This window comes from Bos taurus, chromosome 9 (assembly GCF_002263795.3).
Source record: "Bos taurus isolate L1 Dominette 01449 registration number 42190680 breed Hereford chromosome 9, ARS-UCD2.0, whole genome shotgun sequence".
NCBI classification, from domain to species: domain Eukaryota; kingdom Metazoa; phylum Chordata; class Mammalia; order Artiodactyla; family Bovidae; genus Bos; species Bos taurus.
Genome location: NC_037336.1, coordinates 33,170,721 through 33,231,668, shown reverse-complemented (window position 1 = coordinate 33,231,668; position 60,948 = coordinate 33,170,721). Strand labels below are relative to the sequence as shown.

At 37.7% G+C, this 60,948-nt stretch overlaps 2 protein-coding genes across 3 annotated transcripts in view; one reads left to right on the top strand and one right to left on the bottom strand.

The window, feature by feature from the left end:
- Nucleotides 1–2,254: 2,254 nt before the first annotated feature.
- Nucleotides 2,255–42,300, bottom strand: GOPC (golgi associated PDZ and coiled-coil motif containing). 2 transcript variants are annotated; one of them, NM_001206157.1, is made up of 9 exons: nt 41,768–42,300; nt 21,451–21,615; nt 19,871–19,894; nt 16,237–16,412; nt 15,053–15,218; nt 12,502–12,597; nt 10,837–11,001; nt 8,163–8,343; nt 5,125–5,361 (listed from the first exon to the last, which is right to left on the bottom strand). In NM_001206157.1, exons 1-9 carry the CDS (start codon nt 42,053–42,055, stop codon nt 5,231–5,233), a joined length of 1,392 nt encoding a protein of 463 aa, NP_001193086.1. In that variant the 5' UTR covers nt 42,056–42,300; the 3' UTR covers nt 5,125–5,230. The 2 variants fall into 2 exon arrangements, with proteins under 2 accessions (XP_005210804.1, NP_001193086.1); XM_005210747.5 differs by lacking the exon at nt 19,871–19,894 and having other exon boundaries at nt 2,255–5,361; nt 41,768–42,297.
- A 9,284-nt stretch (nt 42,301–51,584) lies between these two features.
- NEPN (nephrocan) overlaps nt 51,585–60,948 on the top strand; it is a 23,697-nt gene continuing 14,333 nt past the window's right edge. Inside the window, 1 exon segment of the mRNA NM_001103327.1 lies at nt 51,585–51,838. Coding sequence (NP_001096797.1) covers nt 51,650–51,838 — 189 coding nt within the window. The 5' untranslated portion in view covers nt 51,585–51,649.

Here is a 60,948-nt window from a genome sequence, read left to right as displayed (position 1 = left end):
CAACTTGCTAGAAGTACCCACAGGACTAAGCACAGACCTGTGCTCACAACTATGATTTATTACAGAAAAAGAACACCGAGCAAAATCAGCAAAGGGAAAAGGTACATGAACAAGGTCTAGAGGAAGCCATGGAGTCACACATGAACTTAATTCCTCCAGGAAAGATGTATAATATGTATAAAATAGCGTCCACCAAGGAAATTGGCCTGAGCCTGGGCATAGGAGTCCAGGGTTTTTATTGTGCCCAGTTAAGCAGGCATTCTTTGCCTAACATGTACCAAAATGCATGATTCTCAGAAGGAAAGCAGGCATTCAACATAAATCCCATTGTCTGTACAAACACTTCACGCAGAGTAAACCACCCTTATCAATTAAGAGAATGGGGGAACACCCATGAAATCCAAACTGCTGGACGTATGTGAACCTTGCAAGCAGGCCTTTCTAAGGCTAACAGATTCAGGCCTGCTTTGACAACTCTTCTGCACACCATCTGTGACATACTTAGTAACTGACCATAACCTGGTGCCTGGGCCTATATGGACGCCACTTACCAGCCAGGTTGTCATCCTCTTCATTCTTTGGAACAGAGATGAATCAGCTCCTATTCTATTAACCGGTTTTCTTGGATCTCACTCCTGGGCTACTTGTGTTAGTCTGGATCTTCCAGGAAGCAGACACGTAGACTAAGAAGGGATCAGCTATGGAACAGATTTACCAGGGGCAACACTGGTGAGGAAAAACAGTGGGGGTGCTGGCGTTGGTGGGAGGCAACCCGGCCCTGATGCAGGTAAATAAAAGAAGGAAGGTTGAGTGAAAGTGACTTAGAGACTGTAACACAATCTTAAGGGAGTATGGCAAGACCGTCAGGTAGTCTTAAAACCAAAGTGAAGGAGTCATCTCCCTGCCAGGCTCAGTCCCTGGCTGGCAAGAGGCAGAGACTGTGCGTTAAGGTGGGGATGACCAAGTGCAGCGGCTGCAGGGCCTTTGGTCCCTTATGTTCCCTCCCACCAAAGAGATGAGAGGTGCATTCACCTGGCTGCTACAACCATGTCTGTAGCTCTCAAAATACACCTGAAAAAGATTTATCAGACAAATATTTAGCACCAACAGCACATAATAATTTGCATTAATACTTCTCAGCTAAAAAAAAAAAAAAGTTAATTATAAAATCCCCTAATCTAGAATACTAATTAATAATGAAAACACAAATAATCTTTTTTATTTCATGAACTGAACAATATCCTATGTAGATGAGTTTTGGGGAAAAGACTTTTCCAAACTGGTGAACTGGGAGCTGACACATAGCATACAGTATTAGGACTGAATCAAAGTTACTCAATGACAAAAAAATAAATAAGTATGCTTATATGTTCATAAAGTAAAAGTGTTAGTTGTTCAGTCATGTCCGACTCTTTGAGACACCATGGACTATAGCCCTCCAGGCTCCTCTGTCCATGGAATTCTCCAGGCAAGAATACTGGAGTGGGTAGCCATTCCCTTCTCTAGGGGATATTTCCAACACAGGAATCGAAGCCATGTCTCCTACACTGCAGGCAGATTCTTTACTGTCTGAGCCACCAGGGAAGCCCCAAATGTTCATCATGCAAGTAAATTTCTGAAATATGCTTTACATTAATTAATACTTAAGAATAAAATACCATTTTGAGTTTTTCCTCCTGACTGACCTCAAATACCCTTGACAAAGAAATAGCATTCCTACATATTTTACACCTAGTTCTTAGGTTGACTATAAATGACCACATATAAACCTTGTGAGGAGCAAACTGAACAAAGTTTATAGATATGTCTAAAAATTATTAGACACAATTTAAGAACTTCTAAATTATATATGCTTAGATGATAAAATAGATGAACAGCCTCTTACACAGTATCTAATAAGAAACAATTTTATTATTATTATTATTTTATTCTTTGGGTCACACTGAATGGCATGTGGGATCTTAGGTCCCCGAGCAGGGATTGAACCCTTATACCCTGCATGGTAAGTGTGTGGAGTCTTAACAACTGGACCGTGAGGGAAATCCCTCATTGTCTAATTTTTATCAATGTTATCCTCAAGGACAACATTGGCTATCAATTTTCTTTTTCTTTTTGCTGCACTGTATGGCATGAGGGACCCTATATCCCAGGCCACGGATCTAACTGAGTCCCCTGCACTGGGAGCATGGAAGTCTCAACCATGGACACTGATACAAATGACAGAAGCTACTGGAAATAAAGAAAAGCCTTAACATGAAAGACTTGTAAAATGTTTATTTTTAAATGAGATTAATACCATTTTAATATAGGAGAGATGCCATCTTTATTTACAGGCTAATAAAAAAATACTAAAACTCAATGCAACTACATATGGTACATTTGTCAAAAATCCTATAGATTTGAGGCCAACCCTACATGGAAAACTGGGTAGCTGGGATAGCACATTACATAATAAGCACATCAGAAATATGCAACTTACACATGAATCAATATATTTTGTTTCTAAACATGAAAACAAAGTCTACAGTGGGGAGGAGGGGAGGGTAGAACCAGCACCAAAGAAACGCTGAGCTAACTTCTGACAACTGTTAAGTCAGCCAAAACCATTTGTTTATATTACCAAGGATCTCAAATTTTTCATGTCTTTTCAATCTGTGTTAAAGTCTCATAACCCAAATGCTGTTTGCCATCAAAGTCACAGACACTTAGAACTGTAGAAGTTAAATGTAAATATATACACACATACATACAACCCTCATACTCTTAAATTTTTTTTTCTCAGCTTTCTGTTTGTGTGTGCATCTGTATACTTTTTTTTTTTTTTTTTTAACTGTAATGGCTTTGCAACAGTTCTCTCCTTATCTGGTTTTGTCCTAGAAATAAGTTTCTTTCCTACAAATGTGAAAACATAAAAACTGTTTCTCATTTAGACCTTTGGAAAGAGTCTGTAATTCTCAGTTCATCTCCCAAAGACCATATATTCTAAAAGGAACTTTTAACCAAGTACTTTCTAAACACCAGATGGGAATCTCACAGTAATCCCTGAGCAACAGTGCTCTCACATAGGCTGCAAACCAAGGTGAAGCAGAAATGAAATGGGAACTGACCTCTGTAATTTTAAGCTAACTGGAACATTTTTCATTTTGCTTATCAGCCCAAGAAGGGAGTTTCTATCATAACCATCTCATACAACCCTTTACATTACACAGCGTCCTCATAGAAATGCCAACTCAAGGCTCTTAAAAAAACTCTTTATAGACATATTAGCTCTTGAAAATCAAAAGGCTTTGGTTAATATTTCCTAAGGATTCAGTCTTAGTAGATAAAAGATACTCTCTGAAAAACTGCCAAGGCCATCCCATCCTAGACAGTCTTTTAAAAAGATAAGAATAACATAGTTTCAAGTCACAACAAAAAAGCTTTCAGATATGTGACAATGGAAATTTTTTTTGACTGAATGAATACACTGGTTAAAATCCAGTTTATAGATCTCATATCATGCATGGGGGCATGTGCTAGAGTAGGGGGAATGCATGAGGAGGAAACATTTTTCTTTTAAGAGTCCTAGCCTGTCAGGAGCAAACAATAACATGTGGCTTCCTCATTCAGTTGTACAGTTAAATACTAGTTTTTGCTCAGAGGCAATATTATGCTAAAAGGTATTTTAATATCAGTAACCACATATACTACGAAGTGCATTTCCTATTACAAATTAACGTGGTGATATACAGATGAACAAAACTACCAAAACAAACCATAAATGAGTAACAGGTGAAACATAAAATTTATAAATAGCAAAACCACCAAATAAAGTATATACATTTTGTAGATTTACCTATGAACAAATATATAGTGCATCTAGGAAAGACAAGAGAATGTGTTTTGTATCACATAACATCTGAGTATTAGAAATGAGATACTGATAATACTCTAAAAGCCTTCTCCCAATTTATATTCCTTCAAATGTATATTCTTTAAAACAATGATATTGGCAAAACTATCATCTCTTCAAATGCAACGTTTCTCACTTTTCCCTGCAGGGTCCAGTGGCCTGCGGAACAGCACAGAAGAGAGCAGGCACTCCAAGCTTATTCCTGGGATAAGAGAAGTAGCAAATCTAGTTTGCATATGAAAAGCACTTTAGTCAAACTTAACACTGAAAAGCCAACCAAAAAGTTATCATATCAAAACGTGTTCACTTTATCCTGCCCACCACCAGTGCTTCAGATTTATAGATTATTGGCAAACCAGTTAGTTATCAATACTTTGAGAGAAAACTGCTGTTTGAATTAAATGTATCTCATTGACATAGTAATAAATTTGAGCTTTAACCGCCAGAAAAAAAACATACCTTTAAGTGCTAGGACTATCGCAATACAAACATTATGAACAACTCAAAATGTATAAAACTGCCTTTCGTGGATTCCAGAAAAAAAGCATTTGTGACTAAACATTAATAACATAATGCTCCAATACCGCGCACACAAATCAACATAATTGAGAACAGATATTTCACACTCATCTGCATTTCTTTTAAAAAACCTGAAAAGTACAATAACTGAAACTATTTCTAGTGCAGCATTGATTGATACAGGATTGCTTAAAGAAAACTATTCTGTACTGCGTGAATAACATTGAAAAGCAAATCATTATAATAAATGATCATTAAGAACTGATTTAGACATCAGGAAACACATTAAATTACAAAAAAACACTAAAACCATTCAGTTAAAAAACAAATTTAAGTCAAGCCTACATTTCTGCAATTCACTGAGTCAAGTTCTGTCCTTTGAAACATCACACTTAACATTCTGGAACATACGATATGAATTCATTTATTCTATTTAAAGGCTATTCCTTGAAAAAAAAAAAAAAAAATTCCAGTTAGCACTGTCCTTCTACTAAATGGAAAAGGAATCAAATAAAACAGCAGTGCTTCATTTGGTACTTCAGAGCCTAATACTATCCTTTTGGAAAACACATGCTTTGGTACTTTATAAATTTGAAGAAAATCAAAACTGCTTTTCATGCAATAGCTAATTATGGTATACTACAGAAAACAGGGAGTTTTATGCATTTAGAATTGTTCACATGAAGCCCTGAGGTACCCGCCTTTCATTTAGGCAATAAACAGCCTCCTTAAATCTTGTATAGTCTTTGTCACCATCTTCCCTAGTGCCCCAAATTCAGAATAGTCTGATTAACAATCTTGTCTGAAGATACAGTCAATTTAATAAGACTTTTTATGATACAGACTGTGTAGATCATCTAGTTTAGAAGCATTGTCTTCTAGAGGAGTTTCACTTGAAGCTCCTAGGTCTCCATTTTCGTGTCCATCAGTAACTGCCTTCTTATTAAATCCTGAAAGAGAAAATAAGCAGAAACTTCCTAATTAGAAAAAATCATACTTTTGTTGAGCAATAACAAAGGAAAGTCCACTGTTACTAATAATAGTAATATGAAGCAAATAATGGGGCCCTAGATTAATCAAGACAGCAATTTCTGACAAAGGAATGCTTCCTTATAGCAGATATCAAACACTGTACAAATGTTTTTAATATTATCTATTGGACTTATCTAAAAATTATATAAAATTTCCCACCAAATTATTCATGAAATTCAGAATTGATACACACAACTGCAGGATTCAATCAGTTCTACTTAACACAAATACCTATGGAACTGTACATTTTTCTTTCACATTTTGTTTTCAAATTATTTAACTTCAGCTCACCGAGGCACATACTAGTTTATTTACTAAATCTAACCTGTTGGTAAGACAATGTCCAGATAAAATTTAAAACTAATTTGGTTAATCTACAAAACAGATAACAGACTAGCAAATAAATGAAAGTTGACTATGAAATCTGCTTAGTGAGCTATGAAACATGGATACATGCTAAAAAGATAACCAATGGATACATTTCTTGTGATTTGTGATCAGTTAATAGTAACGTATCCTAAGAGTATACATGTTTGGTTATTTGGGTCACATTTTAAATGGTTTGCAATTTATATACGTGACAGGGAAACCCTTTAAAAAAGGCTCCGCTGCAAAAAGGAAGGGATAAGCCTTCTAATCCTGACCAAAAAAAAAAAAAACCAGAAGGTAAAAGAAAACAAAATCAAAAGAAAAGCAGCTCAATAGTGCAAGGTTTTGGCATACTGACACAATGGTTTTGTTCAAGAAGCACAGGGAGACCAAATGCGACTGCTGTCTTTGTACAGATACTTTACAACACATAGGCTCACCGAAAGGACAACAGTTCATCAGTCTGCTGTAACACTCTGTGCCACAAGTTCTCAAACTTTTTGATTTCAGGATGCCTTTATGCTCTTAAGAACTGAGAACTGCAAAGAGTTTTTTTTCATGTAGGTTTTTAATAGTAAGTGATGTAATGCCGTTTATCACATTAGTGATTAAAATTGAGAAATCTAAAAAAAAATTACTTTGTTAAAAATGGTAATAAACTCCATAAATGTTAACATAAGTATCTGTTTAGTGAAAATAATTCTAATTTCTAAAAACTTAGTCAGAGGAATGACACAATTTTGCAAGTATCTTCAATGTCTGGCTTTACATAAGACTGCTAGATTCTCATATCTGCTTTCACTCAATCAGTTAGAAGCACGTGAAAAAGTTCACTTCTCGTAGATGTATAACTCTGAAGAGGGGAGAGTAACTTAGCCTTTTCAAATAACTGTCAATATTCTTCTTTGATATTATACCAAAATTTACAATATAGAATCTAAAACTATATCAAAGAACTTTCACACTCGGATGCATTAAAATCATTTGTCTGCCTTGCACTTTTGAATGGCTCTTTCACCCAAGCAGGATTCAGTAATATCACACGCTGGTCATTTCAAAAGTATTAGATCCCTGAGTTATGCAACAATTGCAAAAGCTGACACATTTCATTTTACTGTATCAAAAAAATCATACTCATTAATATCACCACCAATCTTATTAGAAAAGCTCTTTAACTGTCAAGCTCATGGTGGTTGATATGTGTTTTACAAAATTCTGATTTCCACTTGAAAGTTCACATTTTACCACTGGCAATAAATACTGTCAGTTGTTCTTGAAGTGATGGATTCACCTTGTTCATTTTAAAGAAAACAGCTACCAAATAGTCTGAACAACCATAATTTGTCATTCTTTCAAGTAAAAATTGTCATCCATGAAAAGAATGGCTCATTCAGCTAGCAAATTAATCACTTACGTACTTTTCCTCAAGACTAGCATCTTAGTCCAGCATATAAACTCAATGCTATGCATACTTCCCATTTCGTCACACAGAATAATTAAAAAGTCATATACTCAACATTTAATAAAATGAATACCTTTTACTATTTTACAGAGGATATTCTTAAGAAACTGGCATTTGCTTCTTTTTTATTCTGAGCAGATGACAAGGAAGAACACAGTGATCACTAGTAAAGCAGTGCTACTTGCCTTGACTCATACTAAGGCACCAACGGTTTTACCACCACTGGTTCTGTACCATCAGTGTAAGTATCAACACAGGACAAACAATGCCTTAGTATTTATTAGTATGAAAAGTTTGGATCTCAGAACTCCCTGAAAGGTCTCAGGGTCCCCTACAGATCTATGGATCACAATTTAAGCACCAGGCCTCCATATAAAAGTGCTAGAATTGTTCTTTAAAATATGTATAGATGATAGTAAAGGAACTAAACCCAACATCCTCAAGATTACATATCCTGATTCCAATAACAATCATGAGATAACAGTCTAATTACTTATTCAAATTCAGCCTGTAAAATCATTGCATTATGAGAGAAGAATGTGCATTAAAACAGCAAGATGTTAAGATGTATCTACTCTAAAAGGCATGTGGCCTTTGTTTCTGTCTAGAAAACTTGAATTTTATTTATATTTCAAGGATTAGCTATAGTTTAGTAACTGCTCATATATTTGTCCAAGGTGAATCTAGAAGAACTGACATGTAAATAAAATATTGGCATAATTACTGGTGTATAATAAAGCTATAATTTAGCAAGGGAAAGCTATCTACTCTGTTAATGCTGGTTTCCCCATCATTAAAACAGTGTTACAAAGAACATCTAAGTCTTTTATATTTTTTAAGTTTATTGAGAGTAAATACATTAATTATAACGTTCACGGTGATTTTTACCTTGTAACATTTTGATTTCCCCACTTGTATCTTTACAACTAGCACCAGGATTACTACTTCCCTCTAATTCATCAAGGTACAAACGGTAACGATGTCCACTCTCATCTTCATACTCTACATTTTCATCGTCAGAATCCACTTCAGGAGCCACGTAAACTACTTCAAATTCAATCTCTCCTCTCTAAAATGGGGGAAAGAAAATGAGAAAACCAAGTTACTGTAACTTTAAAAGATTTCCAAATTCTCCGGGGTGAGAAGCAACAGTTGGGCCTCAGATGTAGCTCCTTTCAAGACAACAAATAGTGAAATTTTAGACTCTCAAGAGGTACACATAATTTCCTTTCAGTACTACAGATCTTTCTCCTGATCAAAATATTTTCCCCAAAAGACCTAAAACAAAAAAGGATGATTATTCAATTTACAGAATTTCAGAACAAAATGTTCAGCTTAAAAGTCATTTTGTCATTTTATACTTTACATAGTAGCAATTCAGAAAATCTATCTAATAGTCAGATATTAAAGTCGCACCTAAGGGCACCACACAAACTTTTCTTTGACTAATTCAAGAAACCTCTACACAATGATTTCTTGTTTCTTACTCAATAGGTCTTGAGCATTTCCTTAACTGTCACTGAGAGCCAGACATAGTTGTTGGTCAAGGTATTCTGTTGAGTAATAATACCAATTACTGTGTGTATTGTTCAAAATTATATCCTTCAATTCTCAGAACAACTCTATTGTAGTCCCCTGTACATGAATGAGAAACCCGAGTGAGTCCTGGAGAGGGCTGATAACTCTCAATAAGATGAACAAGTAAAATAGAAAAACAGAAATTGACTCCGAAGTCCTTCCTCTTTCTCTCCTATACTAGACTAAATGTGTAATATTTATATTTTATTCTTTAATAACAACTTAATGTTCAAGTAAAAAGTTATAGATTTTATGTTAAAAAAATTCCGAGCTATAATTGTCACTTAATAAGAGACTACAATCACTACACACAAGACCAGTGTTTGCAATTCTCTGAAAATTATGGCCTGCCTTTGCTCAAAAGAAAGTATGCCTTTTTTTTTTTAATTGCTACCCACTAAGTCTCTTTGGTGCTCCTCTTTCCCAGCAGTTTAAGGTTATCCTTCAGAACTTTAACATGTGTTCAGCATTTCCATAAAATTTTGTATCTCATGAACTGCCTGTTTATGTCCCCTTTGCCTCAGCAGCCATTCATCCCACTCTTACACTACAGGATGACAGCCAAGTTGGACTGAGAAAACACCAACTTAAAGAAACTAGTGCTGCATTCTTAAATCTCCCTCATCAGATAATGCTTTAAAAAAAACACTTGGAGAGTTGGTAAAAGCAGTGTGTTAGTCACTCAGTCATGTCCAACTCTATACGACCCCATGGACTGTACTATCCATGGAATTCTCCAGGCAAGAATCCTGGGGTGGGTAGCCATTTCCTTCTCCAGGGGATCTTTCCAACCCAAGGATTGAATCTGGGTCTCCCACATTGTAGTGGTCTTCAGTAAAGTTCTTTAGATGACAGAATCAGGTCTGTGGTAGCTTTCATGAAGAAACAGATTTTAGGTTTAATATGAGGAAGAGCTTTCTAAAAATCAGCAGTCTAAAACAATGAAATAGACTGCATTATCACCAACAAGTCCTCCCTTTAATACTGAATACAATTATTTCCCAGGTGGCACAGTAGTAACGAATCCCCCTGCCAATGAAGGAGATGCAAGAGACGTGGGCTCGATCCCTGGGTCGGGAAGATCCCCTGGCATAGGAACTGGCAACCCACTCCAGTATTCTTGCCTGGAAAATTCCATGGTCAGAGGAGTCTGGTGGGTCCATTGGGTCGCAAAGAGTCAGACACGACTGAACATGCAACACACACACATTCATTTAGTGATACTGTAGTTATTTATGCATTAAGTAGAATTAAACTAAATGAGCTAGAAATTCACTTTCAATTCTGAAATTAAAGTCTGCTCTGGCATACTATACTGATGATCCAATGAACATCTCAATGTACTAACCAACACCTCTCTAATTCCCTCATACCTATTCTTGAAAGAAAAAACAAAACATTTTTTATATCTTAATTTTTCTGGATAACAAATATGACTCCTGTATATGAATCTCAATTCTTTAATCTATTTGTTCTGCAATCTTGAGCAAATTAATTTCTAAGAACTTTATTTCACTCATTTTAAATAAGAGGGCTGGTTAAAAGATTTCTAACAATGCTTGACTTCTAACATTTACAACTGTAAAATCAATCTACTTCCAGCATTGTTTTTTCTATAATACTTCATATCTATATAGTGTTTTAGTCATTAATGATGTTTTGCTTTCCAAGAACCAAGTCCTGTTCTGAACACTTTATATGTATTAACATACTTAATCCTTCCAGCTCTCAGATGAGGACACTGCAACACTAAGGACTTAAGTAACTTGCTCAAAGCTATACAGCTGTGAAGAAGAGCAAACAAAATCTTTTTCAGTAAATCTGGCTGAATGTCTTCTATAAAAGGGTCAAGTCAAAGGAAACTAGTATCTATAGATAAACACTTTACTACCTGAGAAAACTCCTCGGGAAGTTATCATCTATTCAATAGACTCAAAAAGGAACAATGGAGAGATCCAATTTTAATTATATAAAGGGAACTTACCTGCTGGGAAAGAATGGTTACAGCTTCTTTATGCTTTGTGTCCCGGAGGTTAACTCCATTAACAGCCAGAATAGCATCTCCAACGTGCAGCCCTCCACATCTATCAGCAGGTTGCCCTGGGTGGATCTCAGAAATGAGGATTGGAACACCATGCTCCTTTCCACCCTAGTCAAAAAAAAAAAAAAAGCAGCAAACTAGTTTACCTTTGTATAGTCACACACTATTCTGATAAAATATTTTTCTAAAAACATTTCAATAAGCACCTATACTGTCTCTATAAATGCTGAGTGATATCCTATTTGCTACTTAGGTAATGGTAAATCAAACTATCATGAATATCAAAGAGTTACCTCTAAGTAAAATGATTAATAATATATATGTGCTTTTTAAAATGCATTACAGAAAAAAAAATAAATAAAATAAAATAAAATGCATTACAGAATTTAAAAAAAAAAACCCTGAAAAACCAAAAGAACAATTGGCTTAACTCTCTTTTAAACATAAATATTTTATGTATTAGTAGTCCATAGTATTATCAGATTTTATCAAACCTAAGTCCCAATGAACCATAAGAAAAAAACCATTATTTTATGTTCCACAAAAATAACTATAAGATGAATCTGAATTTCATAGACGTTAAAATGTGAAAAAATATGCAATGCAAAATTAATGAAATACAGCATTTGGTACCTTTCACTTTCTAGCTGTAATCATAATTATGTGTGTGTCTTATTTCTCTTACTAAACTTATGCTGTTTGAGGGAAGTATACTCAAAAAGGTAGGTATATTCAATAAAGATCTATTAGATAAACTTTTTATTATAAGAAACATTTCTACAGTAAACAATACCAGAAAGTACATAAACTTCTGCAGTGACTAAGTATAAAAAGCCAGCTTATTTATTGATTTGGAACAAAGCACTGTTCCAAATAGTTCAGGTCCAACTCTGTGCGACCCCTGAGAGACAGCAGCCCACCAGGCACCCCCGTCCCTGGGATTCTCCAGGCAAGAACACTGGAGTGGGTTGCCATTTCCTTCTCCAACGCATGAAAGTGAAAAGTGAAGTGAAGTCGCTCAGTCCTGTCTGACTCTTAGCGACTCCATGGACTGCAGCCTACCAGGCTCTTCCGTCCATGGGATTTTCCAAAATGCTCTAGTTATATGTATTTCAAAATAGATTGCTCTCAAGAAGGCTGTCTAAGACAACTGTAACGGAATCAACATTTAAAAAGAGGAATACTTGGACCCAAGAGCCAGTGAAATCTGACAGCCAAGAAATGAGACAAGAGAAAGACAGCAAATACTCTAGAGAAAAGAACAATACAATCTGGGGTCATTTAACACAGAACAAAAGAGTCCTATCCAATCCCAAAGGCTCTTACAGGCATCACAGGATGTGGTGCAGAACTACGATATGAGTCATAATGAAAATGATAAACAATGATTACTGAAAAAATACTTTAAAGTAATACTTAACAGTTATTAGGAAGATTTCCATACCAAAAAAAAAAGTGTTTACACAAAAGTGCTATTACCCATGGGGATAAATTTAGTTATTTAGAAAATATATTCGGAATACTTTATCTCCCAATGATGTTCAACAAAGGAGTGTGATTATACTAGAGAAGTGTAGAGAAAAGGAGACTGGAAGCACTACTTCTTACTGTAATTGAAATGCCAAGGCCTTCATGATCTTCCTTAAGGAGGAGAACTTTTCTAATTGGACCAACACCTTGGCTTTTCTTTAAAGAGTCTTGATCCTTGTTGGAGAAAAAAAAAAGAAGAAAAATTAGTAGTACTTAAACTATATACCATATAGAGTAACTTGCTTTTAGAAATGTTTGTTTTCCTGTAATGGATACACAGTATAATGTTAAGAAAGTAATCAACAGATAACATGGAAAAAACAAAAACAGATAACATGGGAAAGCAAAAATAGTGGTTCTATTAATATAGTGAATGTACATGATTTTCTCACCCTCTTGTTAATTTCTTTAATATTTATACGTGACATTACAAAAGAAACTACTGCCATGAACTGATAAATAATATCTTTAAGAAATAAAAGGAGGCAACTTTAGCTTCACTGGAAAATTGCTTTAAGATCTATAACCATTTCAACTGATTTACAGAACTGAAAAAACAAAATGTCAATTGGTCATTAACTCTTTTTCATTTCTTTGAACTCTGGAATCTACCTCTTAACTAAAGGACCTTGCTCCACCAATAATTCTTTCTCTGGGACCTTTACTTTTTACCTCTCTCTACAAGCTCATTCCCTAAAATGAAAAAATGCCAAGCCTAACCAAGCTATAAAACACAAACCACGTACAAACACAAAACATATAAAAACCCTTAAACTATCCACAATCGTGGCTACCTTCTATCCACCCTCCATCTTTCCTGAACCTTTACACAAGTTAATCCTCACTGTCGTTACTTCCTTGCCTCCCATATTCAGTAAGTACTCCAACCCGTAATTAGGGTTCTGCTCCACCTGCTCCACCGAAGCTGTCTTCTCTGCAGTCACTGGTAACCAATGTGGCTGCTTCCACTGAATACTCTTTAGTCACTGCCCTTTTGAACCCTGCAGAAGTTGATACTGTTCACAGTCCCCTCCCTGAAACCTCTTTTCTTTGGTGTCCATTACACGTTGGTGTACATTACATTACATGGGTTTGGGTGGACTTGGGGAGTTGGTGACGGACAGGGAGGCCTGGCGTGCTGCGGTTCATAGGGTTGCAGAGTCGGACACGACTGAGCGACTGAACTGAACTGAACCATTACACTACTTTCCTAGAAGGCCCATATCTGACAGCTCTATCTCAGGCTTCTGTCTTTGGTGATTCATTTCCTTCCCTGAATCCTTAGTGGTTTCCTTCCATCTTTTTACTTTCTCTATACTTTTCCTGGGTGACTTAATCAATCCCATGGCTTCAACAGATGATTTACCTAGTAATCTTCAACTCAAGAGTTCTCTCTAGAATTCTAGAGTCATATATATAATTGGATATAAACTGGCTGTCCACTGGCACCTCAAACACTACATGTCTAAAACTGATATCATCTTTCTACCAAAACCTTCCTTTCCCTATATTTGGTTTATCAATGCATGCCATCATCTCACTCGATTGCCCAAACCAAAACTGAGACTTTCCTTCTTACTCACCTACTTAACCAAAAGCAACTAGTCACTAACTCCTTTTGATTCTAATTCTCTCAAACCTGTTCTTCTTCTGATCCCTTTCTCCTCATTATCTTTCTACATGTATTTCTCTGATTTCAACTAGGCCCTCTTCCAATATATCCTCCTCACTACCCAAAGCAACTGTCAAACAAATGCTAACTCTTATTAAGTCCACTATTTTATTTTAAAATCCTGACCATCAGGTTAAGATTCAAATGCCTTTATTTAGCATAAGATAACATTTACCATCTGGCCACTGCCTAGAAGTTAATGGGAACCAAGAGAACCCCAAGAAGACAATGGCGCGAGCGCTTACTGCAGTCACCACTCCTCTCCCATGGACGCCACATACATATCAATTCTTCTTACAATTATCTTTTCAAAGGCAACAAATAATTTTACTATTCGAGGCCAGGCTTTACCTGATACTAAAATATGTGATCCACTGGACAGGAATTAGATACGATTTTATTATATTAAGGCTTATACCATTAGGCTGCTGTTGCAGTGAAATTTAATACATTTTTATGTAGGTAGAAAGAAAAGCTCCTGTACAGTGGTGGCTACAGAAACAGACAACTGGACACAGATCTCAAATTCCAGCTTAATCCAAAACCAAACAGGTATAAATGTTAGCTTGGAAACAATATATAAAGCTAGTTACCAAGAGTCCCCTTATAAAGAACTACCCCCCAATTTTTGCCAATTTATCAATACACTCTGCTAAGCTTAGAACTTCTGTAAACATGCCTAATCGAGATCCAGGAAAATTCTGAAATATGAGCTGAAGCAACATGCATCTGCTATCAATAGTTCAGTGTCTTCAGAAATACCATTTTTGGGGTATTAGTGTAGGAGCTATATGGGCAGCTGAAACCTTAAATATGTATCTATTTTAAAATAAGTTTAATCCCACTTTCACTTTTAAATAAAGGTTTCAAATTCTACTAGAATTCTTAAAAATGCAACGGACTTGTGATTAAAGAAAGGACAAGACTGAGTGAGAAACAGTAGCAAAGCAAACATACATGGCCTGGTGGAGCATGCATCGGTCGCTTCAGGTCATTGCGTCCTCTACAGGCTCTGATCACAGTTTTGTGACGATGCAAGTGTATTTCAGCTTCCAACTGGTTCCAAAGCTTATCATGAGCAGGTCCCTTCATATCTCGTCCAAGTAGCTGTATTTGTTGGACTCTTCATTTGGGAAAAGAATTTAGTTAGTTTTTCATTATATATATATATGTATATATATACACACATACATACATACACACATATACATAAATATATATAAAGTGTTCAGAAGAATTACTGAACACAAGTAGCTTTCACATAAATTTAATTTAGTAATGAAACTAATAGGAATTTCCTGATGTCTCTCAGATTTATAAAGACACAAAAAATTCTGAAAAAGACAGGTGTCTTCAAGGGAAAACTAGTTTTAAAAAAAGAATGACTATGACCTTCTTTAATCACATACTTTAGTTCATATACATCTTAGAAACAATTTAGGAGGCTAATGTCAACATGTTTCATGTCTTCCCTGCAATCATACTGGTCTTCAGATGAGGCTAACTGTACAAAACATTTTTCCAATGACAGTTTCTTTTTACAAAATGATTACTTTTTTAAATGTGGTAAAATTATTAGAAATGTGTACTCTGAGATAATGTAAATTATTTTTATTTGCTCCCCATCAATTCTTAATACATTAAACCAACAAGCACAAAATTATTTAGTAATAGTGAATCACCAGAGTTTGTGAATAATTTACCATAAAAGTTAATGAAAGCAGAACTCTATATTATGATAAAATCACTGTCATTCCAATATGTTTTTGAGGGACAAGAGAGACTGGGTTTCAATGATCACACAAAGAATTCCTACGAAAGTCCTGCTGTACGTGGGAATATCATCTGTTATGGTGTGAAGACAGGAAATGGTGAAAAGTATAGCTCTATGAGTCGTTAGCATTTCACAGTAATTTACTAGCAGTGTGTATGTCAACCAGAAACACCTATTTAGTATGGCTAACTAAATCTGCAACATGTAATGCTATGAAGTTAACAACAGTAAGCTACAATCAACCATAAAATCACTTTTATATAAAGATTAATATATTGTTTACTAAAAGGGGTAAAGTCCACCTCTGTAACTATGCACTTGGTTACCTAAGAGCTCAAGGGTACAATGGTACCCATTTTCCACACACCTTCCTGCCAGTTCCTTATCCAAGTACTTGGCAGCCAGTCTTGCCCCATAAACTTCAGCCTGGAGAACAGCTATATGTCTGCGAAGGGCTTCATTCTCTTTTCTCAATAACTTCACTTCAGCTTCAAGCTGAGCTTCTTTCATTTTCTCTTTTTTGTTTGCTTCGAGTTCTCTCTCCTGTTGCAATTTTTAAAAAATGCAATGAAAATACTTTCAAGACTCTCTAGCAATAGACCATGCTCCTTAAAAGACACAAAAGCACACAATCTATGATACCAACGATGAAAGCATATGATAAAAATTACCACTTTATTTCTATAAAATGGAGCACAATGATTTGGATCCAGTTTTTTCAAAACTAATACCAGAGGTGTTAGAACCACTTCTAGGTAAGATAACATAGCTTGAGGCATCCTGATCCTGAGGATACTAAGATTAGTAGCCTTCTCTAAGCACATGTTATCATATACTAATAGTAATGGCTTCAATGGATAATTGAATCTACTCTCTACATTCTAAAATGACTCTAAAACTAGACTAAAATAATCACTCTGGTGACTGTGCCCAAACATTTCATTAACTTTAATGCAGCAATTCTATAAACTATAAATTCGGTTACAAAGAGAAACATTTTTAAGCCAATTTATCTTAGAGGATTGTAAGAAACTTACAATGCTTAAATTAGAACAGATATTCCAATTTTTTAAAAACATTTTATGGTAATGGAGAAATGCTGGTAATAACTGCATTAAAAATATTTACACATTAAAAAATGTCAATATAGAGAACAGACTTGTGGTTGCCAAGAGGGAGGGGGAGAATGAGAGGGACGGATGGGGAGTCTGGTGTTAGTAGATGCAAGCTATTACATTTAGAATGGATAAACAACAAGGTCCTACTGTGCAGCACAGGGATCTTTATCTAACCTCCTGGGATAAACCACAATGGAAAAAAACATAAAAGAGTAAATATATACATGTGTATAACTGAGTCATTTTGTGGCACAGCAGAAATTAGCACAACATTGTAAATCAACTGTACTTAAATAAAAAATATAGCTTATGGGAAAACTAACTATAGATAAGTATATCCATGATGCAGATTATCACTGAACTCTGGGATCTGGAATGAATCATCTATTTGTCCAAATGTTAAAGTGACTGAAGAACTGTTTTCTGAGACAAAATACTGGCCTCCCTTGCCTACTATGAGGTTGGATAGATATCCATTTTTATCTCTCAAAAAAGGATGCTATCCTTTGCTTCACTTAGTAGATAACTCATATATATGAATTTATAGGTGTCAGCCAGAGAATATAACCTTAAGGTTTTTGCCACCAAGTTTTTATCACCAACTCACATGTGAGAGAAATAATTTTCAATATACTTTCAAAGTATAAAGTACGGTGTACCTACTCCTATACATCAAGGGTTACAAATGTAAATACCTTTGGGATCCAAGCACAGAATAGGCAGGTAGGTACAAAGGAAAGCGGAGGGGAAAACAGAAGGTAAAAATCCTGCCTAAAGACAGTCAAATTCAAATCTGAACTCACAGACACACACACAGTAGGACTAAATAAACCTTTCTGAGAGTTGGATGTGGGCCCTGAGAGATCTTTTAAATGTTATTTTTGGATCAAGAGAACCATCCCAAATTTGAGTGGAAGTGTTTACTGACTTACAGCACTACTTTCACAGATTCGTTAATGTACAGAATCTATAAATCCTGTGAAAATGTAGTTATATTTACTGATGACATGCAGAAGACACTGTTCACTACACCATGTCCCCCTTTAGGAGATTTAAATAAAGCTCCACCTCAGCACCAGGAAGAATGCTTCTCTTGAGTGAATGGCACAGGATATTGTTTCTAATATTCGAGTAGTAAATACTGTAATTATTTCCCTTTTACTATAAATAATAAACTGAGAGAAGGAAATGGCAACCCACTCCAGTATTCTTGCCTGGAGAATCCCATGGACAGGAGCCTGGCAGGCTACAGTCCATGGGGTTACAAGAGTCAGATGCAACTTAAGAGACTAAACCACCAGAGAAAGACTACCCTGAATTTGGCAGCAAGTCACAACTGTCCTTAAGATTTCTTTTTTTTTTCCCCCTGATAGAAAAAGAAAACACTTGGAAAATGAAAATAATAAATTTTATATTCAAATGTAAAAAAAAATAATAAACTGAGAAACAAATGTAAGCAAACTTTTAACAATTAATGGAATGTATTTTGATACTAATTTTGATGTCTGCTTTGATCTACTGTTTTAACAAAAGCATATCAATATACAATATATTTAAACATCAATATATGATATATTCAAATACAAGGCAGTGAGTACCACCATCTTAAAAACAATAAAAAAAATATATAGCCTAAAATGAATGACAATTACCAAATGCTGAATATACTTATCACTTCCTTGATTAAACTTTTGTCATTATGTATGTGATAAGAAGGAAGATTAGCATGCTTTTTCAACTTCTATAAAAAAACAAATGTAACAACCAGAACACAATTGTCTAGATTTTTTCTTTTTAATTTGAAGAACTAATAATCTAGAATCCTTCTTTTACAACAACTTTGGAACTCTTAAAATCTCAATTTATTTCAGAATCTCTTTCCTAAAAGGGCAGGTTATCAGTTCCAAAAGAAACCATGGTTCGGACAACATGAACAAAGTCTTTTTAAATGACATTTATGGAGTTTAACACTTTTGTTTCAGGAAAAAAGAGTTCCTAGAAGACCAAAAATTGTTTATGGGCTAAATAAATTTTATGTTGAGGATTATCTACTTACAATCACTTTAATGAGCTATTAATACAATATTTATGAAATATGAGAAACATATTAAGTCACTACTTTGCTTTAAAGATTTAAACTCCTAGTGAATCAGACAAACTTTCTAGCCTGAAATGAACAGATGCAAGCAAAAACAGGACTAAGAATACTTTTAGATTTAAAGGGAAGAATTTTGTTTCAGTTAACCTGTTCATCATTAGATACCAACAAAGAAGTTAATTTTGTATTTTGATATCTACATGCTATATTTCCAAATGAAGAAAAGTCATATGACTACTCAGAACCTGATTAGGCTTAGGTAGTGGGAAAAATATTAAGAATTTATCTATACTGTTATTTTCTAAGGTAAATTTAATAAAGGGTTTCAAAATTCAATTGTTTCAAAGGCCACACAATTATTCTCAAGACTGCTGAAAAGTTATAACACATGCAGTGGATGAATAAGAAACCAACATGCACATTCTTTCTCTGGGAATAAATTCAAATAAAAAAGGAGGAAAGAGCTAGGCCCGCACAAGGAAAACCAAGTCTTCTTTTGAAATAGTGGTACGAGCAAAGTACAAAGCTCAGAAGTTGTCAAAAGTGACGGGTTCTACAAATAATAGCAATAAATCACCAACAACAGAAAAATCTTTTAATAACATGAGGTGAGAAAACAGCAATGGGCTACTGACTGAATTTTTCAGGTACTGGCACATTAAAAAAATTATCATCATTAACATCACTTTCAGATACGTACAAGGTGACAACATGTACTATGCAAAAAAAGCACTAAGAACACTTCAGCATAACATATTAAAGCAAAACAGAAATGGTATACTTACCAGCTCCTCCACAGAGGGGACAGACTTAAGATATAAGAAAAAAGTTTTATAATTAGAAAAACATCAAACAACATATTTAGTGGTACAATCATTACAAGGAAAATTCCTATATGTTGAGTATCACTCGGGTCAAGTTAATTAAAATAAATATATTTGCAAATCCATAAGCAATGGTAACCGTACAGGATTAGATTATTTTTTTTTTTGTTTTATCCAAACTGATTAACACAGTTTGGATAAATGTCTTTCCACTAAAGCACCATGTTTCCAAACTAATGTTAATATGTCAGATGAATTCTATTCTAGTGAAAATGTACATTGTTTCTGAATGTTAATATCAAATATTCCAAAGTAGCAGTTATGAATCTGACTCATCTCAGTTAAATAAAACACTAACAATTTATATTTAGAGAATTTCAAAACTTAAAAGTACTTTAAGAGAATGTAAATATTCATTTAAATAAATTCTAACATATCAGTCTTAGAAACTAATCAACCAATTAAACAGAAATAACTGAAAATGAATAAAACTTTAAGCTGCATTGTTGTCATCATCAACATCATCTTATCTCATCCCTCTCCCAAGCTGTATATCTTATTTACTGCTGTGTTCCCTATAGTACACTTAATACATATGAGGCTAAATCAAAATGAGATTTTAAAAAAATTCTCTTTAAACAACCTACACTTATTAAGAGGGCAATAGTTAATTATGCAACACTTATAAAAATGAACATTATGCAAACATGAGAAAGCACTCAGTGGCAGGGAAAACACTTATATTAAGAGCAAAAGAAAAAATGTGCCACTGGCTGACACCCAACTCCATTTTCCTCCATTTTCTCCCTTATTAAAAGAACTCAGATTTTACTGGAGGTGGTCATGTGACCAACTAAGGGACTGATATGCAGCTAGGGAAGGCCAATGAGACAGCTAAACAACTGGCAAAAAGCTGAGGAGGATTTCATGAAAAGGTCATTAAAGAAAATGAACGCAGCTAGGAAGCACTGTTTTCCCCTTAGATTTTGGAATGCAAGATCCCGGAATGCAGGTAGGAAGAAATCCTGAAGGCAGAAACCATGAGCTGAAGATGACAGAGCAGAACAAAAGGAAGCTGGATCCCTGGTATCTCTGGAGCTGCTCTACCAGCTCTGGACTGCCTGTCTCAAGGCTTCTTCAACTGAGAGAAAAGACTGATAACGTGGACTATTTAAGAACAATTCTCATGTTACTTGGGATCTGTTTTATATGTAGCTAAACTAAATCTTATCTGATACAGTAGACTGGCAAAAAAAAAACTGCTTACATGTTACAATCACAAATATCTTTTAAATATATTTATATGGACCTTTTTAAATAGGAATAAGATTCTATTCTGAGTACCAATTGGTTATTGATGTTGTCACTGGTCATTTCCAGGTAATGAGATCAAGGATGATTAAGACCATCTTCACATTTCCTGTATTTTCCAAATTTTCCAGGAGCACACACCAATTTTTATAATTAAAAAGCCTCATTAAAGACTGTCCTTTTCACCCTCTAAAATGCACATAAGTATGTGTTTCCTCTAAACTACTTACCAATTTTGCCTTAATGGTACCAGAGTCAACACTTTGGCCAGTTTTAGCATGAAGCTGAAGCTGAATAGAGTGCAACTGTAAAAGTTGATCATGTACTTCTTTCTCCAATACAACTTTCTCTGCTTGGGTCTCTGTCAGTTCAGATTTCAGATCCACCAACTGTGCCTTAAAAACCATCAACAATAGCAGAAATTAACACAGCATTGTAAATCAACTATATCTGAATTTAAAAAATTAAAAAAATAAAACAGCAACAATAAAAAACATTATGTTTAGTTTTCTTTATTTTTGATTATATTATTCAAGAATGACACAGAGAGACTATTTGCAATGGGATGAACACTGGAAGACCACTATTTGACCAAGCTATAGGATATCCACCTAAACTGACATAAAATCAACAGTACAAGTAAGATATTTGAGTGGAAAGAAAACCCTACCATAAACAGTATCTCTTAATAACACAATAGGCTAGTTCCATTTTACTTTGCTCACTTTAAGAAGGCTTTTCACTGTTTCACTTTTATCTGCAAAGTTTATGAAAATACACAGGTATGGGATGATTCATCATCCTATTGAGATAACATGTGCTATAGTCATTTACTAACATTAATAGTATGTTACAGGAGATGCTGAAGCTCCGATACTGTGACCACCTGATGCTAACAGTCGACTCACTAGAAAAGACCCTGATGCTGGGAAAGACTGGGGCAAAAGGAGAAAAGGGTGGAAGAGGATGAGATGATTGGATAGCATCACTGACTCAATGCACAGAGACTGAGGAAACTCTATGAAGTGATGGACAAGGAAGCCTGGCATGCTGCAGTCCATGGGGTCACAAAGAGCTGGACACAACTTAAGTGACTGAACACCAACCAGTCACCAATCAGTGGAGAGCCCAATCAGTGGTGCCGCCTTCACCTCAGTGAATAGTGGTTCAAATCAGCCTAACCACCATCTAGCAGTTATTTTAGGTGCTTCCATACAAACTACTGAGCTACAGTGGGTCCAAAGACCAGAGTTAACTGCAAGCTAGAGTTAACTGTTACAGCGTAGCAGAACCACTCATCAGAACCACTTAGCTATTCAATCTGAAGTTTTCCATTTTTCACAACTGATACATTGTTTTACAATAGCACACAGGATATATCCCTTGTGTGTGTTTGATCTTTCCAGCTTACAAGTAGATGAAAGACCAAGGCAAGGCCTTAGTTTTCTACTTAACATAAATTTTACCACTAAGCATCTCAAAAGCCAAGAAACATGCTGGCCCAATGAGTTAAAACGGTGGAGAATACTTTCTAAATTATAGGTGATACTTACTTATGCCCTTGAGAAACTTTCTTATCAACTGAGGTAATAAATATGCATTTGAACCAATCAAAAAAAAAATGTGGCAAGTTATAGATATATTTAGAATTGGTCAGGTCCTCAGGAATTCAAAGTAAAGGAAGGTTTAAAGAAGGTTAGTGAGGAAAAGTGAGCTTTGAAGGGCTCTGAAGTTAAAGGACAACAACAAAATAGAAGCAATAAAGCAGACAAGAGATGAGAAGACCAGCAAGGACAGACCAAGACTAGAAGCAACACAGGTAAATTCCCTGAGCACAGAGACCGGAGGACAGGGGTCTGCTTCAGTCTCCCAACTGCACCAACTGGTGCCTAGTATATAGAAGATGCCCAGGAAGTATCTTTAAGTTGAAACAAATTCTAATACTAGCCTTGTGATTTCACATAAATCATTCTGCCTCAAGTTTCCTTGGTTTTAAAATTGTATAGTATCCACTAGGTATAAATAAATAAGATACAGGATATAATATAGAACAACAAGGAATATACACAATATTCTAACTTTAAATGGAGTATATAATCTATAAAAATGTCAAATTGCTATGGAATAATCTGAAATTGATATAAATCAACTATACTTCAATAGAATTTTTAAGTAAATATAACAGGAATAATACCCATGCTTTGACTATTTTCATATTATTAAGCGTATATATGAAAGCACTTATTAGAATATGAAGACGTTATCAGCAAGATTAAGACTATTGAGTGGACTGTACACGAAAGACTGGACAAGGCTGGAGAGGAAAGCAAGGCTAGATACAACGAATGGCTTTGACTGATAAACCAAAACTGAGACTGAATCTGACAGGAAATCACTACATGTTCCCAATGACATTTTGTTTTTGTTTTTAATAGCATTTTGAGATATAATCCACATAAAATTCACTTTTTAAAAGTGTACAATTCAGTGATTTTTAGTATAATCACAGAATTATGCAGCCATCAACACCATATAACCCTGGAACATTTTCTCTCAGTGACATTTCAGCCACATGATATTTGTAGGTAGGAGGTGAAGACAGGGACACAAGCAATATCCTACACAGATTTATATGGAATACAGTTCTAATGAGTATATACCTAGGAAGGAAACTTTTGGGTTACAGAGTATAACTGTGTTAAACCTCAGCGGAAAAGGCCAGGTTTCCAAATGACTGTAGCAACTGACATGCCTCCCACGTATGATAGTTTCAGAACCTTGCCTTCATTTGGTGTTGTCAGTCTTCTTAATTTTAGCCATTCTGGGAGGAATGTAGTGGCATTTCATTGTGGTTTTAATGAAAACTTCTTGATTACTGCCACAGAAGCTGAACCACTTTATATTCCTACCAGCAATAAATGAGGGTTTGTTGACAGAAGTTTTGCATATATGTTTTGTCTCATGCTTCTCCAGGGCTTCCCTTGCAACAGTTGGTAAAGAATCCCTGGGTTGGGAAGATCCCCTGGAGAAGGAAACAGCTACTCACTCCAGTGCTCTGGCCTGGAGAATTCCAGGGACTGTATAGTCCACGGGGTCACAAAGAGTTGGACACAACTGAGTGACTTTCACATGCTTCTTCAGGGTCTCTAATTATACTAATATGAATTACTCTTTCCCTATCTTTTATATCCACAATTTCCTCTTAAATTCTTTTTGTTTTCCTCTTGCTATACTTACTGTATTGCCTATTTTTTTTTATGTTCCTTCCAAATTAGGCTCCATTCTAAAATAATTTTCCCCCAAAGTTCCGCAAGTATTCTTTTTATTACTTTATTTCTGAGTTTTCCTGTTTCTGAATCATTCTGGTCTATTCATAGGTGAATTAACATTATTAATTTCCTTTAGTTTATATTTTACAGTTTCCAATTGATTTGTAGCCTTATCTAACATGCTTTCATTGTCTCTTGTCATATTATTCTATTTATTTCTATCTTTTTTGCATATAGTACATTTATATGGGGTTTACAGAAAATCCTTTTCTGTTACTCATGTTGAAATGAAATGGGTTTTCATATAGCACCTGTCAGGGAGGAGACTTCCATGTGGGGGTTTAAGGTGAGCATGGGTAGCTTTCCTAGCTTCAGGTTAGTGGGCTACCTCCCCTGGTCTTAAAGTGAACTTAAAACCATGGCCTCTGTAGCCAGAACCACTGTTTTGAAATCAGACACCTATATATGTATTCCATCCCTAACTTGAATATAAACTCTCCTCCCTTCAGACTTCATGTTTCTGCCCAGCACAAACAGGATTCTGTTTTTTAGCAATGTTTCTTTACAATTGGACCGTCTTTCTCAAAAGCGGTTTGTGTTAGAAATTTCTGAGATTCTTTGAGTCCAGCCCAGTACTCTGTAATCTTCTTCCTGCAGCTTCTTTGTGTGTGCCCGTGGTTGTTTTGCATTCCTCTGCAATCTGGAGGCAGTTTTGCCAGTTGTTCTCAGGCCCTCTGCTCAAGTTTCCCATCCAAAGGGATGTCTTCTCCTTTGGGGCTCTGTTAGTGACTTCTGTGTCTGGGTCCCCTTGCTATTCATTCCTTCCGCCACACAGGTGCTCAGTCACATGATTTGTGTGGGTCCTGCTGCCTCAACCCATCCATGTTCTGGGGCTTATGAAGACACCCTCTCTTCATCTAGTTTTGCTTAAGAGGCTATGACTGGATTTTTTTCATAATTCTAGTTCTTCTGTTTTTACAAAAGATGTTTTAAAATTTAAAACTTAATCCATTGCGATCTTTCTCAGACCAGAAATCTTTATCTTACATTTTCAATGCAACAGAAAAGCTGTGATAGGCTAGATCAGTACTGCCTAAGATAGTTAATATGAACCACATGTGTAATTTAAATTTTTCCAGTAACCACATTTAGAAAAGTAACATTAAACATGTGAAATAAATTTTTATAATATAAACCTAAAGGTTTAATCAGATTTACAGTCAGCTTTCTGTATCTATGCATTCTGCATCTACAGATTCAACCAATTGTGTATCAAAAATATTTGCTGGGGAAGGGGGCAGGGGGAAACTTCAGAAAGTTCCAAAAAGTAAAACTTAATTTGCTTCATGCTGGCAACTATTTACATAGCATTCACATTGTATTAGGTATTATAGGTTAACTTAGAAATGATTTAAAATACATGGGAAGATGTGCACTGCTTATATGCAAATACTGCAACATTTTATATAGGAGACTTTAGCATCAATGGATTCTGGCACCTGCAGGGGAGGGCTGGGGAGGACTGGAACCATCCCCTACAAATACTGATGAATCAGTTCAGTTCAATTCAGTTCAGTTGCTCAGTCGTGTCTGACTCTTTGCGACCCCAAGAATCGCAGCACGCCAGGCCTCCCTGTCCATCACCAACTCCCGGAGTTCACTCAGACTCACATCCATCAAGTCGGTGATGCCATCCAGCCATCTCATCCTCTGTCGTCCCCTTCTCCTCCTGCCCCCAATCCCTCCCAGCATCAGAGTCTTTTCCAATGAGTCAACTCTTTACATGAGGTGGCCAAAGTACTGGAGTTTCAGCTTTAGCATCATTCCTTCCAAAGAAATCCCAGGGCTGATCTGCTTTAGAATGGACTGGTTGGATCTCCTTGCAGTCCAAGGGACTCTCAAGAGTCTTCTCCAACAACACAGTTCAAAAGCATCAATTCTTCGGTGCTCAGCTTTCTTCATAACAGTACTTAAATGTTTGTGGCAAGAAGTACATTATGTGTTTCAACAGGTATGTATTGTCTGGTTTTCCTGTTATGATTTATGTTTCAAATAAAAAACCTCATTATTTATTAATAGCTGAGCAAAACTTCTGGCATTAATAAAGATACAAAGAGGCATAAGTGGTATTCATGAATTAATTTAGCAGGATATCTTGGGATACTGTGCATGCACGCTAAGTCACTTCAGTTGTGTCCAACTCTTTGCAACCTCATGGGACTGCAGCCTGCCAGGTTCCTCTCTCCATGGGGATGCTCCAGGCAAGAATACTGGAGTGGGCTGCCATGCCCTTCTCCAGGGGATCTTACCGACCCAGGGAAAGAACATGGGTCTCCTGCATCTCTTGCATTGGTTGGCGGATTCTTTTCTTGCTGAGCCACTGGGGAAGCCCTAGGTTAGCAGATTAATATTCAGAAGACCTCCATACTACCCTGTTGTTCCTGTAGTATGGAGGTCTCTTGAAAGTGGCCTACTATAAACAGGAACACTCATTAAATGAAATAATTTCTCAAGAGACTGCTCAACTTTAAAAAAATGAAGGAAAAATTCTTTACAAAGCAAGGATGCAGTAACAAAATTCAAAGCTCAAGTTAATTTTTTTGAAACAGAGTGTTTCAAATTTACTCTAAATTTAGTAATATTTGAATAAGTCTTGTCTATGATATAAGCATTTTAGCTGCTAAGAAAAATTAGTGATACATTTTATGTGAAGATTATAAATTTCCATATTTTATTCAATGGCTACCCTCCTAATACAACAGGATTTTATAATCAAAGAGATCTTAGAGAACATAAAGACTACGATTATGATGATTACTATTTAGATAACAAAACCAACGCCTATCAAAACTGATTTTCTTTCTATGGCTATCCGAACAGTGGTAGAACAGCCCTTTGAACCCAATCCTTACTCCTGGGGTAAGGAAGCAGATGTGTTATCAAGCAGTTAGCTGTAAGGAAAAAATGTTTCTACTGCTACAATACCTGTTTAACTTACTAACAATATTCAGTTACCACAAAACAAGCATTTACCTACCATATGGCAGGTGTACATGTACCACGTGTCATTTGTAATTCTCATCATCATTCTTTCTCTCTCTTTTTTAATAGTTAAGGAAACTGGAAATCAGAGTTTAAGCAATTTGCCGAAGATCACACAGCTAGTAAATAAGACTCAAAACTAGCTTGACCATAAAAAAACACCCGAGCATCTTTCACATCACTAACCTTGGCCATGCAATAACCAGGAAAGAATGAAAATTAAAAAATATTTGATTTCAACCTTCAACTCTTCCATTTCTACACTGATATCTAAAAAAGTCTTTTAAAAAGCAAAATCAAAACCAGTTATATGTAAGACTACCTTACATATAGACTTTATTTGGGATTCATTCTTTTCACTTTCTACATCTGATTTTGGACTCATTTGTGGGAGAAAAAAAAAAGCTGACCATCAGGATATTCTTTCCCTAGAACTCATAAAGAACAAAAAGACTTCACTCTAGGAGGATCTCTAAGCCTTAGGTCCTTGACTTTCACTTAAAGGTCATTAAATCAACCAATGGTGAGATTTTCTAAGGCAGTGATTCTCAAATATAGTCCCTGGATCTCCATCATCAGCTAGAATGGAGTGGGGAGATGTATGAGCATTCTGGGCATATTTTGCAACATAGGAATGCAGTATTCTCAGGAATGAAAAAGACAGAAAGACAGGGTACCTAAATAACTTAGGATTTTTTTAGGATTATCATTACCATTCATTTGTATATGTAGTCATTACTATTCTATTTCTTACCTCAAATTCTTTTCCATCAAGTTAATTCCTTTCTAATTCTTAACTACTGGATTCCATTCTGTGGCACCAAAAATCGAAGCAATTTTTTATTCAGAGTTTCCTATTATTTCACACTGTCTAGACTTTAATCCTCTGTCCACACAATTTTGTAAAAATGTACAACAGCTGTACTTTTCCTTTCTAGACGTAGGCTAGTTTCTATTTAACTGTCTTATGGATAAAAAAGGCAATTACTTTACCTTAAGCATACCCCCAAATCTCCTGTTCTGGGAAGGATTAAACTAAGACAAGAAATTAGCAAATATCCAACAGCAGGGAACTTGGATCCAGGTCATTCATCACTTTGGGCATTTTGTACAGCTCTTTTGATAGAATTTTACAGAGTCTAAGCTAAGAATCTAAATTAAAAATCTGGTAAAACATTTTTATTTTGCACATGAAGCTTTGAGGTCCAAAGAGATTAGGTGAGTTGTCCTAAATTACAAACTGTATGGGATTAAAACTCAAGACCTCCTGACATCCTTTATAATTCTGGCAGTAATAGGAAAAATGGAAAGGAAGGAGTCCATGAGTTCCAAACGAGATCACATCCCAAATTTCAGAATTAGAGCTCTAAGCAAGAGACTACTCTGAACATACACCACGTAGCCAGCTTCACCCCCCAAACATCCAGATGCATGTGCACACACACATACACAAACACACGTGTAGGCACTGACAGGCATGCACACAAAAGCACACACACTCAGAGTGGTTCTTTGTAAGAATTACAAAGAAAACAGTTGACTTCAAATAGCAATTTGACTGTTATGAACCATAGCATACAAAGCTGCTGATAAAGACATTTCCCTGCAAACGCTTCTATACTTTTGTTTTAAAATACATGTATAAAATGTAATTACATCAGTAAAAAGAAACAATTATGCTTTTAAATGCATATTTTTACTATTTGGAAATGCAATTTAGGATGAAAGTACAGATTGGAATTTAAATCTCTAGCAATAACACCATTTAATGTCAATATCTAAAATTTATCATCTATACCCACCTACTTTCCTCAAAGGTTTTAAAGCTCATAAGATCAATCAAACAAATGTAAAAAATAAAAACCATACACTGATGGTGGTATATGACTGGTAAAGATAAAAGCCTTACTACAGTTTATTGAGTATTAAATATTGAGCTTCTTATTAATAGGAGAAACTTTACAGATTATATAACTTTCCTTGCCTCATTTAAACAAACAATGCTATTTTGTTTGTAAGACTGTCTTTTTCCCCCCCAGGGTCTAAACTTTTAAAAGAATCTATCATTCTTTATACAAAAGGTCATAAGCTACCTGCCAGACAAGAGCATCATTGCTTCACATAGCCGTTTCCCCTCTGTGACAAGAATCGAGGGAATAATGTTACTAATGAAAGCATTTTGATCCATTCTCTTTCTTTTCTTCTACTTCTTCAAAAAAGCTGAACAAAGTATTACAGCTCATTTAATTTAACCCACACCTTTATAAAGACTCTTTCTCTATTTTCTCTTTTCTTCCTGTGACCAGGATTCTTGGCGCTGCTCTAATATCCAAGATTATAAAAAGCCAATGAGTCCTGTTTTAAAGCAAAGACTGTGACCAAACAGAAAATATATTCAAAGGTTAAACATGAAGATCTGTTAACTCAAGATAGGAAATAATATTCTCTTTTTTAATTATATATCAGCTCTTGAAATAGTATGTTCATTTGGCTTATGAAAGTTCTGTGAGAAAACTCTACCTCTCTGCTGCAATTTCCAATCCAAGCATAAAGACCACTAACTTCATCTGTCATCATTTCTCCCCAAAGTATTCTACAGCTATTTTTAGTTTCCCACATCATCACACATTTATTCAACAAGTATTTATTAAGCACCAATATATGCCAGGCAGTGGGCTAGGCCCAAGGGATACACTGCTAGATGAGACAAACGTGGATCCTGCCGTTCAAAGCTTCAGTGGCCTTGCGCAGGAGGCGGCTCATACAGAAAATGAATGACATATATAATAGCATTAACCATGTGCCAGGCACTGGTGTGAACAAACTCATGTTTTAATTGTCCTAATCCTCACAATAATCCTCAAAGATACTTTTTTGTATGAAGGGAAGTGAAGCAGAGAGATTAGGTAACTTGTCCAAGGTCATTACAAAGTCAGTAGCAATTTACATAATTAAAAGCCATAATAAGCTGTCTGAAAGGAGCTAAACAAAGACAATTAGTGGGGTGGGAGTGTATGGCTATCCTTCTGGGAACACTTCTGGGAACAGCTGCAGTTATTATAAGAGCAGCAGTTCTCACTGGTCTGTGTGACCATTTCAGAGCCAAAACTATTTTCATAATAATAAAGTATGATTTGCCTTTTTCATTGTGTTGACATTTATTCCAAAGATGTTAAAGCAATAATGACTAGAAGGCTGACAACACGTCAAGACAGCGGCACCAAACTACCAGTAGTCAATGAATGCTTCACTAACAGGCACTCCCAGTACAAAACAAAAAGCATTTCAGAATGTCCCAATAAAGCAGCAAAATTATCAATTTCTAAAAATCTCAACCCTTGAGTAAGTTTTTAATGTTCTGTGGGATGAAATGGGAAGCATGCATAAAGCATCCCTGATGCTTCCCTGATGGCTCAAATGGTACAGAGACTTGGGTTCAATCCCTGGGTCGGGAAGATCCCCTGGAGGAGAGAACGGCAACCCACTCCAGCATTCTTGCCTGGAAAATTTCGACAGAGGAGCCTGGTAGGCTACAGTCCACGGAGTTGCACAGAGTCAGACACGATTGAGCAACTAAAACCTGCCTTTTCATTTTCAGTTTGCTGCACGTCAAACTATGTTTTCTCAAGAAAAAGCACTTATGCAACTGCTTGAGTTGCAAAGCTGAACACTTTTTTCTTGGAACATCATTTTTATTTGAAAGAAGAACAAACTGTGGTTATTAAGACTGATATATCTGGCAGACATGTTCTTAAAGATAAATAAAGTGAATCTGTTATTCCAAGGAAAACAACTGACAGCATTTGTTGCCAATGGTAAAAATTTACACTTTCAAGTGAAAATTAGAATTCTGGAAAATCTGAATCCAGCACCATAAACCTGACAGCTTCCCAATATTTAAATATTTCTCATGTGATTGGAGATATTAACAAATGTGATTTTTTGATATTGTATTATGAGGTGTTTCCACATTTGGAAGAATCTGGATAACCCAGCAAACCAATGTTTGCAAAATGACCACACACAATGTTAAAATCATGCCTTGGTAAAAGATTCATTCAAAGGCTATAAAGACAGACCAATGTATTTTAATGTGACGGTATATAAAAAGTTCACTGACAGATTCATACTCCACATTGTAACTAACCTTTAAGTAATTACCTTTTACTATCAAAGAATATCCACAATTATCTGAAATAGCTATTAAAATACTGCTCCCTTATCGAAGTACTTATCTCTGTGAGGTCAAATTTTCTTTCTATAACCAAAACCACATATCACAACTGTCTGAATGTAAAAGGGAATACAAGAGTCCAGCTATCTATTGAGACAGATTTTTTTTAATGTAAAACAATGCTACTCATAATTTGCGGGGAAGTATAGTTATTTTAATTAATAATTATATTAACACACAATGGGTTTACTGTTGCTATTTTTTAAATATATACATTTTATTGAAGTATAGTTGACTTACAATGTTTCACATGCACAGCAAGATTATACATATACATATGTATATATAGTTATACACATACACAAATATTATTTTTGAAATTATTTCCATTATAGGTTATTACAAGATGTTGACTAGTTCCCTGTGCTATATACTGTTGCTACTTTTAACTCATATAATACTGGGTTGGCCAAAAGGTTCATTCAGGAAACACTGAATGAATCTTTTCAGTTCTGTTCAGTTCAGTTGCTCAGTCATGTCTGGCTCTTTCCGACCCCATAGACTGCAGCATGCCAGGCTTCCCTGTCCATCATCAACTCCTGGAGCTTGCTCAAACTCATGTCCATCAAGTCAGTAATGCCATCCAACCGTCTCATCTTCTGTTCTCCCTTTCTCCTCCTGCTTTCAATCTTTCTCACCATTAGGGTCTTCTCCAATGAGTTGGTTCTTTGCATCGGGTGGCCAAAATATTGGAGTTTCAGCTTCAACATCAGTCCTTCCAATGAATATTCGGGACTGATTTCCTGTAGGATTGACTAGTTTGATCTCCTTGCAGTCCAAGGGCCTCTTAAGAGTCTTCACCAACACTACAGTTCAAAAGCATCAATTCTTTAGTGCTCAGCTTTCTTTATGGTCCAACTCTCACATCCATACATGACTACTGGAAAAACCATAGCTTTGACTAGATGGACCTTTGTTGGCAAAGGAATGTCTCTGCTTTTTAATATGCTGTCTAGGTTGGTCATAACTTTTCTTCTAAGGAGCAAGCATCTTTTAATTTCATGGCTGCAGTCACCATCTGCAGTGATTTTGGAGCCCCCCAAAATAGGCTCTGTTTCCATTGTTTTCCCATCTATTACCATACAGTGATGGGAACAGATGCCATATCTTAGTTTTCTGAATGTTGAATTTTAAGCCAACTTTTTCACTCTCCCCTTTCACTTTCATCAAGAGGCTTTTTAGTTCTTCGCTTTCTGCCATAAGGGTGGTGTCATCTGCATATCTGAGGTTACTGATATTTTTCCTGGCAATCTTGATTCCAGCTTGATAAATCTTTTGGTCAACCCAATAATTATTTAGTTTTCTCAGTTTTAATTTCTAATACAGTAAATACCAGTAGATATAACCTGTATTTCTTTTTTTCATAAAAAGCTCTCTGAGGACCTTATAATTGTAGAATGTAAAGGAGTCCTGAGACCAAAAAGTTTAAGAATTATTGTTTTAATTTCTGAAAGGAGACCCATGTGGACTGGGCCATACAGAAAAAAAATCAGAAGAATGATAAGATATGACACTGGAGAGCTATCCAGAGATCAGATCACAGAGAGTTCATCAGTGATAAAGAGTCTGAATTAACTCAAAGTACAATTGAGGAATTTAAAACAGAATTATATGGTCATATTTATGTTTTTTAAAAGGCAGCTTTGTGTAATATGGGAGACAATGTGACTGAATTAGAGTTAGGGGATCTGAAATGGAAGAAAGTAGATAAATCTGTGGTGTATTTTTAAAAGTTAAAGTATTTTAAACCTCAAAATGAAGTTCTAAACAATACAAAAATGCTTTCAGTTTTCATTTTAACATAAATAATTCAGTTGCTCTATGATCAAACTGGAGGTGGAGTAAAGAGAATGAACCTACCCAATATATTAGAAACATTACCAGTACATTAAATCCATACTCAGTACTCTAATACAGTGATGTTTAAAGTTACTTTCAGTCAGTTTCAACTTGTTCTTAAAATGGAACACCATGAAATAGTAACTCAGAAATCATATCTTTGTGACTGATTCAGTCATTCAATAATGTGGTGGGCACCATCTTAGACACAATGGATAGCAGACTTGTCCAGAGAGACACCATCCCAGTTCTCAGGAAACCTGTATTACAGAACGATTACTGGTAATCTTTGAGGATTCATGGTAGAACAAAATGAAGTTGTTTCAAATGATTTACTCATTCAAATAAACATTTGTAGAGTATATACAGTGTGCCAGGATCTGGAGAAAAAAAAATGATAAGACGTGGATTCTGCCCTTGAGGATTTTACATTTAATAGAATGAGATTAAAAATACATTTCCAATTATGATGTGTTGTAAACACCTGTACAGAGGCATGTGTGATGTACCAATTCAAGAAGAAACAAAGGTAGTCAGAAAGAAGGGAATGCTGAATGGAGATCAGCTAATACACAGAGAAGGGAAAGGTCTGAGATATGAAAACCCCTAGCTGGTGAGCTATGGGGTCGCACAGAGTTGGACACAACTGAAGCGACTTAGGAGCAGCAGCAGGTGAGATACGGAGGCAAGCAGGTCAGAAAGGTTGATATTTAATGTGTGAGTTCCAAATTTCCAAAAATTGTCCCCTTTAAGGGGCCTATTCTGTAATCCACATATATAAGTCAATTTGATAACCACACTGAAAGGAATTATTTACTTTTCAATATGGTGTGGGAAGAACCATGGAGAGAAAAAACTACCAACCAATTTCCAGAAACCAAAATGGATTCACAAAGGGATACTGTTACCCTCAAAAGTCAGCTTTCACAAGCATTTGATAGTTCAGATAATTTCACCTACAACAAAATCTTGACCTTCAAGGAGCTTACTTGACAGAAGTAGAGAAATGTGGCAACCACTAGTTACAGCCCAATGTAACAAATCTTATAACAGCTTGAGTTTCAAGGTGTTAGTCATAAGGCTTGCTGGGTGAGGAAAGCCTTCAAAACAAATGGTGATGTAAGCGGTGTCTTGAAAGATGAGGGTGTTTGATCCTGTAGACAAAGGGGACAGAGAAGTTACTATACACAAAAGTCTATGCCAAAGTAGAGATGCCAAGAAAGAGCAAGCCTATTTAGAGAAAAGAAATTAGACCAGCTTTACTGAGGGACAAGCAGCTAACAAGGGGTGAGGAGAGATAAGGACTGACAGACTGGGCACTGACCAATGTGCCAGAGTATGAATTTTAGCCAGTTAAGTGATAATGTGCCTGCTAAGTCACTTCAGGCATGTCCAACTCTGTGCAGCCCTATGGACAGTAGCCTGCCAGGTTCCTCTGTCCATGGGGTTCTCTAGGCAAGAATACTGGAGTGGGTTGCCATTTCCTACTCCAGGGGATCTTCCCAACCCAGGGATCAATCTCACATCTCTTATGTCTCCTGCATTTACAGGTGAGTTCTTTACCACTAGTGCCGCGTGGGAAGCCCAGTAAGTGATAAGGAGGTATACAAAGAGTGTGACAGAGTCAGAGCTGGCTTTTTTGATATGAACCTTAATATGAATCACTTTAGAATGAATTTTGGCAACAAAAGGATGATTTGGAGGGGTTAAGAAGTAATTAGGAAACCACGTTGCTGTGTTGTGCTTAGTTGCTGAGTCATGTCCAATTCTGCGACCCCATGCACTGTAGCCCACCAGGCTCCTCTGTCCATGGGATTCTCCAGGCAAGAATACTGGAGTGGGTTGCCATGCCCTGCTTCAGGGGATCTTCCCAACCCAGGGATTGAACCCAGGTCTTCCACAATGCAGGCGGATTTTTTATTGTCAGAGCCACCAGGGAAGCCCAGGAAACTATGTTGCTGCTGCTGCTGCTAAGTCACTTCAGTCGTGTCTGACTCTGTGTGACCCCATAGACAGCAGCCCACCAGGCTCCCCCATCCCTGGGATTCTCCAAGCAAGAATACTGGAGTGGGTTGCCATTTCCTTCTCCAATGCATGAAAGTAAAAAGTGAAAATGAAGTCGCTCAGTCGTGTCTGATTCAGCAACCCCATGGACTGCAGCCTACTAGGCTCCTCCACTCATGGGATTTTCCAGGCAAGAGTACTGGAGTGGGGTGCCATTGCCTTCTCCGGAAACTATGTTAGGAATATGCAAAAAAGGATAAAGTCGCCTAAATCCAACCCATTCTCTTTCCTGCCAGTCCTGCTCCGTCTTCTGGATTCCTTACTTCAGTGAATGGTATCAGTCTTCTACAGTTGTCATAACAAATTACCACAAACTAGGTGGCTTCAAAAAACAAAACTATTTTCTCACAGCTTAGGATGCAGGAGCCTGGAATCCAGGTACTGACAGGGCTCACGACTTCCGGAGACCCTGAAAGAAAAACTATCTCATGCCAGTCTCCTAATGCCGTGGCTGTTTGACTTGTATGCCTGTCCCTCTCTAATCTCTGACTCCATCCTCAAATAGCCTTCTTCTCTGAGTCTCTGTGCATCCTCTGAGGATAATCTGTCACAATCTGCTATGACCTTATCTCTATCCTTACATTAATTACATTTGCAAAGACCCTATTTCCAAATAAGGTCACATTCTGAGGCTCTGTGCATAGACATGAATTTGGGGGGAAGCACCATTCAAGCCACTGCAGGTATCAACCAATACATTTCCCAAGCAGAAATGGGATGTCACCCATAATCCTTTCCATCTACATGATTATCAAATATGGGTTATACTCCTTTAAAGATTATCTCCTCTTCTTCATCCCCAGTACCATTTTCATTTCAGTAACACTCTTGCGTGTATAGCAAACTTCCTGCTATGGCACTGAATGAATGCAATTATTACTCTCATTTCTGTGTTTGTATACCTGGAGAAAGTCATACAACAGGGCAGACTGGTTGTACCATGAATTTATGGTAACTCTAAATTACCTCAGCACTGCCTGGCAGTCCTTCTATCTGACTGGCCAACTTGCTGTCACACTCTTTCATTACTATTTCAGATTTTGCTCACTCTCCTTGGGCTTTTACTTTCAACCACTTCCAGTTGTCGTCCCAGGCTGCTATTGTATACAGAATAAAGCCACCATCACACAAAACACTCCCTCCTGCTTCTGTGCTCATCATCTCTTCTTTCCCTTTAAGTGTAACAGCTGTCTTTGCAATATGACGTCAGTCTCTCGACCTGTATTCTGACCCTCATCTTCATTCAGAAAGCTTACTGCTACTGATAATCCCCCTCTTTTCCCTAGAATATCCAGATTTTCCCTCAGCTAGATGCTGCTCATTGGCTTGCAAACACGTTTAACTTTATTTTTCCATTAAAAAAAGTGAAAACAGTACGTCCCCTGAACTCCGCCATCCAGCCACACTCAACTGTTTCTGGTTGCTTTTCTCTCTACCTCCTTTCCCAACCAGAGATAAATGTGTTTTTGGAGCGATTGGTTTTTCGTATTCTGTAGTCCTGGGCCCCTTACTTAATCCCTGTAAAATGGGAATAATAAACCTACGCCACATGACTTGTGAGAAATAGGTGAATCAATATACATAGAAGACGTAGGACAGAGCTGGGCCCATAGTAACTGACCAACAGTTAGCAATATAGTCATTGCTGATAATATATCATATCCTTCCATTTATCCAGCCAACTAACATTGTGGAATCATCCTGAATTCCCTCATCCCTCTATTCCAACCCATCCCTGCTGCTGCTGCTAAGTCGCTTCAGTCGTGTCCGACTCTGTGCAACCCCATAGACGGCAGCCCACCAGGCTCCCCCGTCCCTGGGATTCTCCAGGCAAGAACACTGGAGTGGGTTGCCATTTCCTTCTCCAATGCATGAAAGTGAAAAGTGAAAGTGAAGTCGCTCAGTCGTGTCCAACTCTTAGCGACCCCATGGACTGCAGCCTACCAGGCTCCTCCGTCCATGGGATTTTCCAGGCAAGAGTACTGGAGTGGGGTGCCATTGCCATCCCTCTATTCCAACCCATCCCTAGGCTCTGTTTATTTTCACTTCTCAAATCTCTCTTGTTCTGAACACTTTCCTCTGTCTCTGTTATCCTACTCCCATCATCTCACATGGATCAGAATTAAGAGTCCCCAGTGGTTTTCTGCATTTATTCATTTTATTTCCACAAACTCTCTCCTTATCACAGCCAGACTGAACTATTCTAATTTCCTATCTGAGATTCCTAATCTCCTGAGATTACCACCTAATTTAAAATATTTCCCATTGTTATGATAAAGCCCTCAAATCTACTACATGGTCTAGAAAATCATAAAGATGTAGTCCCTATGTACTTGTGCAAACTTCTTTTGCCCTCTGCTTATAACACTTATCAACTCTCAGTTCTTCAAATGCATTAGCACTCACCTATCACCGCTGCTTTCCATTTCTTGCTCTCTCTACTGGAATGTTGAATGATACTCCTCTTTCTCTTGGCCTAATTAATTCTTACTCATCCTTTATGTTTTACCCAAATGGTCACTTCCTCAAAAGAAGCCTTCCTTGATCTCCCAGAACAGGTTCTCATTACTCTATGTTCCTCAAAGTTGGAATTTCACATTTATATAATAATTATTTCAACAAATTCCCCCAATAGAATCCAAGTTTCATAACAGTGACGACTATATCTATTTTTGCTCTCCATTGTATACTAAGTGCCCAACACAGCACATGGCACATAGCACTCAATAAGTATATATTGGATCAATATTAAACTTCAAGTTCAATGCTGCAAACAGTCCCACTGCTTGTTTAAAAACAAAATACTTCTGCACTAGTCTAGAATGCTGCCCAGTTTATCCAAGTATGGAACATGGCACTAGAAACTAAATATGAATGGCCTTGGGCAAAGGGAAATCAGTGTAGTAATTAGAGCAGGGATGGGGAATTCCCTGGTGGTCCAGTGGTTAGGATTTGGTGTTCTCACTGCCAGGGGCCTGGGTTTGATCCCTGGTCAGGGAACCAATATCCCTTGTAGACAAAAACAAACCAAAAAAAAAGAGCAAGGATGGACAAGTGAGAATGGGGGCAATATTTTTTGGTGGGGGGAAAGTTGGTTACTATTTTTGAAACCTACCATGTTATGGCACTACAATTGTTCATGAGCAGTTAAAAGCCAATGTTAAATAAACTACAATGAAACTGATGCACTTAAAAACAAAAGAACAAAAACAGAATAGCTTTAAAGCAGTAAAAGGACAGTATATCATTTCATTTTCAATGAAGCTCTAGATGGCTCTGGACAGTAAATCACTTTAAAAATGATACTGACTCAGCAACTGCTGAGGGAAAGGAGGATGTGAGAGAAGATGTGCTGTGTAGCTGTTATTTTAAAGAAGGGGTGAACAGGCAGAAAACCCTGTGTCAAGGCAGAGAGGTGAGTTTTCATAAAGCACAGGATGTTGCCCTTTGTTCTACTCCAACACCTCCTCCTGCTGCTACTATTACCACTACTACTGTCCCAACCAGGACCTGTGACTCCAGCACAGCTGTTCCCAAGTGGCTCACCATAGCAGGGATTCTCAAGCAGGTGGGAAGTATGAGAGAGACGTGAGTGATTAAAAATGGCACTACCTCAAAATATTCTGAATTCTTTGCCCTCCCCTTCCCCTCTCTCCAAATACAACTTAAGGAAAAAAGCGGTCATATAGATGCAATTTATATATTTCTTTTAAGTGCAACCTCTGATTTTTTTTTGTAGCAGAACCGTTTTCCTAACTACTATATTAATATTAAATTAACTACCTAAAGACAATAACTTAGCAGAAGAAGGGCAATTTAATCTAAGTTTATCTAAAATCTAAGATTTAATCTAATCAATTTAAATCTAAGTTACTCTTGGAGGTATCTGTTTCTTGATTATAAAAATATTTCATTACAGTAATATGCTTTAAGTATTAATTTCTAAAACCACCGAACTTTGGTGCACGTCTGGTGCACTATATCAGACCTTAAGCGACCTCAAATATTATGTCTTAATGTCCATATCCTTAAAGCAATAAAATGAATTTAATTCACTTACTAAAAAATGAAACAGGGCAAGAAAGTGTGAAATCTTTGCTAAAATTTCAAGATCTCAAAAGATTGCTAAAGGTACACAGGGCAACCTCTGAAATTCTGCAGATGATACAATGGCAGATCTACTTTGAAAGGCACTGCTGACAATGACTCTCCTCAGCAACACACAACTAATTCCATGAAAACTGTAGAAACTGTTAAACAGAGAAACAAGAGCCTTACAAAGAAGTCAACTGTAACTGAAAAAACACACAAACAACCCCTATTTTCTAAAATCTTCAAATTAAAAGCTTCAAGGATGGTAAAAAAAAAAAAAACATGCTCACATTGTGATGGGCTAGCATTTCTTGTTTTGAGAAATAAAGCCACCTTCTAAGCCAGGACATAGAATCAGAATACATAATTATGATTTTTGAAAAAGAAAATGCGTAATTTAATATAACTCTAAATACTCATTTAAAATATTTAAAGATGAAAAAACTGAGCATCACCTGCTCACAGAACAATCATTTCTCCAAAATTAGATTTTTAAAATCTGACATCAAAACATCAAAGTTTCTGTAAGTCACTTAAAAAATGAATTAGATTTTGTTTCATTTTTAAAAAACTTGTTTATTCTTAGTGTGTGTGTGTATACTCACTCAGTTGTGTCCAGCTTTTTGCGACCCTATGGACTGTAGCCTGCCAGGCTCTTCTGTCCTCAGTAAAAACTCTCAGTTTTATAGGATGAATAGCAAAAGCTACTAAAGACCATCAAATGCAATGTCACTACCTGAATAAATAATCATCTTCTAGAAACTACAGCTGAATCAAGAAATCAAGAGACATTTTCACAGATGTAGATGAATAAATGATTAGCTTTATGTCAACACTTCCAACCCTTTCAAAAAGGATAAAAGAAATTAACAGTTCTTTCAATGAAGAAGAGTCACAAAATCTCCCATATACAATTCTATGCTCATCAAAGATAAATTATACTACCTTTTTCATGACGGACAGGAAACAGAAAGAATGCTAACTAACTACTAAGCAAGGAGAGAATGCATTTCTGATATTCATATTGATCTGGATCCAGTGGGCACTCTCAATCATCACAACTGATAGTAATGATTTCTTAGGAAATCTAATGTCAAAGAGCTTTGCATATCATTTATTATCCTATTTTTATCCACTTTAAAATGAAAGACCCATTCTCTTATTTACATTATATAATTAAAAAATGCTCTTTATATAATAATGTTAATCTATCATGATTTCTAAATATCGTAAAAATGTGCTAATTTTCTGCAAAACATGGTAGGTTTTTTGGGAACTACTACTACTGCACTCACACCCACAACCAAGATGAGAGACTTAAGCAAATGATCGCTCTTCACATACTTTCAAAACTAAATCCAGACTTTGGGAAATGTAGTAAAGTACAGACACAACATCAATATTAGAAGTCATCTGAATAACTGTAGGGCGCTCTGGAGGTATCTGCCTGTAATTTAAGGACTAACTGTAAACTGAGACAGACATTGATCCTATCTTGTTTTTCCCTTTTTCCTAAGAGCTTTGATCAAACTCCCCTAAATAGTTCATGTAGGCAAGTAATAGCGCTGTCTGTGTGCAACAATGAAAACTGACCTGAAATAGTCCAAAATAATCAGGACTGGTGATATACAAACCTGCAATGTGAAAGTAGATCTAAAAACTCAAATGTTAAAAGGTGAGCTAAAATATTCTTATGACAGAGCACCTTTGAGCTTGTGTTAAGTCTTAGGCTTCTTAACGAAAAGGCACAAGTAGACAGGTGTAATTAGTTCCTGTTTCCTCCTCATAAAGATACCAGGAAGGTGGCTTTCAGGGCCCCAGGAGACCTACATGTCAACCTACACACCTATTCCTGCTCTCACCTAACGTCACTCTCTTCCTTCACACACACTCACTCTCTCGTCACATATGAAGCCCAGGTGCCCCAGTTGGCAGTTTTCACCGGTGTGTTAAATGAAGTCTGATGGCTGGAGCTGAATGCCACCGCCTCCAGGGCTCAAGGCTCACCTCTAGCTTGTGGTTGATTTGGGACACAGTCTGGGCTTTGTGGCAAAGCTGCGCAAAGCAGGAGCTCAGGCTGGTCATCTTCTGTCTCCCCTCATAAGTGATGTCCGCCTGGTCCGGATCAATCTCGCCCAGGAGCAGATCCACATCCACGAAGGCCTTGTCGAACTCCTTCTCCAGCACCTCCAGCCACCGGAACATAGATACTCCGCCAGGGGAGACCCCCACGGCGCAAGAGGCTCCCCCTGAGCCCCCTCCGGCCCCTGCCGGGCATGGACCGCCCGCCGACATGGCGCCGTCTAGGGCCTCCCCCGACTGCTGCTGACCCCGTCGTCCACCCCGCGAGAGGAACTGCTGGGACTGCGGGAAGCCCCGCGCACGCACGCTCCGTCCGTCCCCTCTCTTCCCCTCGCGTGGCTAACGCCGGCAACGAAGCCCCAGAGGGGCAAGAGCAGCAGAGCAGAGGCGGCAGCGGTGGCACACGGAAGACGCGGGCCGTCCCACCTCTCGGCCCGCCCCCGCCGCGCATGCGTAGAAAAGACCTAAGCAGACGCAGCCCGGAGGGACGAAATAGGCGGGGCTAGGGTGCGACCTTGGCCTATGAAAAGCCTCCGTTTGAGACCTGCCTGTCAACGGCCATATTGAGAACTGGCATACTCCAGCTTGAATCCCCGAGGCATGGAGACGCATGGTGTGGGGTTCCAAGTTGGAAAGGCCCGGAGAAGAGAAGGTGTCCACGTCGCAGAGGGGAACAGCTTCCACCCCTTTGACTTCATAGTGGGCAGGAACCGTTCTAAAGTAGTCCGACAAAGTTGCCGCGGTAACATTCTGTGGCAGGGAAGAGTGAGAAAGGGCCGTGTGAGCATGCGCAGTGGCCACGTTTTACCTTTTGCAGTCCAATTCCTGTTACGGGTGATATGGGTGGGGTGGGTGGACACACTAGCCCAAGCCTTAAATTCCGGACGGAAACTGCCTAGAACTGCTAGTTGAAGGACAGCGGCTCACCAGGTGTTGCTTAATTAAGAGGAGTCCTTTCCTCTTGTGATTAAAAGTCAGGCAGCCTTGGATTCAAGTTTTAAGTCCTATCCCCTATTCCCTGTACCATCTTTGTTGTATTTTTTAACCTCAAAGCCTCAGTTTCCAAATTTTATTTCGCTCAGTAATAAGGTAAAATGCTTAGCTTCAGTGCTTGGCACTTGATATTCCTTATTATCACACCACAGGTTATACATTTCCAAAGCAACTACCTAAAAAGATGTTATTAAAAAACAAAAAAACTTGGATAGTGTTCGTACACGTGACATTGCAGTGAAACAAAATTATGAAGATTTACATATTCATAGGCAGATTGACGAAGGCAATGGCACCCCACTCCAGTACTCTTGCCTGGAAAATCCCATGGACGGAGGAGCCTGGTAGGCTACAGTCCATGGGGTCGCTAGGAGTCGGACACGACTGAAGTGACTTAGCAGCAGCAGCAGGCAGATTGAATGCAGAGCCTTGTTGAGGCATCAGGGACACAAAAGTGAATGAGACGTGACCCTCCCATTAGCAGAGCACATAGCTACAACTTTAATGTGAATTTTGGGAGTGTTGAGCAGCTGTTCTTTACCATTCCACTTACTCACTCTCAACCCCCTTCCAGCCCAGTCTTGAAAAGGAAGGCGAAAGTAGTCTGATACGGTAGGCTGGTGAGAACTGTCTCTCATACAAGATATTGCCTAAGGGAATATTTCACTGGCTAACTACAGACTCTCCCAGTTAATCTCCATCAAAATCTGCGCTGTGGGTCCCTCACTAATGCCAGTGAGGAATAAAAAATCATAGCTTTAGTTTGCCATCTGGGTCAGGGCAGACTGTTCAACATATCAGTCAATAAAGTTTTTTGGCTTCAACAAACTTGGCTAAGCAAAACTACTCAGATCCTTTTCTTGAGCTTAACTAGGCACATTCACACAGGTTTTACCCAGAAATAATATGAAACTAAGATTTGCATTTCCCACCCTCCAATCTCTGCTCCCAAATTAACTTAATTTTTATCTGCAAAATTTGCAAGAACATCATTACTACAGCCACCAAGTTCCCAGCCACTTTCCCTATTCATAGTACAGTTAGCAATCCCATTTCCAGAAATTTAACGTTAAGTTGGAGTTGAGGGGCCACGTACACATGAAATCACAATAATAGATTTTAGTTATTGAATACATACTATGTGTTAAGCATTTTGTTATTTGCTTTGCTTCTTTGACTCTCACGAAATCCTGGGAGTTAGCTGTTCTCAGTTTTTTATAAATGAGTCACAGAGAATTTAAGTATCTTGGTATATACCTAAAAAATCCACTGAGGTGAGATTTCAATCTAGATGTCTTTTTCTCCAAAGTCTTAGCTGTTAATCATGGGGTATAGAAGGATGCAGAAATCCATCTCTTCATGTATAAGTTAATAAGTTGGCAAATCAATCCCAAAGCTTCTTAAAAAAAAAAAAATTCCTTCCCAGTTATAAGCCATATACAAACATTAATATATAAGAACTATTCCCCAAAATTAAGTGTAATACTCATTTTCTATTGCTTTTTGTTGTTGTTGTTCAGTCACTAAGTCATGTCTGACTCTCTTATGACCCCATGGACTGTAGCCCATCAGGCTCCTCTGTCCCTGGAATTTCCCAGGAAAGAATATGGAGTAGGTTGCTATTTCCTTCTCCAGGGGATCTTCCCGACCCAGGAATTGAATCCGTGTCTCCTGCATTGTCAGGCAGATTCTTTACCACTGCATCACCTGGGAAGCCCATTCTATTGCTTACCACTTTCTTTAGTTTATATAAACTACACCTGAAAATAAATTTTAAAAAAAATTTAGCTTCATATTGTATGGGTACAACCAAAATGAATTTTAAGTATTAATATGTATCCAGTGCTCTGATCCTTGGTGAATACCTCCATTTTCAGGACTGAAGAACCCGACTCCACTTCTGTGTACAGTTTTTACAACCACTCCAACAAGTCACACCCTTGTGACTCAGAACGCTGTCATCTCATATTGTCCCTTCTCATTACGATGCTGTGTAGCAGCTTCCTCATCCCTATGTGCTGCTCCTTGGTGCTACGTGACTATTTCAAATGCTCATGAGCACCCTTTTGGTAGACGTTATCTTTTGCCCACCTTGATTGGGGTTCTGCACTTTGGCAAGTCAAAGCCGACCACGGACGTGAAAGGCCTGGTTTGATGTTGTAGTGCTGCCATCTGTTGTCAGTGTGCTCCATCTACATGCGTTGCTTTGTGTTGGTCTTTGGAATTGTATAGAATCTCAGTATTTGTGGGACTGAATTTCCTGGGATAATAAAATCTTCATACTTCTATTTGCAATTGCATTGGCAGAAAGTTCTAAAAACTGTTTCATGAATCATGTTTATGTTATAAAAAAAATTTCTTATATAACTTAAATGTGACAATCTTGTTTTAAGAACTTATCCCTACAGAGTTTTACCATAAGGTGTTACTAAGAATACAGTGGGGGACTGAAGAAACTGGGAAAAAAGGGAAGATGTTAAAGATTTCTTTGGTGGGTAATGGTAATTAGCTGTACGGTTAGTATAGATTTCAACAGGCAGATTCTTTAGCATTTGAGCCACCAGGGAAGCCCAAACGTTAATTAGCACATCATTAATTGCAAAGGCACTGTAGTTGAATGGACTTAGAAACCTACCTTGAACTGTAGAGGGAGACTACCATTTATTGAATGCTTCTGTGTGCCAGGCCCTGTACTAAGCTTCACATGTTTCAGTTATTCTCCAGTAATCCTACCAGGAAAAGAAAAAGGTATTAAGCACCATTGGTCACTGGAAACAGTTGTATAATGAATAAGGGGGAAAATCCACTAGCATTTTACTTGAGCAGTGGGAGGAAAGTACATACATACTCATATGTACTATTTATACATATTTACTAATAATCTGAAACTCTCTGATACACATGCTGAAGAAGTTTGGGCATTCCAAAGTGACTTATTAACCTCATCCTCCTGGTTATTTCTCTTTCATACACAAATGGAACAACTGTTTGCCCTCTTGTTTTTAAAACTTGAGAATTTTGGTGTAGTGATGTAGGATTAGCTCAGAAACCTCTCCCAAGAAGAACCTTCTTTTTTTTTTTCTCATGTGGGGCTGTGGACGTGTTCCCTGTCTAGTTTCCTGCAAATACCTGTTACAGCATTTACCATACATTTTTTGGCAACAGTAATGGTATCTTGCTTATTTTTGAATCCCAGATCCTAACACAGGGCCTTGAACCTAGTAGGAATGCTGAAAATATGTGTGATCAGTTCAAAAATTGAGACGTTACAATAGTCTACTTAGAAAATTCTAAAGACAGTCACTTTTTAAGACATACCTTTAACACCTGCTAGAGAGTAAAACTAAATATATTTTCATATTAGCTCAACAGTTAGGAATATCTATAAAATATATGTTCCTTTAAAATCCAAGGAATATTTTTCCCAAGCTAAAGAGAAAAGTTCATTTAACAGTGATGGATGATTTCACTAATAAACCCAAGAATTATTTTACTTACTCTATAGTTTAAATTTATAAGATACTAATTTTGCATTGTGTACCCAAATCTAAAACAAAACATAGCAAAAAGTAATTTTAAAAATGCCTATTATTTTTAATGTTGTCGTACTACCCAAAACAACCTAAAGATTTAATGTGATCCCTATGAAATTACCCATGACATTTTTCACATAACTAGAACAAATAATTTGATAATTTATGTGGAACCATGAAAGCCCCATTATTGCCAAAGCAATCCTGAGGAAAAAGAACAAAGCAGGAGGCACAATCCTCCCAGATGTCAGACAATACTACAAAGCTACAGTAATCAAAACAGCATGGTATCTGCACAAAAGCAGAAATATGGATCAATGGAACAGAATAGAGAACCCAGAAATAAACCCACATACCTATGGTAAATTAATCTTCAACAAAGGAGGGAAAAATACACAAGAGGGAAAAGACAGTCTCTTCAGCAAGTGGTGTTGGGAAAGTTGCACAGCCAGATGCAAATCAATGGAATTAGAACATACCCTCACACCACACACAAAAATAAACTCAAAATGGCTTAAATACTTAAATAAAAGACTTGACCCCATAAAACTCCCAGAACAGAACATAAGGAAAACATTCTCTGACATAAATTTTAGCAATGTTTTCTTAGGTCAGTCTCCTAAGGGGCAATAGAAATAAAAGAAAATGTAAAGAAAAAAAAAACAATGGGACTGAATCGAACTTAGAAGCTTTTGCACAGCAAAAGAAACGGTTAAGTGAAACAAAACAACTGACAGACTGGGAGAAACTACTTGCAAATGATGCAAATGACAAGGGATTAATTTTCAAAATTCACAAATAGCTCATACAATTCAATAACAAAAAAAACAGTTCAATCAAAAAATGACTCAGTTCAGTTCATTCAGTCGTGTCCGACACTTTGCGACCCCATGGACTGCCGCACACCAGGCTTCCCTGTCCATCACCACCTCCCGAAAGCTTGTCAAACTCATGTCCACCAAGTTGGTGATGCCATCCAACCTAAATAGATGCCATCTATTTAGACTGGAAGATCTAAATAGACATTTCTCCAAAGAAGACATACAGATAGCGATAGGCACATGAAAAGATGCTCATCATTGCTAATTAATAGAGTAATGTAAATCAAAGCTACAATCAGGTACCACCTCATGTGAATCAGAATGGCCATCATTAAAAAGTCTATAATAATAAATGATGGAGAGGGTGTGGAGAAAAGGCAACCCACTTACATTGTTGGTGGAAATGTAAATTGGTGCAGCTACTATGCAAACAGTATGGAGGCCTCTTAAAAAACTAAAAATAGAGTTGCCATATGACCAGCAATCCCACTCCTGGGCATATAGCCAGACAAAACTATTACTTGAAAAGATACATGTACCCTTATTTTCATAGCAGCTCTATTTATAATAGTCAAGGCATGGAAATAACCTAAATGTCCATCTACAGATAAATGAATAAAGAAGATGTGATACATCTCCAAATTTGATATATGTAATACATATATCATATATATACACACATACACACACTCACACACATACGTGGCTTCCCAGGTGGCACTAGTGGTAAAGAACCTGCCTGCCAATGCCAGTGCAGGAGATGTGAAAGACAGTTTCAATCACTGGGTCAAGAACATCCCCTGGAGAAGGAAATGGCAACCGACTCCAGTATTCTTGCCTGGAAAATCCTGTAGACAAAGAAGCCTGGTGGGCTACAGTCCATAGAGTTGCAAAGAGTCAGACATGAATGAAGCAACTCAGCACACATGCATGTACAGATACATACGATGGAATACTACTTCTCCCTAAAAAGAATGAAGTAGTGCCACTTATAGCAACATGGATGGACCTAGAGATTATCATATTAAGTGAAGTAAGTCAGAGAAAGATAAATATCATATATCACTTACATGTGGAATCTAAAAATAAATGAGACAAATGAACATACCTAGGAAAGAGAAGCAGACCTACAGACACAGAGAGCAGACCTGTAGTTGCCAAGGGCAAAGGGAAATGGAGGAGGGAAAGACTGGGAGTCTGGGATTAGCAGATGCAAACTATTATTTATAGGATGAATAAGTAACAAGCTCTTACTGTAGAGCACAGGGAATTATGTTTAATATCCTATGCTAAGCCATAATGGAAAAGGATATGAAAAAGAATATATGTAGGTATAACTGAATCAGTTTGTTGTACAGCAGAAATTAACACAACATTGTAAATAAACTATATTTCAATAAAGTTTACAAAAATCCATATTACTATATTTCTATTCCCTTACATACTCGAAGACTCGCTATAATTGCTTTCCCACTGTTACCTGATCTACATTCTTCATTTACCCTCTACCACAGCTCCAGGTTTGGGTGAGCACTATCTAAAACTGCCATTTATCAACAATGCTATCAGAGTTTACTAATCATTGATTCTTCCTCATTCATCCACTGGCAAGTTACTGTTTACATCTCAGGTGGTCAGACTTCACAGATCAGACAGACTACCCCCTCATCAGCCTGTCCTTTATATTTCTTTTGGATTCGTTCCAAAAGGGACCCAAAACAACTGGATTCTGAACACCATTTAACGTTAATTATCTTTTTTATAATGTATATTTAAAAGTACAAACTTTTTTTAAAATGATCTCATTAGAATTTTTCTAGCCTTCTAAATGAACAGGTCAAAAAGGTATAGTAAACAGTTACTCAAAAAGCCATGTCACAACCATTGTTAAAAGTATAATTTCTATGACCCTCAGGTGGTTGCAACTCACTCAAAACTCTTTTGACTTTTGTGGTCATGATGAGCAAAAATGAAGGTGAAAAGACTTCTAGTGTGGACATTTGTCACTAAAAAATGGGGGGCTGTCCATATTTGAACCCCAGGACTTCCCTGGTGGCTCAGATGGTAAAGAATCTGCTTACAATGCAGATCAAACCCAGGTTTGATGCCTGGGTTGGGAAGATCCCCTGGGAGAAGGGAATGGCAACCCACTCCAGTATTCTTGCCTGGAGAATTCTATGGATGGAGGAGCCTGGTGGGCTACAATCCATGCGGTCACGAAGAGTCAGACACGACTGAGTGACTAACAGTTTCCTTTGGTTAGGGAATTGTCTCCTTATGTGACTAGAATACTGGAAATTTAGTCCTCCTTCCATAATGAACTGAAAACATCAGATAACACTTTCCCAGCTCTGTGACAGCTAGAGCATAGGCATATGACCCAGGTTCACCTAACCGAAAAATCATCCACCTGAAATTTTTAACATGCAGATTGTGAGGCAGGGATGGACAGAATTCTTGCTGATAGGGAGGATAAGGTGAGTGTAGCAGCATCCTTTTGCAGTAGCCACAGTGTCAGCAAGCATATCCAATTTCCTGTTCAGTGGTGGAAGCAAGGGCATCTATGTTGTGTGGACACCACACTGAAGTGTGTGATTCTGGCTGAATACATGCATGCATGCGAAGTCGTTTCAGTTGTATCTGACTTTTGCGACCCAGTGCCATGCCCTCCTCCAAGGGATCTTCCTGATCCAGGATTCCAGGGATTGAACTTGGGTCTCTTGCATCTCCTACTTTGGCAGGTGGGTTCTTTACCACTAATACTACCTGGGAAGCCCTCTGGGTATGTAGCCTTCCTTTATTCTTGTCCACTTTAAAATCTGGTTCTCCAGGTTTTCCTACAGTTCTGTGTGCTACACAACTTCCTTTCAATAATTCCTTTTCTTCTTAAATTGGTCAGAATTTGTTTCCATTGCTTGCAACTAATAACCTAAAGAGATATAATTATTTCTTTTCTTTGGCCACACGCAGCTTTTGGAATTTTAGTTCCCCAACCAGTGGTGGAACCCATGCCCTCTGCAGTGGAATCACAGAGTTCTAACCACTGGACTGCCAAGGAATTCCTACAACTGTCATTTATTAAGACCCTCTTTTTGCCATTTCAAAGCCTAGGCAGAGGAAAAAAAAATGGAAAAAAGGTTTGTTTTGGAGATAGGACTAAAGTTTCTTTTTTCCTCCTCCTTGCTTCTTTTTCCAAATTTTCTTTTACTGAGCATTGCTTTGCTATTCGAAAATTCTAAAAATTAAAAAAAAATTCTATTCTATTCTAAAAATTCTATTACTGGACAAGAGAAATAAATAATAAAGCTTCTTGAAAATCAGAATATTGACAGAAATCTCTTATCACTTCCTGTCTCTGATAGTAAAAGAAAACAGAGGACAAACAATTAGAAAAGAGGAGAAGAAAAAGTCTTTTGGGAAAAGCACACAAAATCCTTTGGAAATAGAATGAATTGATTATTACAGCCAAGAAACTTTTGCCTTCGAAGTGACAATTGTAGCAAAGTAAGGTTGAAGAGGCGATCAGAGAAGATTTTCAATATTAGGAAGAGTTTCTAAGAGCAATCTGCTGAAGCCACATGGGGAAATTTAGGTCTTCAATTTTGGGGGAAAGAGTTTCTCTATATAATCTTTTGCTTAAAACGCTTTCAAATTCCTTCAGCAGGGATGAACACAGCAAGACACGAAGTCACAACTGTGGGGCCCCCAGGACATAGGAAGCTTTCCCTCACTGGTAGGAATTCACGACCAAGTTCCTCTGAAAACGAAAGAACTTTTCTTCCATTATTACAAACAAACAAAGATAATAGACCTAGTGTGATGTTATATTCATCCGAGTCAGTAACATTTTTGAACAACAAAAATATTTTCTATATGTGATATGAGGGTGATCAAGTGACAGATGAATCAAATAAGTTACCTGTGGCTCTAAACATCTCTCCATTGTACCCCCATTGTTTCACTAGCAATAAAATACTAAAACAACAATAATAAATAGAAAACCTGTCTATTTTCCCATACTGGTTAATGTGAGGAGAAAACACCTGCCCATTGCAATCCCACAAAAATGGTTTTAATACAGGGTCACAGAAAATTCAATGGTTTTATAGCCCACTATAAAACAGCCCTTTGTCTTTTCCCCCTAATTCCCGAGTGTCACATTTAACAAAAAAAGGAAACTACAGATAATAGAGGTGTTTGCAGATTAGCCTTTCAAGCCATAAATAACATAGGGTTTTGCTCACCTACAAATATTAAGGCAGCTTATCAATGTTTAAGTGCCTTCCTCTCTGTAATAGTTGCTAACATTTTAACCCAGGCAAATTGGGAATTTTTTCTCTCCTGTCTTCTTACATTGACAGAGTACACATTCATAAGGTTCTATGATCAGATTTCACGGTATAAAAAGTGAGGCATCGCCTGAACACTCGCCTGCTACGTGAGAGGCCCTGTTTTGGGAGATGTGTCTGCTCTACGCTTTCCTTGCTCTGCTCTCTCTCTGCTATGGTCTCGATCCTCACTGTCCTGGACGATGCAGCTGTGACTCAGAGCAGTCGGTGCAATGCTACAGGCTAACAGAGGTGCCATCGGGCATTCCTTCCACCACCAAGAAGCTCTACATCAGCCATAGCAAAATTCAACACCTTCAGGTAATCACTCATTCTCCTGCAACTTTATTTTGTGAGACAGGGTGAAGGGGTGACTGTGGGGTTGTTAAACTTAATGTAAATAATCAAAACTTAAAAGCGATGATTATGAAATTGTGTTGCAGTACTAGCTACCTGTTTGCTCTGTGTAGTGAGATGGGTATGTGCCTCTGGATATTTCATTTTAGTTAAGGAGCCCCCCCAATAATAAAATAATATTTTGTTTTAGTTTTTTAAAATTTTAATTATGTTGTTGCAGAGTTAAAGTAGAGTAATGATTCTTAACAAAAAGAGTTTGAGAGCATTGGTTTCTTCGTGTCCCCATTTTAAAAAGAATTTGGGCGAAAAAACATACTTTTGTTTATGCCATAGAAGGCAGATGATACTTATAACATTATAAGGCTATCAAGATAAACACAGCATGTGAGAATTATTCATACAAACCCTACAAACCAGCCAGGCATTAATATCTTTATGGAAACTTATACAGAAGAAATACACGTTTTTGTTTTGCCACATTACTGAAATTCTCATTCTATGTGCTTTTATTTTTTAATTTATTTATTTTTAGTTGATCTATGTGCTTTTAATTATGGCGTTTATTTTCATGCTTTCCTATTCAGAGGGCACTTGAAAAGAGTGCTATAGATCTGTCTGACTTGTATAACATGAAGAAACTTGTTTTTGACCTTTGGTATTTTGAAAGGTATCAAGAGACTAGAGTTCTCATTTTAGTTTTCTCACTAGCGATAGAATTACCTTAGGCAAGCAGTTAAAAAAAAAAAAATCTCTGGACCTTATTTGTTACTTTTATGACATGAGAAGGCTGGATTAGATTGGGGATCCCAGGAATTTTCTAAATGGAAAATTCTATGACTCTCTGGTCACTGCTTCCCCCTCATCAATCCAAACCTTAAGATAAGGAAATACCTGTGTATGATCCAGATGCAGAGACTCAGCAAGGGAATGTACTTTTCCTTCAAACAGAGACACCTCCCTGTCCCCCTGTTTTATTTGGTCAAGAAATTTTAATGTAGGTGCACACAAACCCTGGGAGTTTGAAATATGTGGCATGGTATTTATTTCGAGGTTCAATAAGCACCACTGCCTAGTCGTCATCTGTTTACTTTCCTCTTCTAATCCAGTAGTGCCTAATGCCTGTCAGGTCTCAGAATTCAAGCAAGACACCTGGTTAAAGGGCAAAATGCTTAAATATTTGTCCTGAGGACTTGAGATACTGAGAGGTGGAGTGTCAACGAAGCCTGGTAATGATCCCCCACTGCTGCTCTGCAGTCAGTAAAATGAAATTATGTCTCTCATCAAACTCACTTACTGATTGAGTTCATTTGTCACTGGTTTAGGTTCACTCAACAGCAATATTGATTGGTTTAGGTTCAGTGAATAGCAATATTGCCACTTCCCTGACTTTAACCTAGTTAATTATCTCTAGAAAGGACTGTTCGCAGAAGAAAAGTTGAAGAAAGAAAGGACTGTTTGGTGAAGGAAGTAGAAAGTTCTGAGCAATAATACTTTTCTTTTCCCTTTTAAAAATCCTTCAGGCTTTAAATGACCATATTTTACTTGCATTTAGTGAATGCAATGTTATTCTGTTTATCTGGTTTGAATTATAGAATTAGGTGCCTGTATTTTAAACAAAAAGACTTAAAATGGATCTACAGATTAATAACAATATAAACTATATATATATACACACACACACACACATACACGTACATATATACACATACATAACATATACATGTATGCATGCATAGCATGTTTATATATACATATATATGTGTGTATATACCACAATTTTAAATGTGTCTATTACTTGTTCATATGATTCAATTGTCTTTGGGTCTGTGAATGCTGTGGTTGAGACTGGAGATAAAAGATGAAAAATTCAGTTCCAGGAGTTTCTTAGTGGCCTAGTGGTTAGGATTCTAGGCTCTCAACTGATGTGGCTCAGGTTTAATCCCTGGTTGGGCAACAAAGATCCTACAAGCCACACAGTACAGTCAAAAAGATTAAAAAAGTATTAAAAATTCAGTTTCTGCCCTCAAGAAAAGAGGGTTTTATTCATCCTTTTATCTGTAAAAATCCCTACTTCTTTGAGGTGCACATCATCAGACAATAACACTGTTTGTTCCTCTGTGAGTTTTATACTGTGCCCCTGTCTCTTTCATCCTAAGTCTCCTAGTCTTCCTCTCCATCCTAAGTTCTGCATCTTTTGGGGTGCCTTTAGCGTTCAATATCCTAGTCCCACACTTCCTTGAACTCACAAAAATTATCTATCTACATTTGCAGTTCTCCACAGCTGTCTACTCTCTTGTTTATATCATAATCCTCTTTATACCTGAAATTTTTCTAGTCAAAAGTCTTGAATTCCCATATGCGCTCTCTTGTCATTATCTCCTTTCTATTCAGCTGCCACATGCTGCGCTTATCATTCTACCTCATGGAGACTTCTAATCCTAGATCTACCCACATTCTCTCAGATATCAGTCCATTTCTTATTTATCTTCTTTCCCTACCTCTTCCCCTTTTGCATCCCACAATTGTGACCCTATGGACTGTAACCCACCAGGATCCTCTGTCCACAGAATTCTCCAGGCAAGAATACTGGAATGGGCTGCCATTCCCTCCTCCAGGGATCTTCCTATCCCAGGAATTGAAACTGCATCTCCTGTGGCTCTTGCATTGCAGACAGGTTCTTTACCAATTATCTCAACGCTTATTCAGCAAAGCCTCAGTCTCTGTTTAACATGATCACTTTCCTTTGTTTCTCCTATACCTGGACAGCTGGTGCTGCTGGAGAGGATCATATCTGGTGTCATACCCAAGATAACTTTTACCAAACCCAAGGTCATGACAATGCATGCCTGTATTTTCTTCTAAGAGTTTTACAGGTTTAGCTCTAACATATAAAGAACAAATAGAAATGTCTTTGGGGTTCTCCAGTGACTCAGTGGTAAAGAACTTGCCTGCAATGCAAGAGCCACAGGAAATGCAGGTTCAATTCCTCGGATGAGAAGATCCCTGGAGGAGGGCATGGCAACCCACTCCAGTATTCTTTCCTGGAGAATTCTGTAGACAGAGGAGCCTGGCAGGTTACAGTCCATAAGGTTGCAAAGAGTTGGACATGACTGAAGCAACTTAGCATGCATACAGAAATGTCTTTCTGGTGGCAGTCAATGAAAATAATTATTTACATATATCTTTTGTGGAAGAGAAGAAGGTACTTCAGATTATTCTTGTGTAAGAAATGTATAGGGACTTCCCTGATGGCCCAGCGGGTAAGACTCTGTGCTCCCAATGCAGGGGTCCTGGGTTTGATTCCTGGTGAGGGAACTAGATACCTGGTGCCGCAACTGCAGTCTCAGTGCCGCCCCCCAGTTGTGTCTGGCTATTTGCGACCCCATGGCCTGTAGCCTGCCAGGCTCTTCTGTCCATGGAATTTTCCAGGCAAGAATATTGGAGTGGGTTGCCATTTCCTCCTCCAGGGGATCTTCCCCACCCAGGGAATGAACCTACATCTCTTGGGTCTCCTGCATTGGCAAGCAGATTCTTTACCACTATCCCATTTGGGAAGCCCCCAATTAAGACGTACTGCAGTCAAATAAATAAATACATATTTTTTAAAAAGAACTATATAGTTTATCAACAAGGGAGAAGTTATGAATTCTTTTTATATTCTCTCCATACTTTCCAGAATTTTTAAATTTTTTACAGAGAACAAATGTTGCTTCGATGATCAGGGAAAATTCCAACATAGTTTAGAAAATGCCTTGCTGGCTTGGTTCACATATGTCTGAGGCAGTCACTGTGAACGTGTTGGATTCCTGTGTGCATTTGACCTAAACAGAGCCTAAGGAAGTCCTGTGACCCTCTAGTGCTTGGAAGGGGAGCTTCCCAGAACTGAAAACTGAAACAAAGCCTTTCCATGGAGAGACCAGCAGAATTGGCCCCTCTGCTCTGTTTCATTTTACTTGGCTTGCTTTTTTTTTCTTTAACTTTTCATATTATATGGTAACTTTTATCTCCATAAGTATTAGGTTCGCCAAACTGTAAAACTGTGATGGCAGGAATTTTACTTAGCTAAGCTTTCTAAGCCTGTTTCTCTTTTTTTCCCCCAAGCCTAATTGTTAACACCAAACCACACTTGCCTTGCTTTTTAACCAATGTTGACAAATGGCCAACAGTCCCAAGGTTAGCTCCAAGGCAAAAGCATCTCTTTCCACATCTCTTGAGCACAACCCTGCTCAGCCCACGGAAATGGAAAAAACAAGTCTGGCAGATTTTTTTTGCCTTTGTCAGCTCTGCAAACTCAACTGATAAGTTGAAAATCAATGGGTGTCTTTCTCATTGTGGCACCAGAACTCTATACACTTCAGCTAAATTCACGTTATAAACAGTAAAGTTAAAAATATATGTGTGTTAACATTTCTCCAAAGAAGACATACAGATGGCTAACAAACACATGAAAAGATGCTCAACATCACTCATTATCAGAGAAATGCAAATCAAAACCACAATGAGGTCCCATCTCACACCGGTCAGAATGGCTGCGATCCAAAAGTCTACAAACAATGAATGCTGGAGAGAGTGTGGAAAAAAGGGAACCCTCTTACACTGTTGGTGGGAATGCAAACTAGTACAGCCACTATGGAGAACAGTATGGAGATTCCTTTAAAAAACTGGAAATAGAACTGCCTTATGACCCAGCAATCCCACTGCTGGGTGTACACACCTAGGAAACCAGAGTACATAGACACATGTACTCCAATGTTCATTGCAGCACTGTTTACAATAGCCAGGACATGGAATCAACCTAGATGTCTGTTGGCAGACGAATGGATAAGGAAGTTGTGGTACATGTACACAATGGAATATTACTCAGCTATAAAAAAGAACACATTTGAATCAGTTCTAATGAGGTGGATGAAACTGGAGCCTGTTATACAGAGTGAAATAAGTCAGAAAGGGAAAGACAAATATTGTCTATTGACACACATTATGGAATTTACAAAGAAGATGGTAACGAAAACCCTATATGAGAGACATCAAAAAACACACAGATGTAAAGGACAGACTTTTGAACTCTGTGGGAAAAGGTGAGGGTAGGATGATTTGAGAGAATAGCATTGAAACATGTGTATTACCAAATGTTAAATAGATGACCAGTGCAAGTTCGATGTATGAAGCAGGGCACTCAAAGCCAGTGCTCTGGGACAACCCAGAGAGATGGGGTGGGGAGGGAGGTGGGATTTTCAGGATGGGGGGACACATATACACCCATGGCTGATTCATGTCGATGTATGGCGAAGACCACCACAATATTGTAAAGTAATTAGCCTCCAATTAAAATAAATAGATTAATTTTTTAAAATATATGTGTTAGGGTAAGATAAACCTGGATTGGAAGCCCAATCTTTCCACTTCCTAGCAAGAAATACTTGGACAAATTGTTCTGCCTTCTTGAGCTTTAGTTTCCCTCAGTGAAAAGGGAATAATCATGTTTACACACAGAGCTTTGTAAACATAAGCATTGTATGTGCCAGTTCCAGTGACATGGATGAACCTAGTGGCTGTTATACAGAGTGAAGCAAGTCAGAAAGAAAAAACAAGTTCTGTGTATTAACACATATATACGGAACCTAGAAAAATGGTACCGATGAACTTATCTGAGGGCAGGAACAGAGAGCAGACGTAGAGAGAGGACTTGTGGACACAGCAGGGGAAGAGAGGGTGGGACAGCGTGAGAGAGTGGCACTGACACATATACACTACCAGATACAAAGCAGATGCTAGTGGGGAGTGGCTGGATGACACAGGGAGCTCAGCCCGCTGCTCTGTGATGACCTACAGGGGCGGAGTGGGAGGGAGGTTCAAGGAGGAGGAGATGTAAGTATACTTAGGCTGTTTCAGTTGTTGTACGGCAGAAACCAACACAAAAGTATAAAGTAAGTGTCCTTCAATTAAAAGACAAAAGATAAGCATAGTAAATATTTAGAAAATGGTAGGCCATTTTAACTAATAATCAGTTCAGTTCAGTCGCTCAGTCGTGTTCCACTCTTTGTGACCGCGGGATTATAGCACGCCGAGCCTCCCTGTCCATCACCAACTCCCGGAGCTTGCTCAAACTCACGTCCATTGCATCGGTGAGGCCATCCAACTATCTCATCCTCTGTCATCCCCTTCTCCTCCTGCCCTCAATCTTTCCCAGCATCAGGGTCTTTTTAAAGGAGTCAGTTCTTCGCATCAGGTGGCCAAAGTATTGGAGTTTCAGCTTCAGCATCAGCCCTTCCAATGAATATTCAGGACTGATTTCCTTTAGGATTGACTTGTTGGATCTCCTTGCTGTGCAAGGGACTCTCAAGAGTCTTCTCCAACACCACAGTTCAAAAGCAACAATTCTTCGGTGTTCAGTTTTCTTTATAGTCCAACGTTCACATCCATACATGACCACTGGAAAAACCATAGCTTTGACTAGACGGACCTTTGTTGGTAAAGTAATGTCTCTGCTCTTTAATATGCTAAGTTGGTCATAGCTTTTCTTCCAAGGAGCAAGCTTCTTTTAATTTCATGGCTGCAATCACCATCTGCAGTGATTGTGGAGCCCCCCAAAATAGTCTCTCACTGTTTCCATTATTTCCCCATCTATTTGCCATGAAATGATGGGACCAGAAGCCATGATCTTCGTTTTCTGAATGTTGAGTTTTAAGCCTACTTTTTCACTCTCCTCTTTCACTTTCACCAAGCAGCTCTTGAGTTCTTCTTCACTTTCTGCCATAAGGGTGGTGTCATCTGCATATCTGAAGTTATTGATATTTCTCCCAGCAATCTTGATTCCAGCTTGTGCTTCATCCAGCCCGACATTTTACATGATGTACTCTGCACAGAAGTTAAATAAGCAGGGTGACAATATACAGCCTTAATGTACTCCTTTCCCAATTTGGAACCAGTCTGTTGTTCCATGTCCAATTCTAATTGTTGCTTCTCGACCTGCATACAAATTACTCAGGAGGCAGGTCAGGTGGTCTGGTATTCATATCTCTTGAAGAATTTTCCACAGTTTGTTGTGATCCACAACAGAGGCTTTGTCATAGTCAAAAATCAGAAGTAGACGTATTTCTGGAACTCTCTTGCTTTTTCGATCTTCCAATGGATGTTGGCAATTTGATCTCTGGTTCCTCTGCCTTTTCTAAATCCAGCTTGAACATCTGGAAGTTCACAGTTTATGTACTGTTGAAACCTGGCTTGGAGAATTTTGAGCATTACTTTGCTAGAGTGTGAGATGAGTGCAATTGTGCAGTAGTCTGAGCATTCTTTGGCATTGCCTTTCTTTGGGATTGGAATAAACCTGACCTTTCCAGTCCTGTGGCCACTGCTGAGTTTTCCACATTTGCTGGCATATTGAGTGCAGCACTTTCACAGCATTATCTTTTAGGATTTGAAATAGCACAACTGGAATTCCATCACCTCCACTAGCTTTGTTTGAAGTGATGCTTCCTAAGGCCCACTTGACTTCACATTCTAGGATGTCTGGCTCTAGGTGAGTGATCACACCATTGTTATCTGGGTCATGAAGATCTTTTTTTGTACATTTCTTCTGTGTATTCTTGCCACCTCTTCTTAATATCTTCTGCTTCTGTTAGGTCCATACCATTTCTGTCCTTTAATGTGCTCAGCTTTGCATGAAATGTTCCCTTGGTATCTCTAATTTTCTTGAAGAGATCTCTACTCTTTCCCATTCTATTTTTTCCTCTACTTCTTTACATTGATCACCGAGGAAGGCTTTCTTATCCCTCCTTGCTATTCTTTGGAACTCTGCATTCAAATGGGTATATCTTTCCTTTACTCCTTTGCCTTTTGCTTCTGTTCTTTTCTCAGATACTTAAGGCCTCCTCAGACAACCATTTTGCCTTTTGCATTTCTTTTTCTTGGGGATGGTCTTGATCACTGCCTCCTGTCACGAACCTCCATCCACAGTTCTTCAGGCACTCTGTCTATCAGATCTAATATGTTGAATCTGTTTGTCACTTACACTTTATAATTGTAAGGGGTTTGATTTAGGTCATACCTGAATGGTCTAGTGGTTTTCCCTACTTGCTTCAATTTAAGTCTGAATTTGGCAATAAATTCTGAGCCACAGTCAGCTCTCTGTCTTGACTTTGCTGACTGTATAGAGCTTCTCCATCTTTGGCTGCAAAGAATATAACCAATCTGATTTAGGTATTGACCATCTGGTGATGTCCATATGTAGAGTCTTGTGTTGTTGGAAGAAGGTGTTTACTATACTCTGTCAGCCTTTGACCTGCATCGTTTTGTACTCCAAGGCCAAATTTTCCTGTTACTCTAGGTAGTTCTTGACTTCCTACTTTTGCATTCCATTCCCCTATAATGAAGAGGACATGTTTTTTGTGTTAGCTCTAGAAGGTCTTATCGGTCTTCATAGAACTGTTCAACTTCAGCTTCTTCAGCATTACTGGTCAGGGCATAGATGGATTACTGTGATTTTGAATGATTTACCTTGGAAACAAACAGAGATCATTTTGTCACTTTTGAGATTGTATCCAAGTACTGCATTTTGGACTCTTGTTCACTATGATGGCTACTCCATTTATTCTAAGGGATTCTTGCCCATAGTAGTAGATATAATGGTCATCTGAGTTAAATTCACCCATTCCAGTCCATTTTAGTTCGCTGATTCCTAAAATGTTAATGCTCATTCTTGCCGTCTCCTGTTTGACCACTTCCAATTTGCCTTGATTCATGGACCTAACATTCCAGGTTCCTATGCAATATTGCTCTTTACATCATTGGACTTTGTTTCCATCACCAGTCACATCCACAACTGGGTGTTGTTTTGGCTTTGGCAAAAGTAATCTGCATTCACCTGATAAAGGGAAAAGGTTCTCTATGCTTAATAACATAAAACGACTATTCCCTGGATTTAGTTAAGAATATGACTGGTATTTACTATGTAGGCTAGTCTATATACTTTATATATAAAAATGGAGACAAATTGAAGCTCCCACACCACACTTTGTCCTCAGAGAAACTGTCCATTCAGATTCATGTCATCTCTGAGACTGGCTGCATAGTCG

Excerpts from the sequence above, each read along its gene's own strand:
- GOPC (NM_001206157.1), bottom strand. The coding sequence starts at position 42,055 with ATGTCGGCGGGCGGTCCATGCCCGGCAGGGGCCGGAGGGGGCTCAGGG. Across the intron at positions 16,413-19,870 it reads TCCCCTCTGTGGAGGAGCTG|GAGAGAGAACTCGAAGCAAA; the intron begins GTAAGTATACCA and ends AAATTGCAACAG. Across the intron at positions 5,362-8,162 it reads GGAAATCAAAATGTTACAAG|GATTTAATAAGAAGGCAGTT; the intron begins GTAAAAATCACC and ends TTTCTCTTTCAG.